The 72,089-nt window shown below is 42.4% G+C and overlaps 3 protein-coding genes across 12 annotated transcripts in view; 1 reads left to right on the top strand and 2 right to left on the bottom strand.

Annotated features, from left to right (window-relative positions):
* The window catches only part of ccdc33 (coiled-coil domain containing 33), a gene marked incomplete at both ends in the record, with an annotated part of 42,475 nt that extends 17,916 nt beyond the window's left edge, over positions 1–24,559 (top strand). The window contains 9 exons of the mRNA XM_079502336.1: positions 6,157–6,308; positions 11,813–11,876; positions 17,409–17,604; positions 19,202–19,290; positions 20,868–20,999; positions 21,475–21,568; positions 22,003–22,124; positions 24,121–24,210; positions 24,476–24,559. Of these exons, the coding sequence (XP_079358462.1) occupies positions 6,157–6,308; positions 11,813–11,876; positions 17,409–17,604; positions 19,202–19,290; positions 20,868–20,999; positions 21,475–21,568; positions 22,003–22,124; positions 24,121–24,210; positions 24,476–24,559 (1,023 nt within the window). The remainder of the gene's footprint in view (positions 1–6,156; positions 6,309–11,812; positions 11,877–17,408; positions 17,605–19,201; positions 19,291–20,867; positions 21,000–21,474; positions 21,569–22,002; positions 22,125–24,120; positions 24,211–24,475) is intronic.
* A 6,479-nt stretch (positions 24,560–31,038) lies between these two features.
* Positions 31,039–60,969, bottom strand: ampd3b (adenosine monophosphate deaminase 3b). Of its 9 annotated transcripts, none has more exons than XM_079500455.1 (17): positions 60,952–60,969; positions 58,519–58,598; positions 56,799–56,896; positions 49,239–49,455; positions 47,773–47,959; positions 47,002–47,167; positions 46,452–46,671; positions 43,678–43,807; positions 42,866–43,060; positions 40,978–41,109; positions 40,438–40,601; positions 38,382–38,508; positions 36,173–36,336; positions 35,502–35,622; positions 34,091–34,264; positions 33,282–33,392; positions 31,039–31,989 (listed from the first exon to the last, which is right to left on the bottom strand). In XM_079500455.1, exons 3-17 carry the CDS (start codon positions 56,881–56,883, stop codon positions 31,810–31,812), a joined length of 2,373 nt encoding a protein of 790 aa, XP_079356581.1. In that variant the 5' UTR covers positions 56,884–56,896; positions 58,519–58,598; positions 60,952–60,969; the 3' UTR covers positions 31,039–31,809. The 9 variants fall into 9 exon arrangements, with proteins under 9 accessions (XP_079356581.1, XP_079356582.1, XP_079356580.1 ...); XM_079500456.1 differs by lacking the exon at positions 60,952–60,969 and adding an exon at positions 60,684–60,937 and having other exon boundaries at positions 58,493–58,601; XM_079500454.1 differs by lacking the exon at positions 60,952–60,969 and adding an exon at positions 60,684–60,937 and having other exon boundaries at positions 58,519–58,601.
* Positions 60,970–67,759: 6,790 nt separating this feature from the next.
* Positions 67,760–72,089, bottom strand: part of admb (adrenomedullin b) — a 7,858-nt gene continuing 3,528 nt past the window's right edge. Inside the window, exons 4-5 of one of the 2 annotated variants that reach the window (XM_079501793.1) lie at positions 70,066–70,251; positions 67,760–69,252 (exon numbers count right to left, since the gene is read on the bottom strand). In XM_079501793.1, coding sequence (XP_079357919.1) covers positions 69,231–69,252; positions 70,066–70,251 — 208 coding nt within the window. In that variant the 3' untranslated portion in view covers positions 67,760–69,230. Of the gene's footprint in view, positions 70,252–72,089 lie in introns of both variants that reach the window. The other variant, XM_079501792.1, reaches the window with a different exon arrangement.

Genomic DNA, 72,089 nt, shown 5'->3' with positions numbered 1-72,089 from the left:
CTCGGGAATCATTAGTTAATTTTGACCCCCAATCCAACCTGGGGTTATACATGGGTTATACATATTAGAGAAGGACACTTAACACTCCTGAAGATGTAAAATATTATACAAAAGTCCAACATTTGTCAAACATATATTGGATATTGTGTTTCATTGATAAAGGGAAAATGTAATATTTTCAAAGATAGTTTAGATCAGATGAAAAATGTTCTAAGACAGAACCCCAAAACACAGGCCTTTCTTCGTCTTTTGTTTCAGATTAACTGCAGGAGCGGTGGTCTCAAAAACATAGAGGAAAAACTGAGACTAATATTATAATAATATTTTTTTTATTTTGATATGCCCATAAACCTGTAGGACCTTCGTCAGTGCTATAAGGATGGATCACAGACAACTTGCTCTTAAAAGACAGAACCCCACCATAATTGCGGTTATGTTCTACAAACCTGTACTGCTTATGCTCTCCCTATTTTATGTGTGATCTGTTTGTGTGAAGATCAGGTCTCACAGCAGCCTAATGGTAATTGACAGTGCTTGATGTATTGATAATCCTTGGCTTTGCTATCACTGTGTTCCCATAGGGCGCAGCATCGGCTGTCAACCCCAAATGTCCTTGAGTTGCAGTTGTGCATTGTCCTTGACGCACACACATGAGTGTGCACACATTCAGGCGTGTGTGCGCAAGTTTCTCTAACGCCATATTTCTGCATACCCTTATACCCTCAGTCCCAACTGCTCACAGAAGATGCTTTTTTATTGCTTTGTGCTGACCAAGCATATACGATTATATAGGGGGACTATATGCCTGCACTCCTGGGAGTCCAATAATTAGATTTCTTTAGTTGCCACATGCCACTTTCATTACATCAAACAATTGGTTGAAATTGGATTTCATGTTATTGGATGTTGTCTAGTTGCAGCTTAGTCATTACCATGCTAACATGATTACAGTAATGAGACCTTATGACCTTGACGTCTCTAAAGCCTCCTATTTGTAAATCATGTTCATATGAATATTGACTCAGGGGGGAAATAGCATCAGTCAGTATGAAGACTGAGTGGTCACTGCCATAATGACTCTATTTCAAAGATTTGAGAAGGACCTTTATTCGGCTATGATAATTACATCATATTTTATGGTTGTGCCTTGTTTTGAATATCGTCCGTGAATATGAATCAGATTTCCTGCTGGTGTTCTGAATTGTTAGTTATTATGGCTGGCGTGCTTCCATCTCCATCCTTCCTAATGGATCTTATTGGTCCTTTTTTATTACAATTTGACTGTATACCATTTTGGCTGTAACTGTTGAATATGCAAGACCAGAAATAAGATGGAAGCGGCAGGTACTGTACTGTACCGTACCGTACTGTACTGTACTGTACTGTACTGTACTGTACTGTACTGTACTGTACTGTACTGTACTGTACTGTACTGTACTGTACCTGATGGCAAAAGTAATTAAGGTAACCACAGCAACAGCACTGACATCAAACTACAACCAACTAGCACTGTGATGGATTCCAAGGACAAGAGCAGCTGTGAAAAACATATTTCTTTTCTCTCTCTGTCGTTCTGCTTCAGTTAGCTTCAACTCTCCCCCGCCTCCTCAGTTAGCTTCAACTCTCCCCCGCCTCCTCATTTCACACCCATCTCACCTGCGTCTCCATTAGCGCCCGGGCTGCCATTTCCTCTCCAGCCTGTTGTGGCCAGATGGACGGATGGAAAGAAAGAGAGGCATGGCAAGAAAGGAAAGGAAGGGAAGGAAGAAATGTGACGGAGAGAAAAAGAGTAAAAGACCAACGCCTACAAACTCACAGGGCGCATAGCATCGACACGTGAGCTTGTCGAGCTGCGATTTTCTACAATCAACACAAGTCTGATATGATTTAGCAAAATTACACGAGAGGATGTGCTTCACCGTGATTATTGGCACACCAGTGATGCGATCAGGAACGAGGCTTTAACACAGTTCCGCAAACATCACTGACAGTTACCCTTAAAAAAATAAACACTTTCAATTTCATTGTAATGCCAGATTTAGCCACTACGACCGAAAATGTCCCATGATGCAAACTGCGTGCCTATAGCCGCTCACTTGGCTCTGCCAGACGCCGTCTCATCAGCACAGGCTGATTTTTGAGAGCCCGATCCTATATCCAGCTTTTGGTGTGTGTCCACAAACGTTGTCCTACACAAACATTACATTTCCATTGACAATGAATGGAGAATTTTACATCATAGTGTCTGAGCAAATATTGTCTAATTTTACGTCATGATGATGTACGATGATAAGAGCGCCCCTCATTTCACACGGGGTGATTTTTTTAAATGTTTTTGATTAGGTGTGCCATCATTGCTCGTTTGAAGCACGGGTAGACGGCTATTTCATCCAATCAGATTGCTTCCTCGAAACTACCTGTTGTATAATGAAGTATAAATCAGGATTTTGTCAGACAAAACAAGCCCCACCGCCCAAGAAAAGGAAGAAAATGAACAGGGTCGGTCAAAGGAAGAGGTGCCATGTCAGGGACAGCAGAAGACAGTGGAGGCAGAGAAAGCTCCCGGGAGCGGCTGTGTTCTGGCAGGCTAATTGAAGTGGCGCGTGCATGGTGTTGGACTCGGAGCTGTCACTCCACTGAAAGGGCCATTTGCTGCATTTTGCAGGCAGGGTGTGTTTGGAATTCTGATGGCTGCTTTGCAGAGGTTCCCTCCTGGCGACCTCTGTGGCCAACCGGGTGCCACAAAGGTCTTGCTCTCCTTCATGCATTCCCATTCCCCCTCATCAACTCTACACTGATTCCTAACCATTCGGGGCATACAATTACAGTGTTTGCTGAATGTGAATTATGATTCCTTTTGCTACAGTGGTTTTGGAGTCTACCAACAGTTCCCCCCCCCCCCCCCCCACATGTTGGAACGGCTGATGAGATTAAGAGAGCACATAGCTGCAAGGAAGCAGTGAATTATTCATCATGAATAAAATAAGTCAGTTATCAAAATATTTATCTTCATGCTTAGCACATGGCTGTATCCGTGTAAATTAGAGTTTTAAATGAAGGAAGGGAATTACACGAATGCTAAATTGCTTGTCTGCTGTTTGTGGCAAGGCTAGTTCTAATATGTTTGCACTCTCCATTTTTTAGATCTTTGAAAACCTTTCGCCTAGTTCGGTGGTCTTGTGGTTGGAGTGTCCCCCTGAGATTGGGAGGTCAGGGGTTCAATCCCCCAGCCAAGTCATAACAAAGGCGTCCCCAATAACCTCCCTGCTTGTCACCTGCCTTCAAAGGTTGGATTTAGGGGGTTAACAGATTAATTGCAAGATGTCAAATTGTTAGAATTGTTTCCTGCTTCTTGCATTTATGGTTTAAATGTGCAAAACTAAAAACCTCTATCCTGTCATCAGACCAACATGGTTTTTACGCAGCTGTCTATTACATATGGATAAAATTCATGCAGGTCTATATCAGTGGTTCTCAACCTGTGGGTTGGGCTCCACAGGGGGGTCCCCAGATGACAGTGAAGTGACCATTTATTAAGGACTTTCAAGACCTTTTTAATACCTGAAAAAAAAAGAAAAAGAAAAAAACATTACTGCATCAAACTTACCGTATACTATAAAACCTGGTGAAACATTGGTCAAACTGTCTACAAGCGCACAACACCTCACAATGCGAGGCGTTGTGAGCTTGTAGATCTGCTGTTTTCACAATATATATACCCTGTATATAAAAATAATAATAATACCTCAACTGAACTCCTACAATTGCAAGTGCTTCTCTCAGGGTGGGGGTCCCCAGTTTAAATGTGATTATTTTGGGGGTCCCAGTCTGAAAAGGTTGAGAACCACTGGTCTATGGAGGGATGAAGACATTCAGGTCTAGTTCAAAGGGATAAGAGCAGTGTTTTAGTTTGCTAAGTCTATTCTCTCCCTCCCCCATCTTTTCTAATTGAGTTGAGATTCCCAGTCAGATCCATGATCTGTACGTATATTGGCCCCTGACTAATGAGAGCTAGACAGATCTATGGCCAGAAGATAGTCATTGATCTACACTACAGCTATTGGTTGTGCGTGCGTGCAAGTGTGTGCGTGCGACTGTGCGTGCGTGTGGGTTTGCTGTGAGTGTACGCGTGCATGTGTGTATAATAGAGAATACATATACTGAAGCACACTACTAAATGTAATTCTAAATGTGCGGCTATGAAAGTAGCGTTCGGCGGATCTCAGGATAGTGCTCTCAACTGAGTTTTACCATGGGTTTTTATCAGTGGTGTAAAGTAACTAAGTACATTTACTTAAGTACTGTATGCCTACGTAAGTACAATTTTGAGGTATTTGTACTTTACTTGAGAATGTCCAATACTTTTGCTGATTCTGATTCATTCTACACCTGGAGAAGATTCTCCTTGGTCACCTAAACTCTGCCCACTTCAAGGCTAAAACCACATTCATGTGGGGCCTGGCCTTCACTGAGTCGGCTTCCTTTAATTGCATTGATTTGTTTTTGAGTGGTGCAACCACTCCTATAGGCAGCTATGTGTGTGGCTGTGTCCCTGGGTCTGTCCCTGTGTCCCTGGCTGTGTCCGAGCACGAAAATAGCGTTATAGCGTTTGTTCACCACCAAGAGTCACTGTTGCACAGCCTAACACACAGACACAGACACACACAGGCCAGAGAGGAGGGCTTGTACAGTACAGTACAGTACAGTACAGTACAGTACAGTACAGTACAGTACAGTACAGTACAGTACAGTACAGTACAGTACAGTACAGTACCACTCACTTTAGACGGGTCTGATTATTTTTTTCTCCATGCTGCTTCCAGGCATAAAGATAAGGTAAGATAAGAGGGATTTTGAACTGTCAGTTTCAAATAGTCTAGATATTACTGCTGTTTTAATCTCAGTTGAATTGGAAAAGCTGGCATGGCATGATTATGTTACTGTATGTCCGTTTCTCACATCACAATGGAGTCACTGTTACTGCACTGAAAAGTTGCCATGGCTTGTTGTGTTGTGGTTACGAGATTCCTCTGCTTTCTGTGTGTGCAGTGCTATAACATTCAGTTTATCAGTTTATCATAGTCGTTAATTATTCTACTATAAAGCTAAAGGACTCCAAGATGTGTTATCAAATAAAAGTCTCCAAAAAGACGAAGTCTCTCTCAGCCCCAACTATTGAGGTAGGCTGAGATCTAGACAGTTTGTCACAGAGGGAGAGGCAGGTAAACATCGCTCCATGTCATCATGGTTAGTCTCCTGGCAACCATACCATCATGTATTGTAGACTGTAGGCTGCACACTGAGCATGCAGTGGGGTTGAGAACTCCATATACATACAGCAGTGTTGGGCTGTTTGACTAATGGCTCTCCAGTTCTAGAGTGGACACTTTGGTCCTTATTTTGTTTTCCCAGAGTGTTGTAACGGCATCCATGTTGAGATGAAGAGGTATTACAGGCCATACACAAGCAGTGTGAGTATTCAGAGGTTAGCATCGCTGCTGTTATTTGAAACATTGGCATATATAAACATGCTATGTATGAAAATGAGTGTTGGCTTACAATCTTTTTAAAACTAAACGGCAGTATATTATGTGAATTTTGATGGTCTTTTATTTATTATTATTATTATTATGCCTTGACAATTGCTAATTAATGTTTACCTCCTCAGCAGATGCCATATATGATTTATTTCCATCGATACCGTCAAGTTGGAGAGCTTGCACCGAAGAATTTCCTCCACTTTTTTACACCATGAGTAAAGTTGTGATGCAACTTTAAAGTGAAGTTGATGTTGAGTTAATAGTAAACCACATGGAAATCTAGCTGTTAGATGAGGAAAAGTGGAGAATATTGGCGCTTATGATTTAGTCTGTTTGAATATGATGACAGATTATCTTTTCCTGTGACCAGCTATTTTGATAGCCAGTGATTCTACACAAAGCTAAAACTATATACTAATATAATAGTTGGTCATCTGTTGCTATTAACCTTCACTCTTATCACCGGTAAATGATTTCTGCAACTTAGAAATTATAGTAATCAATATAGAGATACAACTTCCCTCCACTTTTGTTTATTAATTATTTGTACAGGTCAAGACACCTTGCCACACAGGTAATTTATTATGGTTTTACTTTGTATTTTCTCCGCCTCCAGCTTGAGACAGATGGATACAACCTGCCATCTTATGATGCCCTGGCCAAGATCCTACCAGATTACCTCTTCCAGACAAACAAGTCTGAGTCCCACCACACAGCAGCCCAGCAGGGCCAGGGCTCTAACATCAACCAAACTCATCTACAGAAAAGGTGATGGCACATCATGCGTATAGTGACAATAGGCCGTGCTGCGACCCAAGAAAAAGTGCCTAGAAAATGATTTTCGTTCCCGCGTCTTTGGCACTACGATTTCAATGCATATTTCCATATACAATACCATTCTGGACTTTGGGTTAAAAGTTCTCCGCATAATATCCTGCAGTATTTTGTCACAAGCCAGAAATGTATAACCAAAAACGAAAATCTTGTTCTGCTGTTTGCTTGTAAAATGTGTTATATTGATTGTGGCAACACAACCTATTTCTCAAATGTCATAATTACATATACCTAACATCTGAAACAAGTATTGGTGCCTTAGTTTAATCATATGTGAATTTAGATCATGAAATGTAGCAAATTTGTTAAAGAAAACTCTTTGATGGCACCTAGCTCAATGAAACATACACAATAGTTAATTTAGCCAAAAGCTTATGTTTCATACATAAAAAAAATCACAACCTACTGGGTAATGAAAGGTAGAAAAGAAAAGCAGCCCACCTTGGCCCAAAATGGCTGAAAATCTATCAAAATGTTCCCACGCCCCCTAACTTGGAATAATGCAAAAAAAATGGACAAGACTAAAAATAAATGCACTAAAGGTCAGAATTATTACAACATATGGTATGAAACATTTATTCAAGTATCACAAAGTGTCACAGAATCTGGATTTAGCTAGGGCGCCCAAGCTGGCAACCTTTGGGGTCGCCATAGCGGCCAAATCCATTGCTGCTATACCTAAAATGGTTTTGGCTGTAATATTTGAACCAGATGAGCTACAAATGCAAACATTGTGTCTATGTCATGTTTTTTGACCATTACAAACACATTGGAATGCTTATAATTATGATTGAGTGTGTCTGGAACCTTAATTTGCATATTTACAAGATGGCACTAAGTGAAAACGAGTGAACTTTTGACATTTTTGACAAACTTAAAAAGCATTAGAACACATTGAAATGCTCCGATGTATGAGTACATCTATCCAGAAAACTCTAATATATATGTTTTTATATATATAGTCACTATACCCAAAAAACGTATTCAACATTTTCACCCAGAACACCCAGAACACCTTTTGTATTATTTAAAACAATACAAAATGAAATTAATGGAGTTCAGTACATTCCTATTGATAGAGTATGAGTAGGAGTATGACCAACTAACTTCACACTCGGCATGCACATTGCTGCTGACCCCAGCACAGGGACATTTATATGTCCGGTGTCGAGTTGATTGGATAGGCGGTTGTCCAGAACTACTTACAGTATGTACGCCCATGTGCATGGGTATGGGCGTATCAGTATAGTGTAGTGTAGTGTAGTGTGTACTACACACTACACTACACTACACATTGTGTAGTGTAGTGTAGTGTAGTGTTAGTGTAGTCATATATGGAGATCCGGTTGTCCAGAACCGCTCATTCAAACTACCTACAGTATGTACACCCATACATAGATATTGGCATATCAGTATAGTATAGTATAGTATAGTATAGTATAGTATAGTATAGTATAGTATAGTATAGTATAGTATAGTGTGTATAGTATAGCATAGGCTATAGCATAGTATAGCATAGTACCAGTAAGTCTGAGGGCGAGAAGCGACCTCACCCTAACGGGCTGCACTAATTACTTTGGGGCAGGCCCATCTAGAGTTTACACAGACAGGTATCAGTCAAAAGGGAGACATCGAAGAGGAAGGATGGATGGGGAAGGATCAACATATGGAATGTCAGAACAGGTTCTGACATACAGTATATCCATATGGAGATCTAAGGGTTGGGGTCAGTTGTAGAGTTGCTGGCCAATATTGATGACATCAGGGATCTCCATCCCTGATGATGTCACGTGATGTCACTCACAAGACCTGGGCACCATATATGGGGGATTTCCCCATGTATGGGGATTTTTAGTGATACACTGACTGACTGACGGAAAATGCGCACTTTCATAGTAAATGCGACCTGTGGTTGCAATAATATAGTATAGGCATATATGGAGATCAGGTTGTCCAGAACTGCTGATCCAAACGATATGCCCCTCCCTGATGAACTGTGGAAATCTTGCTGCATTGTGACCGATGGTGAGTGACTACGTCGGCCCCCTTCAGTTTTTACATACCAGGTGGACATTGGGTTTGATGATGTCATCATCTACATGCTAAACAGGGCGTTCACACACCTTGGCACCATGGGCAACGCAGTTAGAATCATGCTTTGACTTCTCCAGTGTCTTCAGAACTATCCAGTCACAACTGCTTACAGAAGCTTGCGTTGATGGGGGTGGACCATGGTTTGGTGGCATGGATCTCAGACTATCTCTCGGGCAGACCGCAGTATGTGAGACTGCAGGGTTGTCTGTTCGGAGGTGCTGGTGAACATCACGGGCGCTCCCCAGGGCACAGTGCTGTCACCTTTCCTGTTCACCCTATAAACATCTGACTTCCACTTCAACTACAAGACATGTCAGTTGTCACCTGCATCTCAGGTAACAACACTGTTGAGCACGCATGGTTACGGAGGTTGTGCATTGGAGCAAGGCAAATAGCCTCTGGCTCAATGCTAGCAAGACCAAGAAGATGGTGGTGGACTATGGCACGACCAAGAGTGTACCTCCGGTTCCCAGCAACATATTAAGGTAGTGGAGAATGTAGACAACTACAAGTTTCTAGGAGTGCACCTGAACAGGTCGTTGGACTGGTCTGACTACTCTGGTCTTCTGTTCTTCTCAAGAAGGCTCAGATCGTTTAGTGTGTGCAACAGGATGCTGCAAATGGCTGGTGAGGAATCCATATTGGATTTGGCCGCCATGGCGACCCCGAAGGTAACTGTGACTATTGCTGAAATCTTGTCCATATACAGTAGGTGATTATGGTCATTAAAGCTAATTATACTAATTATGAAAATTGTTCAACATATGCAAGTTAGCACCCATACATCTATTATACATTTGAAAAGGTGTGCCCAAAAGGAAAAGGGACCCAACCCAAAGTCACCAGCTACTACGTCACTCACACGCTGCAACACGCTGCAACACACACTGCAACAACACACTAAAACGACACAGCCTTACCCTCCGCGTCGATCGGCGGCTATCTCCTCATGTCGCGCCGCACGCCCACACTCAACACCATCCGCGTAAAAACTGTCATTGCACTGCCACTAAAGCCGCCTCCCGTCCACACTCACAAACAACATCAATATCAATAATAAACACAAACACGCCACAAGCACCGACACCCCCGCCTAATTTGTTGCCAGGTCTATGAAAACAAGCCCAGAAAAAATGCCATTCAACACGCTACTTACAACTCGCTTACAATTCGCGGACCTGGCAACACTGCATCCTGTTTTCCCATTGGCTACGGTTGCTACAACACGCATTTGCACTGCATGCTGGGAGCAACACAGCTTAATGTAGGGGTCACCGATTGCTGTGCTACATCCCCCTCATGTTCTCACCACCCCGTTCGGCTACACCACACACACTAACCTACACAATTCTCCACATGCAACACAGGGCCCTTATTGGCTAGCCCCCTCACATGGCGATCCCCACGCAGCAAAACACAGGCCAGCCAGCCACACACACTTTGCTCAAAGCCCACCACGTGACCCACACAGGGAGGGAGACGATTGCGTGATGCTTCTATGTACAGGATTCTATAGGTCACCACTTTTGCTGTGACACACACACGGCTTCTGTTTACTATGCGTTGTCAACACGTGCTGAGTTGACAAACATTGACAGATTTCGGAGAAGACTGATAGTTTATCCTTTACTAATTAGGCTGTGGAAGTATTCACACTAGGCTACTTTGCCATTTATTGGGATTGGCAATTTGGGGAAAAAAGGAGGAGGAGGAGGTGATCAAGCTCCACAAGACCACATTGGTACGTAGCCTCAAGGCTGCATTTATTTTCCTTCTTTTTCCTCTCGAGGGTGCATGGCATGATGTCAACCCCTCCAGCAGGCTAGGGAGCACCGCTCAGGTTAGCGGAAAATGACCGCGGGGTGCGGGTTGCCAGGTTTTTTTATAAGTAAAGTATTTACATTCAATTAAAAACATATATATATATAATACATTTTAATTTACGTCATATTTAGCGGCATTTCGACCTAATTTCTCTGTTCTTTGTCAATGGCAAATATTGAGACGTGTGGGGACTAAAGCTGTATATAGGAGGGCCATCAAACACATTATTTGATAACTTTTCATCGTGCTCCTAAAAAAAATTGTGTGCTACTAGCCGCGATTACATACACAGTTAAAATAATAAGAAATTTGCGCCAACGACTGCGTCGACACCTGGCGTGGAACAAACGGGACGAACCGAGGCGCATATATGGATAAGAACAACAACACTACACGCGCGCTGCAACACAAAACAGCTGCATACAACGCGTGTCACTGTGCACTTCTGTATCTGTGGACTTCTGTATCGCAACGCGCGGCAACGCAACTCTGGGATGAGCGGGCCGAAGGCCCGCGAAATTCTAGTATTCAACATTTGTACTATAACACTTTGGTGTACTCAACATGTCTGGGTTCACAATGGGACTCTATGGGCTGGCAAATAGACTGACTAACTGCACTTGAGCTGCGGGGGGGGGGGGGGGGGGGGGGTGATGTGCAAATGTCAGATGCTGTGACACTTTGTGGTACTTGTATAAATGTTTCATACCATATGTTGTAATAATTCTGACCTTTAGTGCATTTATTTTTAGTCTTGTCCATTTTTTGCATTATTCCAATTTAGGGGGCATGGTAACATTTTGATAGATTTTCAGCCATTTTGGGCCAAGGTGGGCTGCTTTTCTTTTCTACCTTTCATTACCCAGTAGGTTGTGACATTTTTTATGTATGAAACATAAGCTTTTGGCTACATTTTCTATGTGTATGTTTCATTGTGCTAGGTGCCAATCACTTAAGTTGAAGCGTTTTCTTTAACAAATTTGCTACATTTCATGATCTAGATTCACATATGAGTAAACTAAGGCACCAATACTTGTTTCAGATGTTAGGTGTATGTATTTATGACATTTGAGAAAGATTTGGTGTTACCAAAATCAATATATATCAACACATTTTACAAGCAAAAACAGCAGCACAAGATTTTCGTTTTTTGGTTATACACTTGTATATACATTTCTGGCTTGTGACAAAATACTGCAGGATATTATGCGGAGAACTTTTAACCCAGAGTCCAGAAGGGTATTGTCTATGGAAATATGCATTGAAATCGTAGTGCCAAAGACGCGGGAACGAAACCGAACGAAAAGGGACCTCGCAGCACGGCCTACAAACCTTTATTTCACTGAGAATGAATAGATACTAATGAGAATTCATTAAAACATATTGATGTTTGTATTTTTTTGTTTGTTTTTGTTTTGCATATGGGCCTATATAATTGTGAAATGTATTGCATTTTTCCAAATGGGTGGTATAATAAATATGATTATGATCATGCTTGTTGAATATGTTCCGTGTTCCAGACCTGCTCTCCCTGACTTTGAGAATGGCGCCCGCATGCAAGAGATCTCTGCCCTCCAAACACAGGTCTGAACCCTTCAAACACAGGTCTGAACCCTTCAAACACAGGTCTGAACCCTCCAAACACAGGTCTGAATACTCCAAACACAGGTCTGCACCCTCCAAACACAGGTCTGATCCCTCCAAACACAGGTCTGAACCCTCCAAACACAGGTCTGAACCCTTCAAACACAGGTCTGAACCCTTCAAACACAGGTCTGAACCCTTCAAACACAGGTCTGAACCCTCCAAACACAGGTCTGAACCTCCAAACACAGGTCTGAACCCTTCAAACACAGGTCTGAACCTCCAAACACAGGTCTGAACCCTTCAAACACAGGTCTGAACCTCCAAACACAGGTCTGAACCTCCAAACACAGGTCTGAACCTCCAAACACAGGTCTGAATTCTGCAGGTCTGAACCCTCCAAACACAGGTCTGAATTCTGCAGGTCTGAACCCTCCAAACACAGGTCTGAATTCTGCAGGTCTGAACCCTCCAAACACAGGTCTGAATTCTGCAGGTCTGAACCCTCCAAACACAGGTCTGAATTCTGAAGCCACTTTAAGCTGAATAGATATCTTGTCAGGTATAGTGCTGGAATATATATCAACTTCTCCATTGTGATAGATACAGTATATTTTCATGATGAGCAGTATGAAAAATATATCTCTGCTGTCGGGCAGAAACCACCTAACTCCTAAATGTTCACTTTTCAGGAAATTAAAAAACAAAATCAGAAAATGAAGAAAACCACATATGTTTAAAACAAAGCTATGCTGCCTCATCAAAGTTGATATTGTGACTTTGTAGACTGTCAGATAACGGTACTTGCATGTGTCATTATTATCACCACTATACCCGACTCCAGCTCAAGTGGAGTTAAGAGGTTTTCTCCATAATTTTCCGTCATTGATAAGAACAGCTACAAAATGAAGCTCGCACTGCGTGAAAGAGTATAGGCCCTGATTTTTCATGACACTGCTTATAAATGCATACGATAATAACAAGTAGGACTTTAAATATTACAATAACTTCTGCAAAGAGGGGTTTACGGAGATGGAGTTTCAGTAGAACTAGCGAGAGAAAAGCTATATGAACCAATTTCTTGTTTTCATATTGCTCTTAGAAAACGTACATAGATTTTAGAAATGGATTTAATCATTTTCATAAAGTTAGTTAGCCTCAGTGCTAAGTTTAATAAAGAGGTACACTTTAATAAATAGTTTATTTATGTTCCGCTCCGAGTGTGCATTGCAGCCATTGCTGCTGCTCTCTGTGTGTGTGGACTGTGTGGAGTTAGTTAGTTAAAATAAATAAATAAATCAAAAACCTCAAAAATAGAGTTGGTTTCCGCCTGACAGCGACTTATGAGCAAGACTGAGAGTCCTATCTTGATTCTTGCCCTTACCCTATCTTTTAAGGCATTTTGTAATACTATGAAATACATATAGCCTATTCAAAATTTCACCATTTTTCTAAGAAGGCCTATACAAACTGCCTATTATGAAGATTTGTCATGAGGCAAGATAGGGCCGTAAGCCCTTCTAGCAGCCCCTGGAGGATGTGCTGCTCCTTACACCTAATCAGACTAAAGTGGCTTGAATCAACTAACATAGTCATCCTTAGAGCCCCTGCTGGTGGGGCTACAAATATTTGTCCCTGACCGTGTAGGACTACAATTACAAACGTGTGCTGGTGACTGAACTAGTCAATGTGCCAACAACAAGGTTGTGGGACTGATTCCTACTACACTGCCCCCTCACGTCTCTCCTCACTCACTATGCTACGATCCTTACTGTTCTATTTCAATAAAAAGTTAAAAAAGTAAAGCATTACTTACTGTACCACGGATATGTCCCTATTACCCAGAACAGTACGTGGCTCTCAAAATGGGGTCCCTCCCATGATCTCCCCAGAGGATCTTAAGAGGGGACAAGGCACCTATGATGAATTGACATTAATCATTCTATACTCTACCAAAATATTATCCACTGGTGTCCATCCTGCAATTGGGAGGTAGGGGTTCAATCCCCGACCAGGTCATATACCTAAGTCAATTAAAATCATACAGAATGCCTCCCTGCTTGGCACTCAGCAGCATCAAGGGTTTCATATGAGGTAAGTTAAGTCATTGCGACATACTAGCGTCAATTAATCATAACATTTGTTTTAATGTGCTGTTGAATACCAAATGGTTCATGTTGACTGAATCTGGACACTTCCGAAAGTATCAGTTAAAGTTGTTGATTTGTTTCAAACTACTTTAATGTGATCTTAAACAATGAAGACTTTTAGACAATGCATGTTCCAGTACTATAGATTTATTTCTTCTATCCTCTAATCATCTTATACATCATCATTATAAATGTAAATGGGTGGATCATGGGTAGACAACGAGATATGTTATATATAAGATGGATACATAATAATTGGACCATTGCCAAAATTGTCACTGGCCAAAATCCCAGATCTAGAGATTGTGCCTTATGGCGGCTATATGATTATTATTAGCTTTGAAGGGACGGTGCCACGCAAAGCCCAGCGGGACTGGACGCCATGCTGCGTCCTGTGTTATTGCAACACCCAGTTGGAAGCATCTCTCTCTATCTCTGGCCTGGCTCCTAAATCAGAGACCTGACTGAGGCGGTTTCTGTCTCACACAGTAGAGAGCTCTACCAGTGTGACACTCTAGAGACAAAATGACAGCGTGGTCGAATAGATTAACATTTCATCCAGTCTGATTGGGTCAACACTTGTGCTGTCTGTACGGAAGTCTGAAGGGCATTATATCGCCTGCGGCCTGTGCATAACTTGACATTATCCATTGTCATTTCGATAACGTCCTAATTTCAGTTTTTAGTTAGGCTTGCTTGAGTTTGTGGCCGCACGAGTGGAGAGGATTTGTGTTTGTCAGTGAACACAAGGTTCTCTGTAAAAAAAGAATGTTTAAACGTTCCCAGCATCTGTCTGATCAAATCTGACAGAGATTTGAGTCTGAATCGGGCAATTTCAAGGTGACTGGATGCATAAATTACTACTGTTATGATAATTGCCGTAAAAGAATATGGGTCACATAAATTCCCTTTGCGTACACTATACAGTACAAGCACTCAAAAAAAACATGCACGAGAACACAGTACACACACACACACACACACACACACACACACACACACACACACACACACACACACACACACACACACACACACACACACACACACACACACACACACACACACACACACACACACACACACACACACACACACTCTCTCTTCCTATATGCGGTGGCTGCCATCTGTTTGTGATGTAATTGTCCTAGAGCGACGGAGAGTGTGGAAGGCAGCCCCCCTTTTTATAATGTCTTCAAAGCACTGCGAGGAGGGGCCACCCGTCCTGCAGCATTCCTAGGGCGAGACAGAGCCCCCCCTTTTATTCTATACCCAGATGATGATGGGGCTTCCCATACTCATCATTTGGGACCCCCTCCTTCCCATCATGCCTGTGGGTCCCCCTAGTATCTCTGGCCTCATCTGTAGTCATCATCATTGTCACCTTGTCCCTGCCCTTTCAATTAGACGCTCAATTTCATGCCGGTGTCCCAGGGGAGCCTCAACCACCCCAGATTCCCAGATTGGAATCTTCAAATAGATACGGCCCTTGTGCATACTATACGTACGTCCCAGACCCAGCTCTTATAGGCCTCCCCCCTGCATTGTGTTCTTTGTGCACGCTCCGACACCACTGATGGAGTGGAACATGTGACATCGGACAGAACAATGTGCTGGTATATGCTGTACAACAAGCTCTGGCTGTGCAGTGCAAGGCTGTCATAAAAGAGCTCTCTAACAATATGGAGGCCAGCTGTAATTGCTCATCAGCATAAGGCTGCATGGTATTTTGCTTCTTCTCAGGAATTTACCGTTGTTATAAAATAAATAATATGGTTGTGAAGCTAGAACATTTGTACTTTTTTTTTGTTCATGAAAGAAATAGACCATGTGGAAAGGAGTATTTTTGTTGCGATTAACAAGCTTATGGCGTGTGTTAATGTCTGATCAATCTGATGTCTGTCATGTTCAATTATGGCTCCATAACTATCGGTATAATCTCCACTTCCATGTCTAAATAAAGCATTTTTCTATGTTTATTATAATAATAATAATAATAATAATAATAATAATAATCTTTTAGTGGTTTGTATTCTTTTCAACTTTTCTTAGCAGGTGAATGGATTTACCTTTACTATCCTCGAAATTGACTTTCAAATTGTTCAAAAATAGAGAACAAATAATTAGATCTATGGTATCCGTTTTGGGCTTGTAGATCTGTTATTTTCTCTTTATTTATGTTTTAAATGGGGGTGTAAGAGGTTAATAGCAGAACACTCCATGCATGCACCAGCAGGGTTTATACCAAATCCCTGTGACCAAACACCTTGACATGAGGGGTATTAACAATAAACGATTACAATTTCACTCACAACTTCAGAAAATCGATTACAGAAGCGGCATACAAGTCCCTATTTTGCCTTTGCATCGTGTTCTAATGCTTTGAGCTTGAGGGAAAGCAATGGGAAATCAGTGTTAATTATTCAAAGACATGCGTTGGTGCTCAGGCGAGACATCGTTTTTAATCCTGTTTGAGGACGCAGAGAGACTTCCTGAGCTATTCTGCTGAGGATACGCTGTAGATCAGTGGTTTTCAACCAGTGGTCCTTGTGGGGGTTCCAGGTGGTCTCCAGTTAAACTTAAATGTTGGAGAGTTGGTAACCAAATGGACAATTATAGATCTTTAACTCTTGAGAGCTTAAAATGGACCATTGTAAGCTCTCAAGAGTTACATTATTGCATTACTGCATTACTTAATTTACAAGAAGTCTACACAATAATTGTTATTTTGATCAATGTTTGCCTGTTATCTCTCCTATGGATGGTACCACATCAATACAGCATGGAATTGTGGACAGCATGTTATTCAATGACGACAAAATAAGACACATTTTGGGTCTGAGAGGCTAAATGTCATCAAGGTGGACCGGTCCTTAAATGCAGAAAAAATGGACCTTGACATGTCAATGTTAACCAATGAGCCTACAGAGACATCTAGTGGTGGTGATGAAACTAGGCAACAAATGTGAGCTGCAATTTGTATAGCTTTCTGAATACTCAGTCCCTTTACGTTTAAGTCTGAAAAGGTGAGTTTTGAGCTGGGAGTGAGTTCCATCGGGTGGGAGACTGGGGTTAGCTTTGAGCTGGGAGTGAGTTCCATAGGGTGGAGGACTGGGGGTAGCTTTGAGCTGGGAGTGAGTTCCATAGGGTGGGGGCGGCAACTGAGAAAATTATTCTAAAATGTTTCTTATAGATGTTGAAAAATATACATAATGGACCTATTACGGACCTGATATTTGATCCATTGAGTTTGTCATAGTCCTCCATGTATTTCCTACCAACCCTAGTCTATCACATAAACCTGTAAATCTCCTACTGTATATGGCCAGCTCTACTTTATCAATTGTGACAAATCTGTCTCATTTCTCTGCCTCTCCTCCAGGAGGTGGAAAACTACCGCTCAGCCATGAGCAAGATGGCAGAGGACATTATCGCCCTGAGAACGCAGGTGGCGAGTCTGGAGACGGACAACAGTCAGCTCCGCAGTGACATGTCCCTGCACCAGGACCTGGGTCGAGATCTGCTGGACGACACCGATGTAGACGTTATGACCAAGGCGGAGATCACTGACCGGATAGGTACGGCTTCAACCTAGTGTAGCAGAGTGGCTCAGAGCCTCAGCCTGATGGCTTCAAAAGTCTAATATCTCCCCCAGTCCATAGGGATATCGCTTTGGTCTAGTGGTTAAGATGTTGGACTTTAACGCGGGAGACCCGAGTTTGAATCTCGGGCATTACACTAGCCCAGATAATGGTCTCTCTTCCAAAAAGTACTCAATTGTTATACTTTAAGTAAAACCTACTACTACTGTACTCCATTACAAGTAAAAGTCCAGAATTAAAAATGTACTTGGGTAAAAGTACGAAAGTATTGGCATCAAAATGTACTTAAAGTACCAAAAGTAGAAAGTACTCACTATGCAGAATGTCCCATTTAAAGCTTTCAAATGTTTTGAAAATCTACAAGCTCATAATGCGTCGCGATGCGATGCATTGTGAGCTTGGGTGGGTGCTCAGTGCTCACCCAGGCAGACACCTCGCCCTCGGGGCGTCTTACTGGTAATAATAATCAAAGTAAATAGTAACAAAGGTTTTCAAATATATGTAGTGGAGTAAAAGTACAATATTTGCCTCTGAGATGTAGTGGAGTAAAAGTATTGGAAATTGGAAATACTCAAGCAAAGTACAAATACCTCAAAATTGTACTTAAGTACAGTACAGTACTACATGTAAATGTACTTAGTTAATGTCCACCACTGCAATTACAAAACTATCGGGATTAGTGTCTCGTCCCCTTTTGGTCAATACAACTTCATGCATACTTGTGAGTGACCAAGGCCATGACACTTCATGTATTATATATCTACTGTAATTCAATTTGGTATAATTTGGTGGTCGAAGGTAAAGAAGACCAAATGTCTATAAAAATAAGAGACATTTGGTTACATTTGAAAGCTGTCTCAAGCTAGGCCATGAGCCATGTGGGGCTTGACTATGCGCACCTCCTAGGTTGCTCTTGTTAACCGCATGAAAGCTAGCATCCCTATTCTGGGGCAAACAGAAATAGCAGAAATAGCAGATCTACAAGCTCCCAACGAGGAACAATGCATCACGTTGTGTGAGTATTGTAGGTCTGCTATTTTTGGCGAAGAGATTCGAGTATATAGTTGTTGAAACCTCACTTGATTTCCATGCTGTTGTGAATGCGGGTTTAGTTCATTGCCATGGGAAACAGTGATGTGAAGGTTTGTTTCTATGTGAGAGATATTCCATGTGAGTGTCTGCCTCCCTGGCAGTCTGTGCCACGTTTTAATGAGGCCACAGACACTGATAAACTGTGTGGGCAGTACGCCTTATCTGCTAAAGGACAGTCTGTGACCCTCAGTAAAAGGGCTGCTTCAAAACTCCTTCTCTTTTGGCATCAAAGCAAAGTCAGCACATTGAATTCCTTGCTGAGTCTGAAGGACAGTGTTGCTCATTGTTAATCTCATATATGAGGCTCAGACCCGACATGACTTCCTATTAAAAGTCCATGAAGTCTTTGCAACTGCTGAATATTACAAGCAAAAAGAGGCTTTGAAATATGGCTATAACGTGTGTCCAGAATCCATGTTTGTTATTACCCAAATTAAATGTCTTGAATTAAATGTTAATTTGTTTACTTATTATCTTGTAGCTGATCTGAAATTTAAACTGGCCAGTGAGACTACAAAAGCTGCTTCCCATAAGGACAAGATCCAACAGTTGCAGAATGAGCTCATCAGGGTAAGAACTAAGAACTCGTCTCGTCGTCAAACATTTCGTCACTGTTGAAGTGAAATCAGGCTGGAAACCCAGGCTAAGACATATCTGAGATAGATAGATAGATAGATAGATAGATAGATAGATAGATAGATAGATGCAATCAAAAGAGGAAACAAAATGATACAGTGCATAAGTACTAAGATAAACTGAACACACAGCACCTCACAGGTAAGCACAGGGTTGGTGACTCTAAGGGTATTTAAATAAAGGGGTATTTAAATACAGACACCGATGAACAAGGCGAAACTAACAGTCCCTGATATTAGAGTGAAAACATGCATCAGTTTCTGGTGCCCTCTAGTGGTGAGCAGAAGCAATGACAATAAATATACCGGTACATACATTATGCACTATTTGCTCAGCTGATCACTTGCTCAGTTCTTCTCACAAGTCCAAAAACAATACTGTCAATGCAATTCAAAGGAGCTGTATTGGTCATGAGAAAACATACGTTTACAGTGCCAAAGTGGAATAATACAATCAAAACAAAGTGTAGGCCTATGTACAATTGAAAGTCAGAATCTCCAATAAATCAATGTAATGAGGAGGTTGCTGCAGATAGTGCAGGAATACACAATGATGTGTAGTCTACTGCATACATGGGCAACTGGCGGCCCTCTATAATACTGATATACTGTATTATTGATTTGCAAACATGACCCGCTTTAATTACTTCAGTCTAAATTAGTAGCTTAATGAGTAGTATTGAAATGTTATTGTCTTTGTTTATTTCCAATGTATTTGTATTTAGTTTATGACGTTAACATAACTAAAAAAGATTGAACTTTTCAGGATTCCAATTGAAAAATATAAAATAATAATACAAAAATAGCTGATCTACAAGCTCAAAACGTGTGCGACGTGTCTCATTCATATTTTAAAAATCAGCGAACCTTACACCGCATCAAGACTTTTATTGGGGAGTTATTATTATTCATTATTCAGTTTGAGGGAAAGGAAGTTCCAGACTAATGACTAGGCCTACAACATGACGTACAGTAATGATATCGTCCGCTCCCGAATGGATCATAAACCCGAAAAAGTACTTAACATGTTTTACTTATGTAAATGTACTAATACTGCAAATAGATATACTCTGTTACAAGTAAAAAGTCCGGAATTCAAAATGTACTTGAGTTAAAGTAGGCCTACAGAAGTTTTGGCAATTATACAGTATGCACTTAAAGTACAAAAGTAGAACGTACTCCTTATGCAGAATGTCCCATTTCATGTTTTGAAATGTATACAAATCATTTGAAAATAGCTAATGATTGCGTCGCATTGCGACGCATGGTCAAAATGTGTTTAGGGCTAAAGTGGTTAATGTATATTTTGTAATAACAATGATAAAAAGCTACAACATACTGTAACTAGTAACTAAAGTTTTCAAATAAATGTAGTGGTCAAGTAAAGTAAAAGTACTGCAGGAAATTGGAAATACTCAACTAAAGTACAAATAGCTTACCTCAAAATTGTACTTACGTACAGTACTTAAACAACTATCCACCACTGCCCATTTCACTCTGTGTGCTGTGCAGAAAAATGACAGTGAGAAGGAGTTGCTGGTGCTTCAGAAGGTGCACAAGCAACAGCAGGGGGATCTGCAACGCTTCCAGACTCGCGTCACCAACATGGCGAGCTTGGAGCTCACAGTAAAACAGCAAGAGAAGGTACTGTACATACTGACTTAACAACTGGATGAAGTCACTATGCTATATCGTTGCTGTCGGGAGGAAATCTCCTAACTCCATTTTGATTTTTTTGACCCTTTACGTCGTTGTTTCGAAAATACTGAACCAATGGAAAGTAGTAAAAAGCACTTGGGACAAAACCTCTTAACTCCATTGGACCCTCAAACTGTGCTAAATTCAAACAGCTAACTCCACCACCTCTTCCCCTCTCATGCAAGTAATTGACAATATATAAAGTCATGAACATGAACTTTGATGTGGCAGTATTACTTTGTTTTCAAAATATAAGATTTTCTTAATTTCCTGAAAAATGTATATTCTTCATTTCCTGAAAAATGAACATTTTGGAGTTAGGTGACAGCAGAGATATTATAATATGAGTGCAAGTAGTTAGTGTTATCTATAAATACTATATCGTTAATTGAACCCGTTAATTGGACCCATTCTTTTTCAGGTCATTGAGAAGATGGAGAAAGCGCTAGATAACCGCCTTAGGGAGAAGCACAGACAAAATGTGGTGAAGAATCAAGCAGCCAAACTCCAAACTGGTGAGATGACTGCATAAAGTGGAAACTATTATACAGTTAGGAGTAGGACTTTAATGTATTAAATAAAAGTAAAGAAATACATACCGGTAAATAAAAATCGATTCTGAACATGGCGATACAATTTTAATATCGTGGCATTAAAATCACACCCGTGTGAACTGAGTGGTGCAACTCCCCCCCTTAGAACCCCCCCCCCCCTCCCTCTCTCGTGCTCTCATTAGCAGGCAACAGTGCAGCACTATTTCTCTCTCTCTGTTTCTGGCGTGACAGCGCCCCTACTGGTACTCATGAGTCACACATGAGTCACACACAAACATAGGTTAACACGAGTCACATATGTGTCACACGGACACGGACATTGCTGTTCCTTGGAGTGGTTGCACCACTAAAAAATCACGTATATCCCTGAATTTCTTTTTTTTGCCCACCCCTAGTGGACAACAGAAAGGAAGAGATAGAGTCTGCCTTGGCGGCAGAGAACGCCCGTCTCCGAGGAGAGCTGGAAAGGCTGCGACAGCAGCAACATTTACCCATCATCATCCAGCCATTAACACAGGTTCAGTACTCCACATGCAACACAGGTCCAGCACTCCACATGCAACACAGGTCCAGCACTCCACATGCAACACAGGTCCACCACTCCACATGCAACACAGGTCCAACACTCTACATGCAACACAGGTCCAGTACTCTACATGCAACACAGGTCCAGCACTCCACATGCAACACAGGTCCAACACTCCACATGCAACACAGGTCTAGCACTCCACATGCAACACAGGTCCAACACTCCACATGCAACACAGGTCCAACACTCCACATGCAACACAGGTCCAGTACTCCACATGCAACACAGGTCCAACACTCCACATGCAACACAGGTCCAGTACTCCACATGCAACACAGGTCCAACACTCTACATGCAACACAGGTCCAGTACTCTACATGCAACACAGGTCCAACACTCCACATGCAACACAGGTCTAGCACTCCACATGCAACACAGGTCCAACACTCCACATGCAACACAGGTCCAACACTCCACATGCAACACAGGTCCAGCACTCCACATGCAACACAGGTCCAACACTCCACATGCAACACAGGTCTAGCACTCCACATGCAACACAGGTCCAGCACTCCACATGCAACACAGGTCCAGTACTCCACATGCAACACAGGTCCAGCACTCCACATGCAACACAGGTCCAGTACTCCACATGCAACACAGGTCCAGCACTCCACATGCAACACAGGTCCAACACTCCACATGCAACACAGGTCTAGCACTCCACATGCAACACAGGTCCAGCACTCCACATGCAACACAGGTCCAGCACTCCACATGCAACACAGTTCCAGTTCTCCACATGCAACACAGGTCCAACACTCCACATGCAACACAGGTCCAGTACTCCACATGCAACACAGGTCCAGTACTCCGCATGCAACACAGGTCCAACACTCCACATGCAACACAGGTCCAGCACTCCACATGCAACACAGGTCCAGTACTCCACATGCAACACAGGTCCAGCACTCCATATGCAACACAGGTCCAGTACTCCACATGCAACACAGGTCCAGCACTCCTCATGCAACACAGGTCTAGCACTCCTCATGCAACACAGGTCCAGTACTCTCATGCAACACAGGTCCAGCACTCCACATGCAACACAGGTCCAGCACTCCTCATGCAACACAGGTCTAGCACTCCTCATGCAACACAGGTCCAGTACTCCTCATGCAACACAGGTCCAGCACTCCACATGCAACACAGGTCCAGTACTCCACATGCAACACAGGTCTAGCACTCCACATGCAACACAGGTCCAGCACTCCACATGCAACACAGGTCCAGCACTCCACATGCAACACAGGTCCAACACTCCACATGCAACACAGGTCCAGCACTCCACATGCAACACAGGTCCAACACTCCACATGCAACACAGGTCCAGTACTCCACATGCAACACAGGTCCAGTACTCCACATGCAACACAGGTCCAGTACTCCACATGCAACACAGGTCCAGCACTCCACATGCAACACAGGTCCAGTACTCCACATGCAACACAGGTCCAGTACTCCACAGGGGAGGATTATCCAAAGTGCCTGTTGGGCCAAAAATAGCTTTGTGAAAAGTGTAAAAATTGACCCAAACGTACTGTGTAGCCTCAGTACAAGGTAGCCTACAGTAGTTCAAATTGTAGCTAGTTTCTAGTTCCTAATATAAGTGTCAATGAAAATCAGACCGGTCTGTAGTGAGTGGTGCTGACTGCGCAACAGTGACACTTGGTGGTCAACAAATGCTATTGCATACACCGTAGTCTGTACTGCACACTAAAACTCACCTTTCCATCATGCACTTGTGCACAGTGTGAAGCTCAACAGCGCCACTTTGTCACCTACCCTAAACGGACATAGGGACGGGCATCGCTGGGCATTGGAGTGGCTGCACCACTCAGAAATTGTGGCACTAATCCACAGTTAAGTTTGTTTTTTAGTCAAGAAAAGGGTCAACAAGTGATGTGAATAATATCCCTCACAGGCACAAGAGATGATACCAGACCAAGAGAGGCTGAGGTTGCTGAGTAAACTGGAAAAAGCTGAGGCAAAAATTAATACACTGGAAACTCAGGTATTAAATACAAAGAAATTGTCTATTTTTGCTCAATTCTAACTGGCAAATGTGCCTTTTTCTATGGTCACTGATCAATAACAGATGTGTTTGTGCATCAGTAAAGTGGTTCTACTGTATGTTTATAGGGTGGCGGTGGCTCAGGGGTAGAGTGGCTGGATGGTAACCGCAAGGTTGCCTGTCCAAACCCGGGCTCCCCCAGAGTCTATATAAAGCGCCTTGGATAAAGGCACTATATAAATGCACCATTTACCATTTATTACAGCTAGAGGACAACTCTAAAGTTTGGGGGAGGCAGAAACAGGAAATGTTGACTAAACTCAATGAGTATAGACACGGCTTTTCCTGAGCATCCACTATGATCCTGCAGAACTCCCAGGCAGTAAGTTGCATCATTGTTATAATACAGTACACTGTCATTTAGCACCATACTAAAGAAACATATTTGTCCTTTTTTACAGAACGATTTGTCTGTGACCAGAATGAACACATGCAGCCTGTGAAAATGACTTGCAACTGGAAGATGCTCAAAGACCCACAGTAGTGTAGATTTTGGAAGGCATGGAATAAAGATGACACCTTGTGATCAGATTAACAATAATAAACAATTCCCAAAGTGCACAATGCCTCAGAACAGTTATTTTGAATCTATCAATAGTTCCCATAAGTAAATTGCATAAAAACATTGCAAAACTAGAAAAAGTGGCACATGTGTGGGCGCGCGCAGTGCGCAGAGAATTTTGGGGTGGTCTTTTTGTGGGGTCCCTCCCTTGTGCCATTTCATGTCATTGGACAGTAAATTAAGCAATATGTTCCACATAAGCCCTTATTGGCCCCTCACATAAGCCCTTATTGGCAGTGGCGTACACAGATAGACACCAGGTGGTGCTAGAGCACCTGCCCTTTGCCCTCTCGACAGCAATGTGCCCTTTTGAAAAAAAAGGAAAAAAATCCTTTATGCCCAAAAATCGATAAATCTCACACTATTAAGGTAACCTGCCGGTTCCACGCGCTGCACAAGGTGCCCTTTTTTCACTTGAGCACCTGCCCCTCTAAATGTCTGTGCACGCCACTGCTTATTGGCCCCCCACACAAGCCCTTATTGGCCCTCCACATAAGCCCTTATTTCCCCCCCACATAAGCCCTTGTTTGCCCCCACACAAGCCCTTATTGGCCCTCCACATAAGCCCTTATTGGCCTCCCACATAAGCCCTTATTTTCCCCCCACATAAGCCCTTATTGGCCCCCCACACAGGCCCTTATTGCCCCCCCCACACAAGCCCTTATTGGCCCTCCACATAAGCCCTTATTGGCCCTCCACATAAGCCCTTATTGGCCCTCCACATAAGCCCTTATTGGCCCTCCACATAAGCCCTTATTTGCTCCCCACATAAGCCCTTATTTGCTCCCCACATAAGCCTGTATTGCCCCCCCCCACACAGGCCCTAGTTATTGGCCCCCCACACAAGCCCTTATTGGCCCCACACACAAGCCCTTGTTGGCCCTCCACATAAGCTCTTATTGGCCCCCCACACAAGCCCTTATTGGCCCCCCACACAAGCCCTTATTGGCCCCCCACACAAGCCCTTATTTGCCCCCACACAAGCCCTTATTGGCCCCCCACATAAGCCCTTATTGCCCCCCCACATAAGCCCTTATTTGCCCCCCACACAAGCCCTTATTTGCCCCCCACACAAGCCCTTATTTTCCCCCCACATAAGCCCTTATTGGCCCTCCACACAAGTTGGCCACATTGGCCACACATCCCTTATGTGGAGTGTGGAGTGGACTGTCCAGCCCTCGTCACTAGACTCACTACTGTCTTAGGACTGTCCACACTTCTATCAAGACTGTTCTCTGGGTGACGTCTCTTCAACACTTTGAAACAGGTAACTATGCTTTTATTTTATCGTCTTTATAAATATATTTACTATAAGTAACTATAAGTACATTTACTTATACTGTGATTTCCAGTACTTTTACTTCTACTCCACTCCATCTTGGATTCAAATATTGTACTTTTACTCTATTACATTTTTTTGAAAACTAGTTGCTTTGTAGATTTTTCGTGAAGCCTACCTGGAGATGTTTTCGTTTTTGTCACATTCCTGAGACAATAATTTGCTATTGATGGAAACAGCTACTGTAGACTCTACTACTGCCTGGAGACAAATTATTAATTATTATACAATTATTAATTATGACTCAGATATACAAGCTCACCCTCACAGCATGTCCCTTCGTGCCGCACTGCAAGCAACAGTACATCTGCTATTTTTAAACACATTTGGAAAAATCTCAACAATGTTTAGACAGTGTGGATTTCGTCAACAGACTGTGGCTAATTAACATTTTACAAATCTTGTATGGGCCGGGCTCCCTGGCACCAAATATGTTCATTATAATTAGGGCTGTCAAATGATAAAATTTTTTAATCAGATTAATCACAGCTTCAAAATTAATTTAATCATGATTAATCACCATTCGAACTATGTCTAAAATATGCCATATTTTCCTGTATATTGTTGTGGAAATGTTAATATAAATGACAAAGCGGATATAAATTAGTTTTTTTGTTTTCTAATGCATTTATATATGATGTGAGCATTTGTAGGCCTAGCCTACACTTTGAGTTAAATTAACACTGGCTTTTGGCCATGTAGACTGGGGTCCCCCATGAGGAAGTCACTAATGTTGCTCTGGAGAGGGAAGTCTGGAACACTGGTGGAGCTGTTGCCCCGTGACCCGACCACGGATAAGCGGTTGAAGATGGATGGATGGATGGAGACTGGGGTCCCAGTCCAGAGATAAAAATCATAATGAAATGGCCTAGGCTACTTTCTATCAATTTAATTTGGGGGTCCTTGAAATTAAAATGGCTGAGAATCAATGGGTTAAACTGTAGACTATAGTTAATTCACAAAATACAATAACATGGCACATAACCATTTTTGAAACAGGGCTTGGTTTAGAAAAGCCTATATTTTGCGCTAAAGTAATATATTGAATAACATATAAATGTAGGTGTTAAGGCTAGAATGGCATTGTAGAGAAGTGGACTATAGTGAGAGACGAGATTGTCTCTCCTTCATTGCGGGACTGCAGGACTCTGGAGATAGTTAGTCGTGAATGATCAGCTTCAGTCAGTGTTTTGGTTCGTACCTGGAGTTGTGCATTATCTGCGCTGTGCACAGCAGCACAGGAGAACTGTCTTTATATCCATGGTCGTTTTCAGTTGCTTTCCATGTGCGACACAAAAGTACCATGTTTGTTTTGGTAATAGCCTATACTGCAGGCGCAGCCATGCTGATTCACGTAATCGCGTTGGACAAAACGAAACCAGGCGGACCAACGTTAATGGCTTAATGCACGTAGGACCCGCATTTTCAAACTGTCCACAAGTTGCGACGGACCCGACGGTACTATAAAGGTGTTGTGAGGGATTCTTGCAGAGCGCTGCGTCTGATGAAATGAAATGAAATCTATATTTACCCAGGGTATCTGGGCTAAGCTCAAGAACTTGTTTCCAGCCAGGCCCTGCTCATAGAACACATTTCATCGTAGTGGTTGATGCCTTGTTCAAGGGCATTTCAGCGGTGGTAATTTTAACGTGTCGGACGGCTGGTTCGAACTGGGAACCTTCCGGTATCTAGACCGCGCCGCTATCCGTTCGGCCACCGCTGCCACACTGCTGCCGCTGCTGATCCCGATAGCTACACAGCACTAGTAGTGTACGTGTGTGCATGCGTGCGGAGGAAGAAGACTGGAGGAGGCGTGTGTGTCACCGTCTCCACACCATAGCGCAAAACTTTCTTAAGCTGCGCACTTCTTAAGCTGCGCACAGCTTAAAGCTTTAGTTTTTAGACAGCTGGTGGATGGAAATTAAGCTCCACCTCCGCGGAAGACTTGAGCGGAGGAGAGCGTTTCCGGGAATCTGGCCGTCGCGCAAGTATTCGGCGGAGGTGGAGCTTAATTTCCATCCACCAGCTGTCTAAAAACTCAAGCTTTAAGCAGCGCGCAGCCGAGAACGTGCGCAGCTCTTTTGACCGTGTGGCAGCACCTTGTCACCGTCTCCACACCATAGCGCAAAACTTTCTTAAGCTGCGCACTTCTTAAGCTGCGCGCAGCTTAAAGCTTGAGTTTTTAGACAGCTGGTGGATGGAAAAGAAGCTCCACCTCCGCGGAAGACTTGAGCGGAGGAGAGCGTTTCCGGGAATCTGGCCGTCGCGCAAGAATTCCGCGGAGGTGGAGCTTAATTTCCATCCACCAGCTGTCTAAAAACTCAAGCTTTAAGCTACGCGCAGCCGAGAACGTGCGCAGCTCTTTTGACCGTGTGGCAGCACCTTGTGCGTGTGTGTCACCGTCTCCACACCATAGCGCAAAACTTTCTTAAGCTGCGCACTTCTTAAACTGCGCGCAGCTTAAATTCTGAGTTTTTAGACAGCTGGTGGATGGAAAAGAAGCTCCACCTCCGCGGAAGACTTGAGCGGAGGAGAGCGTTTCCGGGAATCTGGCCGTCGCGCAAGAATTCAGCGGAGGTGGAGCTTAATTTCCATCCACCAGCTGTCTAAAAACTCAAGCTTTAAGCTGCGCGCAGCCGAGAACGTGCGCAGCTCTTTCCACCGTGTGGCAGCACCTTGTGACTGTGTGTAGCCTAATGAATGATGATCCAAAGGGGCTTTGCTAGGCACTGTAGGCAGACAAAGTAACGCAACAGAGTTACAGAATCAAACCACTTGGCAACCCATTGAACCCAACTACAATACACAAGCTACAGTGTATCTCTCTGGTGTTGTTCAATCATGATTGTGCGCTACACAGTGACAGATTTGTTATGCACTGGACGTTCCTGAGCCTCGCGTTAGGGGCTTATACTCTAAGGTTAGGGGGAACACTGCGCATGCGTTAATTGCATTAAATATTTTAACGCAATTAATTAACGTCGTTAACGCGTTATTTTTGACAGCATTAATTATAATATTACATGGAGTGTTAAAACACTCCATGTAATAAGCATATACCTAGCTTATATTTGTTTTATTTTTAGGTTTTAGGATGTTGGAGATTATGACCACACCTGCTGTTTATCACTATGACGACGAGATGGATCTGTCTGGGAGAGACTATTACAACTATGAGATTGGAGTGGATGAAGGATATGACTGGGCTAAATCCCTCAACATCATGTCCATACAGCCTGGTGTGTGTGTGCTCGGTGTGTTGGGGAACGGTGTCGCCATCTGGGCGACGGGCTTCAGGATGAAGAAAACCGTCAACACCGTTTGGTACCTCAACCTCGCCGTGGCCGACTTCCTGGCTACAGCATTCCAGCCCCTGTCAATCACAGAGAGAGCTCTGGATTGGCACTTGCCTTTTTGGCAAATTCATGTGCATGATGCGAAGTATGGTTTTCTACATGAACATGTACGACAGCATCTTCACCCTGGTGGTCATCAGTGTTGACAGATGTGTGGTGCGTCCAGTGTGGGCCCAGAACCACCGCACTATCAGAAAGGCATCCTGGGTGAGTCTGGGTACTGGCCTCGACTCTCAGCATCCTTCCATTCATCTTTAGGGACACACTGCATCTCGGTGACAAGGCTATGACAACTTTGCACTCGTTGCTGCCTACTATAGGAGTACACCCGAAGACTAGAGAAGCAGTTGCACGATTTCCGATTGGGTCATCACTAACTATGTCGTGGGATTCGTGGTTCTTTTCTCTGTCATAGTCTTCTGCTGACGTGGAAATTGCCGTTATTTGGGGAGTTGTGTAATGATGCAAGCTAGGAATCCAAGGGGAAAATAATTTCTATTGTATGACCTACCGTAAAGTTATAGACCAAAACGTGAATCTGCCTGTTATAGCGCCACCATGAGGCCGATTTGAAAATGTAAGATGGCATTCTTCCTTGGCCGAGTGGGAATCAGCAATCGGACGCTGTGTTCATGATTTGAGGCATTTTGTTAAAAACGGGCCACTTCGGAAAGCCAATGTTAGCCAATTCAGGAAACTCTTTTTTCATGGTTTGACGATATACTATAGTATGTTGTTTTTCATGATTTTCGATGATGAAAAAAGAAATCATGCAAAACGACATACTACAGTATAGTATGTCATTTGTCATGGTTTTCGATAACATACTATAGTGTGTTACTTGTTTTTCATGATTTAATCCATATCAATTCAAAACCATAAATGCCCTACCCGGATTAAAAAAAAAAGAATGCACAAGCATAATTATATTTCAAATCCCTTTAATAATAAAAAAAAAATATTTCCCCATTTCAATGTGAGCATGCAACAGATAAGTGACAACAACCTTTTACTTCACTGTAACAACACACAGCCACTGGCTGTGACACTGCCAACAGAGTGCTACAGCCATGATGTCTCTCTTTAGGCCAACCCTGACGTTACACAGTAAACCCTCCACTGACACCATGCCTTCTCACCACAGATTTCCAATTGGATTTTAGGATGAATGAAGAAAATAAGCTCTTTAACAAAGACATTAATATAACTTTGAAAGCACATACTGTACAAAATTAAAGGTTGAGAAGAAAAATGATAAAATCTGTACGGCAGGTTTATGTTAACCAGAGATGTCATTTTCTACATTCATGGAAATTCCTTTGGTAAAAGTGTTGGCGAAGCCTAAGGAACCCCTTGCAAACTCGTTTCCGGGTTTAAGGACTACAAACCGTAGTAGCCTACTTTAAGGTTTTAGAGTACTGAATAATGAATTGCTCCGTGAGTCAGTGACCCCATCAGTCTTACGCAGCTGTTAGGTAGGGGTGGAGCTTGTTTATTTATTTTTATTGACAACGAGCACCTTATCGATCAGGCTTATTGAGCCGGGTTCTTATCAAGCCTCTTTTTGGAAAGACGGGAGACGACAATTCTGAACAGAACTTGTATACTTTTTACTAGGGCCTTGAAATACAGTACTTTTCTAACAGAATATGGAAGGTCACTTTAAAAGTGCAATTTTGTTTCCCCGGACAGCGCTTGCATTCCCATATGGAATGCAACCATGCAGACAGTTACACATTAAACCAGTAAGACGCCCTGAGGGCAGGTCGCCTCATAGTATAATAGGTATACATCTACATCGGCACAAGAGGGGTGGCACGAAAAACACTCCTTGGCCTAAATTCGGCCATAGCCCAAATGTGCTATTCTTTCCACCAATAATGGCATAATTATGTTCTCAAGTGCTGTGATGCATTTCAACCAAAATATACTTTTGGGCCCATTTCATGAAAATGTATCCTTATCACCAAGACTGAGACTATCACCATTTGTCTGAGTAATTGTGTGTGTGTGTACACACACACACACACACACACACACACGCATATCTAAACGGTGGCTTATGTATAACTAATGTGAGACACGCCAATGCCAAGTAAAGGTGTGGGCAGGAACCCCTTTGGGTGTTGTAACCCTTCTGGACGGGAACCCCTTTTGGGGTTCTGTACATTATGTACAGTATTTCAAAAATGTAAAAAAAAATGATGCTGCTAGGTCTGGATTTAGAAGGCGTTTTTAGAATCTGCCCCAGTCCAAAATGGGTTAAGACAGCTCCCTCCCTGTCACTGTGCTGGCTGCGAGCCAGCCTCCTCCTCCTTCACCGCGTCCACCAGGAAAGCCAGCTCGTGGCACAGTGTCTCATGGCGATACGCCAGGCGGATCTGAGCCACGTTGGTCCGACGGATATCGTTGCCCGCTGGCCCGTCTTGGAGGTAGTTGGGGCCAAGGAAATGTTTCTTTTCCTAGACGGAGAAGAGAAGAGAGACATGATACTATAGATCAGTTAGATAGATAGATACCTTTATTATCCCGCGGGGGAAAATCAGTCTTGTTCTTGCCATTATAGGGACTCGTATTTGTGCAGACTGAATTGTCAATGACTCTCGGCCCATACTGATGTTTTAAACCAGGGGTGGGCAACTTTGACGATGGATAGGGCCACTATTATTTCCACACTCTCCAGATGGGCCACATTGCATATTTCTGCTGTAGCAAAAATATCCGATCTACAAGCTCAAAACGTGTCACAGTGCGAAGTTCGCTTGAGCCGACTCAGGGCCGTTCAAGTTGCGACCATAGGCAGAGAATAGTAAATCATGTTCTGGCGAGAGCGTTTGCCCCGACTGCAACTCAAAGTGGCTACTGGCCATTGGCCAATCACAGCGCGTCTTGCACAGCCCACATGTAGGCTACTGTATGGCCACTCTGCAGTCAGTACCTGATGTGGAAGGCCACTCTGCAGTCAGTACCTGATGTGAAAGGTAAGTACCTGATGTGGAAGGCCACTCTGCAGTCAGTACCTGATGTGAAAGGTAAGTACCTGATGTGGAAGGCCACTCTGCAGTCAGTACCTGATGTGAAAGGTAAGTACCTGATGTGAAAGTCCACTCTGCAGTCAGTACCTGATGTGAAAGGCCACTCTGCAGTCAGTACCTGATGTGAAAGGTAAGTACCTGATGTGAAAGGCCACTCTGCAGTCAGTACCTGATGTGAAAGGTAAGTACCTGATGTGAAAGGCCACTCTGCAGTCAGTACCTGATGTGAAAGGTAAGTACCTGATGTGAAAGGCCACTCTGCAGTCAGTACCTGATGTGAAAGGTAAGTACCTGATGTGAAAGGCCACTCTGCAGTCAGTACCTGATGTGAAAGGTAAGTACCTGATGTGAAAGGCCACTCTGCAGTCAGTACCTGATGTGGAAGGCCACTCTGCAGTCAGTACCTGATGTGGAAGGCCACTCTGCAGTCAGTACCTGATGTGAAAGGCTACTCTGCAGTCAGTACCTGATGTGAAAGGTAAGTACCTGATGTGAAAGGTAAGTACCTGATGTGAAAGGCCACTCTGCAGTCAGTACCTGATGTGAAAGGTAAGTACCTGATGTGAAAGGCCACTCTGCAGTCAGTACCTGATGTGAAAGGCTACTCTGCAGTCAGTACCTGATGTGAAAGGTAAGTACCTGATGTGAAAGGTAAGTACCTGATGTGAAAGGTAAGTACCTGATGTGAAAGGTAAGTACCTGATGTGAAAGGTAAGTACCTGATGTGAAAGGCCACTCTGCAGGACGCTGTTCCGTGCGATCTCACACACGTCGCACGTGCTCAGCTTCCACAGCTGGGCAGCGATGGCGTACTCCTCCATCAGCGCCTCCTAGAGGCGAGAGTTGAGACCAAACTAGTGTGAGTGCCATCTAGAGCAGGGATCATTTAAAGGGCCACTTTCACACCAATCATCACTTTTCCCGATTGGGAGACAAGAAACACTTTCCTGGGGTTTTTATGTGGGTAATTTGTGTTTTTGGATATTTTAGTAGACCGCTGCTAGCTTTCTGCGCCATCTCACAACGCCACGACGCACAGCCCTGTCCTCCAACCTCAATCGGCCCTGCATTACACACGCCAAACATTCTAACATTCATCTTAATTCAATTAATTTGCGACAAAAAAAACCCATCTCCCCGCAAATCACGTGTCACCAGTGAAATGCATGTTGGATTAATACTGGGACACACTTTTCCACGCAACAGACCCACATGCCCACACTGAACATAATTTGCTGTTCATATATTCAGAACGGGTAAGGACTAGTTCTAATAATCCAACAAATCCCCAGAAATGTGTAAAAAAATAATAATAATCATCAAATGACCACCCTAAGTCAAATTAGATTTTTAATTAAGTAAACGCAAAATAGAGAATAAATAAATATTACACCCATAGTAGGTATCCTCTAAAATGTAGTTACTATGGGAAGGGTTTTGGATGACAATATAGCCTTTGCAACAGATTACAGAATAAAATAAATAAAATAATAGAGAAAATAAAAGGTGTAAACTCCACCATAGTGACCTTGGTGTAGTGGAACTGCAAGGGGTCGTCTGTCGACAGGGACACACACAGGCCTTTGTGGAGGAACTCCCTCAGTGGGTTCTTGGAATACTCCAGAAACAGACTGTTGTTACTCAGTGGAGACATGGCGATGGGGACCTGCGCCAGGTAGTACAGATACTGCAGCACTGGGCTCTGCATGGGGAGGAAGTACAAGTACGTACATTTTATTTATAAAGCACCTTTTGAAACAAAGTTACCCATAATTGTGTTAATTGGACACAATTAGGGGTGCACGATTATGACATTATGACTGATATCCGATCCCGATTATTTGCAGGGACGCGAATCAGCCGTTGGCAAAAATATTAGTCTGGCTTATTAGCCAGGCTACATTTCTACCGATTCTGACCGATTCCGATATTATACAGTGGCCCTAGGGGCTTAAAGCCTGTTAACCAGTAAGATGCCCGAGAAGCGACACGCATCCACCTCGTTGACGGCAGACTGCTGGGCGAGCGCTGGTGCTTTGGCATGGGGGGTCAGATCAACATGGAATTAATTCTGTACTGGCCATATAAGGAGCATGTCTTGAGTGTACAGGGTTTGATGAGGTCAGATCAACTCATCAACATATGGAATGTCAGAACAGGTCAGCTCCATACAGTATATGGAGATCTAAGGATGGTGGCAGGGACATTCTCTTGTACAGGGTTTGATGAGGGCCCAGGTAGGGCCGGGCCGGGACAGGTTCTGACATATATCCAATATCCATATGGAGATCTAAGGGTTTGAGGTCAGATGTAGAGTTGCTGGCCAATATGGATGACATCAGAGATCTCCATATATGGGCTTAACTGCGACAGCAGGTGGAATTTACTATGACATCAGGGATCTCCATCCCTGATGATCACGTGACCTGGGCACCATACATATGGGGGCTTTCCCATGTATGGGGATTTTGAGTAATACACTGACTGACGGACAAAAAATGTACGATTTCATAGTAAAAAGTATTCAATCAATCAATAAATAGCGTATACTCTTTTCCAAGTGTCTGTTTTCACAACTGAATGACTACTGAATGAGATGAGTACACAAATTAAATGTAGAAAAAGTTAATTTTTATTTAAGATTTTACATCATATTTGATTTGGCTTTTGTTCTACACTAGAGGTAGTAGACACTTGATTTATATTTAACTCATTGTTGAATTTTTACATTATTCGTTTTAGCTGGTGAAAACCGATTAAATAATCAGGATTATTTTGAGACAGATATGGCATTTTTATGGCTGATTCCGATTATGCTACAGATTATATCGTGCATCCCTTCTTGAGGTTAAGGCCGTGGGAGATGTCTGCAATGAGGAACACTTACCTTCTTGAGGTTAAGGCTGTGGGAGATGTTGTCTGCAGTGAGGAACACTTACCTTCTTGAGGTTAAGGCCATGGGAGATGTTGTCTGCAGTGAGGAAGGCAGAGACCAGATGAGTGATAGAGCCTGCCTCACCGCAGTGAGGCCGAAACTGGAACGTGTTGAGCCCTCGTTCCCTGTGTGAGAGGAAACAGATAGCACACATCTTTGTAAATAATGTGAGCGCTTTGATTCCTAAAGCGATTTGATTCCTAAAAGGTTTATTTGTACAAATAAACCACAGACAATAAAGAGCTATATGAGTTCAGAGTTATAGGCCCTACAATAAGTTATTAATGTACTGAAGCCTGCATTTAAGTAAGCCTTGCTGAGCCATGAGGCCCATAGGGCAGGATCCTATCTCCTGTTTCTGTAGCGAGAGGCAGCTCGATGTACAAGTAGACTACTGGACATGTACGCTAGTATGTCGCAGGGACTTACCCCCCCAATCCAACCCTTGATGCCGAGTGCCAAGCAGGGAGGCACTGCGTCACATTTTTCTTCAGTTCTTTCATTTTTTCCAGTCTTTGGTATGAGCTGGCCGGGGATCAAACCCCGACCTCCCAGTTTCAGGGCAGACACTCTAACCACAATGCCACTGAGCTGGTGAAGCCTACATTTAATACACTTAAATACTGTGATTCTGCACTTTAAAGGTGGTTGTACTGATGCAGATACTGTACGTACTTGCGCAGATTGTTGAGGACCATGATGTTGGCGTACATGTGGTAGATGTAGTAGCTGTAGGGCGGGTTGTCGTCCGTGGTCCACTGCTCAGGCTTGGGGCTCTTGTAGGAGAACATGTGGTCGCTGTGTTTGGACTCATCGTCCACGCTGTCAAAGCCTGTCACCTATCGTATATAAAACCATTGTTTCACTATAAGGTGTACTTAATTGGCTCACAATTTAACTGCACATACCTATACAATGGGCATTAAATTGAAGACAATTTAGGAATTCTATGCAACTGTGACATCGTCACTGTAATTTTGTTTTTGTGTTGTGCTTCAGTTTCAATAAAATGCAACATTTGAATTCAATGTGTTTCCTTGTTGCCCATTATCCTGATGCACTATAGTGAGACAAATAAGTTAGTGTTTCATATGAGTTTATGAAAGTGTAACCTACTGGATTAAAGGGACTAGAATTTCGCGGGCCTTTGGCCCGCTCATCCTGGCACCAGCGTCGCAAATGGGAAGACGACAATAGCGGGAGGGCGATAGTTTTTTTGTTTGTTTTTTTTACTTGGAAAAGCAAACATGGCAACCCATGATGTTTTCATATATCCAGTTGGTTGGAAAGGGCAAACTTGGCAACCTGGCTGAGTGGCCCTATTGTTTGTTTTGCTTGTTTTTATTTCCATCTAAACGCAAGCATGGCAAGTGGCAATGTTTCTATATACCAAGTTGTTGGATGTCATAAATGTGGCAACCTAGCGGGAATAGTATACTGTAGTCCTTTGCACTGTCCTCTACTCCACTCCACTGCACTGTACTGTACTCCACTGTACTCCACTGTACTCTACTGTATTCCACTGTACTGTACTCATCTGGTCTGCTCTCTTCTGTACTGTACTGTACTCTACTGTACTGTACTGTGCTGTACTCCTCTGGTCTGCTCTCTTCTGTACTGTACTGTACTCCACTGTACTGTACTGTACTGTACTCCACTGTACTGTACTCCACTGTACTGTACTATACTGTACTGTACTCAACTGTGCTGTATTTCACTGTACTGTATTTCACTGTACTGTACTGTACTCCCCTGTACTGTACTGTACTGTACTGTACTTTTTAGACTTAGATAGCATTTGAAACAGACTTATAGCATGTCATGTAGACAGCACAATAATTGCATTGTATATAATCATAGCACATCATAGTACATATGTATAGCATAGTATAGTATATATGTATAGTTAATATGTATAGTGTCATTATATAGATATGTTCTAGTTACGTTCTTAGCTTACGCATGTTTCTTGATAAATGCATTTTATATATGTGATGTATTCCCATACTTTTGTTCCTGCCTAATGTAAGTCGCTCTGGATTAAGAGCGTCTGCTAAATGCCTAAATTGTACTGTACTCCTCTGTTCTGCTCTGTACTGTACTGTACTCTGTTCTGCTCTGTACTGTACTCCACTGGTCTGCTGTCGTCTGTACTGTACTCTACTATACTCTACTGTACTGTATTCCACTTTACTGTACTGTACTGTACTCCACTATACTCTACTGTACTCCACTGTACTCCACTGTACTGTACTGTACTATACTCCACTGTATTCCACTATACTCCACTGTATTCCACTATACTCTACTGTATTCCACTGTACTGTACTGTATTCCACTGTGCTGTACTGTATTCCACTTTACTGTACTGTGCTGTACTGTATTCCACTGTACTGTGCTACACTACCTGTACTGTGCTCCACTACCTGTACTGTACTGTACTCCGCTGTACTGTACTGTGCTCCACTACCTGTACTGTACTGTACTGTACTGTACTGTGCTCCACTACCTGTACACCCCAGACAGTGTTGAGGTTACTTGATCAGTAATTAGATATTAGATATTTGATATTAATTTTAGCTGCCCCACCCCCTTCCTATACAAACCCATTGTAACTTCAACTTCATTTTAACCATGATAGATTCATGGAAAACACACATCCCTTTTTCTGATGACTGATGTTGTCCTTCTAATACGTGAGGGGCCGTGGTTTGCTTTATTTTTTATAATTCTTTTGGAAAAGAAACTTACTGACATAAGCCTGAGTAGATGACGAAATTACCAAAAGTTTTTTTTTAAGTGAAATATCCCTTTACGTACTTATATGTTGTGAAATATATTACATAATTGTAATACGTTTTACATATAATAATTATTTACTCACATATTTCAAGAATACATGAATCTCCTTGTTCTTCTGTGGGTTGACTGTGGCCTCAAACAGTGGGAGGAAAATGTTTTCCAGCATCTTGGCAAAGTTCGGTACCAATTTCTTTGCCTTGAAAATGTCACTGGAGGAAAGAGAACTTCAATTAGCTCTTCTCCTGAAGACAACTGGACCTTTCTTTGTTACATTTTCATATTGATGATTTATTGTATACTGTATTTATTTTATTTAAATTTTATATTTTTTATCCCACGATTTTGTAACCCATTTTTCACCCCTGTGTCAATTATCTAATGTGATCCTGGGCTCAACCTAGTCCCCATACTGTATATGGGGGACATGGGGAGAGCAACGGACTTGAACTCATGCTTCCTTCATGCCTGAGTGTCCAAGTTGCTCCTTTACACCTGACAGGGGGGAGTTTCCCTGGTAGGACGTAGCGCGTGCAAGGAACACGTTATTCCAACCAGTTCCTTTCCCCTCCACCATCAGGCGACCAGGATTACTGCATGTTTTTTGTGAGGGTACCTACCCTAGGGGACATGGGGAGAACATGCAAACTCCATACAGAAAGGCGCTTTCGCCAACCCCGCCTTGGGTATGGGCACTGATGACGCGGAGGAGGAAACACGCCGCCAGCACCCACAGCGTCCCGAGCGGGAATCGAACCCAGGACCTTCTAGCTGTGAGGCGACAGCACTACCAACTGTGCCACCGTGCCCCCGTATACTGTATTTTCAGTACTAGAGTGGTGCCCGTTGGGCACTGGCCTACTTGTAACGATGCAAGTTGGAAATGCATGCCCCACCCAGTTATTATGTATGTGTCCCTTCTGTGTCCCGTTGTACTCGTACAGACGTACACACAGACAGAGACGTGGTGCATTTATAGATATAAGATAACTTGCAATGTACTTTGAGCTACGTGTATGAAACACTATGCATAGTGAATGCCGCAGCACGCTTGGTCTTCAACCAACCAAATCTTTCACGTCTCCCCCTTCTCCGCTCCATCCATTGGCTCCCGGACCGGTTACTGTCCGCACAGAGTACAAAACACTGATGTTGGCCTACAAAGCAACCAAAGGTATGGCACCCCCATATCTTCAAAGTCTGATTGATTATACACAGTATGACAGAAGGTATGATACTGTTATTATACCCTATTGTGCTGAATATAAGACTACGTTTCTTTTTTCAATGGAAAAAACAGGGTCGTATTATACTTGGGGACTATAGACTATTTGACATTCAATGTTCTTTTTCCACAAGTGAGTCTTGAAAAATCACACCCGTGTGAAGTGAGGGGCGCTCTTATGATTGTGCATCATCCAATAAAAAATATACTTCCTCATGCATTCATTTTTAAATTAATTTGTTATAAGCCCCAAGCTGAATTAAAAAAGACAATTTTCTCAGACACATATGACGTAAATTCTCCTTTCATTGTCATGTGGCAAATGTGACATGAGTTGTGACGAAAAGCTGTATACAGTATGTCGTCTTATTTTCGGCACAATACGGGTATCTTGTTGTTATTCACCTCACAATATAAATTATCGTTAGTCAAAGTTAGAAGACACAATCCTTTTCTGTGTTGCTCTTGTATTGGCAGATGGAAGTGATTCTGTTGATTTCAGAATCCAAAATATGACACCTCATAACAAATTTAAACCCTTTTCCTCCAAAAATACCAAATCTCTTCACCAAAAAATAGCCAATCTACAAGCTGTAGACTATCTTTGCTGAATGTTCGCCACAGAACAGGGTTTGTGTTTTCATTTAGCTGTAGTCATATTTTAGTCACCTGGAATGTTTTAGTGTTAGTCTAGTTTTAGTCGACTAAATATCATGAGAATTTAGTCATAGTTACATTTTAGTCTAGTTTTTATTTGTTGATGAAATTGTCAATATATTTAGTCTTAGTCACCATAGCTTTAGTTTTCATTTAGTTTCCATTTAGTTTGTCAGTGAAAAAAAAAGGTAGTCGACGAACTACCTTTTTTCGTCATAGTATTAGTCAGCTAAATCAACACTGTGTACTAGGCACTTACTAGATCCTGGGTACTTGGATCATCCAGCGCATGTTGGGCGAGTGCATTTCATGCTGGATGAACCATTTGGAGAGGTTGTGCCACTCGTCCGTTGAGCGGCCGTAGATGGACAGGCGAGGCTCCGTGTGCTGGTACTTGCTTCCCTCCAGCTCACGAGCCACTTCCTGTTTAGTTAGTCACACCCACCCACCGCAGGAAGCAAAAGGAGAGGGAAGAAAAGAGACATTAAGTTTCTCTCCCGCTTTCTCTAGTGAAGTCAATATTGGTGATAGTACCGCTATCGCCATCACACCTGAAATAAGAGTGTGGTGTGCGTGTGTGTGTGCATATTCATAATGTATTGTGTTTATGTCATTGTATGTTTATATTGCATGGTTTTGCTTTAACCTGTACAGGTCATGGTTAAATGTGCTATATAAATAATGTTCGAGTTGACACACACACACACAACACAACACAACACAACACACACACACACACACACACACACACACACACACACACACACTTATTATTTTTTAAGTGACGTTTGTTCCCCACCTTAATGATGCGTGCAAAGTATTCCCCGTTGATGTCGTTATCTGTTTTCAAGTAGATCTCTCTGAGTTCACTGGCTCCCACAGGGTTGTATTTGGAGTTGAACTTGTCGAAGCGATGAAATGTTTGTCTTCCCTGCATGAGATTCATTCGTGAGAGGTTGGATAACATTTTTTGCTCACAGTCACATTACCATGTTGATATGTTTGTATTCACTAAATCCACACAACACAGCCAGATTCACAGTCCAAACATGTTGCATAACATCTTCTGAAATGCACGAACACACATAATTGCATCCTTTCGTCAACAACCTCCAATTTGTTGCAACATGTGCTTTAGGTTATTGAGAGCTACAATTCTACTGCTGGTATGAACATAAAACACACGCAATTATTAAATTAATATATATACACACACACAAATATTCATATGTATTAAAAATCACACCCGCGTGAAGTGAGGGGCGCTCTTATCATAGTACATCATCCTGACATAAAATAGACACTAAGCTGATTTGCTCAGACACTATGACGTAAATTCTCCATTCATTGTCAATGGGAATTTAATGTTTGTGTAGGACAAAAAACACAGATTTGCTCGTCCACATAGTAATTTTTCAAAATACTACAGGTGACAGCTCTTGGCATTAAAAGCAGTTCACATTGGGAGTACAAAATATTAGGAACACCTGTTCTGACTCAAATACACAGTGAAACCAGATGAAAGCTATTATCTCTGATTGATATCATCCATTAAAGAAACTTAAATCAGGAGGGATGACATAAAACAGAGAATAGACTGGTTTCAAGTAGGACTATCCTTTGGAGTTTTCATGTAACGATTTCCAACTTCCAAATTCTGTGGATTCTAAGAAATGTTATGCAACTTACCTAAACCTGAACATATAACTTATCCACTATATCAGTGGTTCTCAAACTTTTTCATGTCAAGGACCCCCAAATTGACACTAATTAGACCGCAGACCCCCATTTGAAGAGATATGCCAGGGACCCCCATAAGAAAAGATTTTTACGGCTCTAGAAGTGATTCTCAACCAATTTAATTGGACCCCCAAGTTTGACATGCATTAGCATGTCAACAGCATAACATGCGTTAGGGTCCATTTGGTTCCATTTGTACACTCTCCGAGTTACAGACCCATAAGGGTCCATTTGGTTCCTAACTATCATTTAGCTGGGGACGCCCTTGAACTCCATCAAGGACGCCACTGCGCAATGGAATTCAGAATGTTATAGGTATGAAGTTAGATACAGTCAACAGATGTTGGCATCAGGAAGGGCTATTTCCAGAAACATTATTTATCTGAAAGAGCGTAAAGTTTTATATAATTATCTATCTATAAATGTGCCATGTCACTGTCTGTCATCCACGTAACTCAAGAACCGTTCAAATTCGACACACGCGTTCCACACCATCACAGGGAGTGCAGTGCCCAGCCTTGAGTCGGTCGGACTCACGGTTGTCCAGAACCGCCACAAAAGGCCTCTGCCCCAACAATGCTTTTGGGCAACATTTATATTTTATCAAAAACAAATATATGTTTTCTAAACATCATCATTGATGTTCATTGTTTAGTCTTACAATGCCATTATAAATGTGCATAAATTTTGCATAAAACTCTGCAAAGTACTAGTAGTACAAAGTATATATTAGTAGATTAAGTTAAGTATATATTAAGTAGATTTTTACTGTATAAATTAGGGTCCCAGAGATAGCAATGCCATCAAAAGGCAGGTAAAAATATTCTCTTATTGGGGGTCCCTGGCATATCTTTTCAAATGGGGGTCTGTGCAGGGGGCTAATAAGTGTCAATTTAGGAGCCCTTCCTTGATATGAGAAAGTTTGAGAACTACAGTACTTTACTTACAGCGTGCACATCCAGCGAGTCCACTGTGAGGTCGTAGGGGTCCATGGTGAGGTTGTCGAACACCTGCTTGAGCGTGAGCTTCTGATCACCTTTCTCCAGAACGACACGGTCCGCCTCCGTCTGATACGTGGTCTGGATGAAGCTCAGCAGGTGTTTCTGGTTCATGCAGGCTGCTGCGTGGATGTGAGTGTCCACCTGCATGGGTAGAATGGGAGACAAAGGTGATGATGTCCTGTTGTCCTACATATTCCAGCTATTTCAGCCAGTAGTGTTGATTTTGACAGCAAATTTTGAGTCACCTGGAATGATTTAGTATTAGTCTAGTTTTGGTCGACTACATATCATGAGATTTTAGTCTTTTTAGTCTAGTTCGAATCCCGATCCGTAGCACTTGCCCTAGCCTCGACGACCTTACAGGCGTATGCAAAGGCTCAATTTATGTAACTTAGATAGAAATTTTCTAGACATAGCACTCTAGTTTATACGCATAGTTTCATTATATACTGTAGATATTCCACTGTTAGGTTCTTAGTTTACGTATGACTCTTGATGACTATTTCTATGTATTTGATGTATTATCATGCTTTTATTCTTGTTTACTGTAAATCGCTCTGGATTAAGAGCGTCTGATAAATGCCTAAATTGTAAATCTCACTCTCCCCATTTCCTGTCATTATCGATAAAGGCATAAAAGCCATTCTCAAAGACCACTGCAATTGGATTCATCTCCTCAAACAAGCATGTCTGAATAATTAAACTCACCGACAAAACTGCATATAACGTGCCAATATTGACTTGAGCACAGCACCAACCTTTCTGACATTGTAGAAGTCTCTGTGTGGAACTCTTTTCAGCTCTTTCAGTTCTGCCGTTTCGTTCATCATCTCATGCAGGTAGAACTTGGAACCCAAGAACTTGAGTCGTCTGTGACAGTAGGTTTTCCTGAAAGACACCATGCATTTTGTAGGAGCTCGGCCCATCAAGATACTGGATGAAAAAAAATCACACCCTTGTGAAGTGAGGGGCGCTCTTATCATCGTACATTATCATGATGTAAAATAGACACTATGCCTATTTGCTCTATGACGTAAAATTCTCATTCATTGTCAATGGGAATTTAATGTTTCTGTAGGACGAAAATCTTCACTAATAATCTACACTAATAGCTGAATATAGGAGGGGCTAGCGCCCCTAAAAAATATGTAATATGGAAATCCTCCGTGACGTAAATAATGTCCTTATTTGGACTAGTAACGTGATGATTCTAAACTAATGTGATAGAGTGATGACATTCTGGTACCTCGTTGGAAGACTCTGGCTGACGTTGTTGGAAACATCATCGCGTTACCACGTTCGTTTAGAAGAAATCATCACGTTGGTTAGCACGCTGGAAGGGACCGTATATTCTCTTGTGCGTATTTCCGCACGAAAGAATATTACAATCGCGTTGCAAGTAAATCTATCTAATTTATAATGGCATATGATTATATATTCTGTTTCACAAGACATAGTACTTGTAGATAATATAACTCAACTGGCTGAAAAGCCTCCAACAGAGAGCACAATAAAAAATAGTCCAGGGGCGAGCCAGATTTTGGTACTACCTAAGGTGACCGTAAAATGTTTGTATTTTTGTCTCTAGTTTAAAATTTGGTATGAAAACAAGAATTGATCAATTAATTACCAGCTGCCTTATTATATCTGCAGAATTGTGCTATGAAATGTAAATATCTGTGTCTATTAGACACAGATATTTACATTTCATAGCACAATTCTGAGACACTGTGTATTTGTGTGTGTGGAAACAAATTAAAGCACTGCACAAAGCCAAAAGTCCTGCTAAAAACATAGTAAACCTGAGTCCAACACCAAATTAATGTAATCTGTCTCTGCCGTGGTGCACGCTGTGATGTTGTGTGCTCACTCATCCATGTAGCCCTGTCAGTTGATACTATAAATCTCTTTAGTAGGCTAGATGTATGTAAGAGTTGTTGGCCATGTGTCTGTTACTATATTCCTTCATTGAGGTAACATGTCATATAGGTCTTTATATTTCCCATCTCCTCACTAGCCGACATCTTCTATAAACACACAAAACAGTGCATCGCGGTTTGACACACACACACACACACACACACACACACACACACACACACACACACACACACACACACACACACACACACACACACACACACACACACACACACACACACACACACACACACACACACACACACACACACACACACACACACACACACACACACACACACACACACACACACACACACACACACACACACACACACACACACACGGCCCTTACTGTTTATTTTGCAACACGTTGTGAGCTTGTAGATTGGCTATTTTCAGCACGTGGAAATATGCAGGCACACCACACACAGGTGTCTGCTTCGCAGTATTTTTCCTGGGGTGCATACTTAGTTTAGACTAGTCATTGGTTAGACACGGGTTAAGGTTAGGTTTAAGTACTATAACTAGTGGGTTGTTGTTGCAACTTGCTGGCTGCAATGCTACCCCATTGGCAGAGAGGTCGGCTAGAGGCTAAAAGTGTCTGGTTGCCTAACTTGCTGGCTGCAATAGAGAGTATGCATTTTCCCATCAGGACACGCCCCCCTCATCTAGACTGAGTGGCAAAACATTGAGCAGCATGGAGTGTTGGAGTGTTGGAGTCAAAGGGCACCTACGGATGGCTGCAATTCGAAACTGGCCCCAGGAAAATCTGAATCCCCCCCCACCGCCCCCCCCCCCCCCCCCCCCCCCCCCCCCCCCTTTTCCCCTCACTGTATATGTTTCTTTTCCCTTTTTACCTCCATTATGATGAATTCCTGTTCTGTTCTTTGTCTATATAGAAGTGTCTATTTGTACGTCTCTAAATGTTTTGATGAATTGAACATGGTGGACCCTGTTGTAAACAAGTGTAATGCTTAATTGGGTCGTCCACTCACAGTTAACAGCCTTTGTATTGAGTTTGTGCTTGAAATGTACTGTAATTCTGCAAACTGTTAATACAAATTTCAATCAATCAATCAAAAAGTTTGGAAGCGCTCGTTGGAAATCACTCAACCGTCCTGCGTACCACCACAAATGTCACATAATGCAGGAGGCAGCAAAATGTTGCGTTATTGAAAACAAGCACTTCCAAACTCTGACACTTCAGGGCATTTCTTCAGAAAGTAGCTCATAACGTGGATTTGGTGGATTTTTATGAAACAAAAACTTTGCAGATAGAAAGAGGATAATACAAGCTTTTCGTACAGCTGCAATGTTGGTGAGTTTAACATTGTTTAATGCAATCAGACGACTTTTCTGTTTGGATGAATGGGCTGTCAAGGCCAGAAAGTAGTTTTTTGCCACTCACACTTGGCATTCCCGCATAACTTCCAGGTACAATGATGTCACGTGCATACCCTCTATACTATCCCTATCAGAGGTCGGCTAGCCAATCAGAAAGATAGGTGACTACGGCAGCCAATTAAATGATAAGTTGCCACTACCAACCCGATAGAAAATAGCCCAGCCTGCTTCCAGCAGCAGGTAAAAAAGGTGTGTTTTCACTCACGTTGGGCCATCGGTGATCATGGCGAGGATGTGGCTCATGTCGATGGCGAAGGTTTCCAGGTCGGGGTACGGGAGGCTGTGGGGATGCTGCTCCCTCAGAGCCTCTGTGTCGTTGTACACGTACACAACGCCGTCTTTCATCTTCAGCTCATAGTTGAGGTCCTCTGGAATGTCCTCCATGGTGTACGGGTCCTCCCCTTTCTGAGGGCAAGGCCAGTTGTCTGCAGACAAAAAATGTTTTTGTGTCACACACACAAAAAATCCAGTGGTTCTCAAAGTGGGGTCTGGCGGGGACCCCCAGGGGTCCTTGAGGGAGTTCCAGGGGGTTCCCAGAATCCCAGCTAAATTGTAGTTATGAACCAAATGGACCCTTAAGGGTCTCTAACACCGAGTGTGTGCAATGTGTGCAGTGTGACTAAAACTAGACTAACACTAAATCATTCCAGGTGACTAAAATGTGACTAAAACTAAATTAAAACTATTCAAAAGACTAAAACCAAAATCTGCTCTCAAAATCAACACCGACGCCCTAACCCCGCCACAGTCCTCACCTGGCAAGATCTCATCCTCCTCCTTCCATATCTCATCGGTGGACTGGCGGAGGAACTTGGCCGTGGTCCTGGGGAAGCGGTGGTAGGCCAGTTTGGAATACTTCTCTCTGATGAAGAGCGCTTTCAGCAGGGTCTGAGCCGCCTGCTCATAGGCCTCCACTGTGGTCTGTACAGGTGGTAAAGTATCACAATTTATTTTGGGGGCGGTGGTGGTGGTGGTGGGGGGGGGGGGGGGGGGAGGGGGGGGCTTGGTAACAAAGTGCCCTTGACCACTTTCAACACTTAATGCCAGTTTGATTAAAGCCCGGCCTTCAACCAACGGAAATCAGATGTCAGCCATTATGTCAGCCAAGTAGTGGCCTTGGTCAGACTCAGAGCCATTGAAGGAGAGTTACGACATCTCTGTTCACTTCATGGGACTTCTTTTGGCGAAGAGTGACAAAGGAAGTTTACGGAATGCATTGGAGTCTATGGGCTCGCACGAGTGACAAACGAGTACATGAACCACGTGACCGGGCAGTTTTCTGTCCCCTCATTGGCATAAGTCTCCTTCAATGGCTCTGGTCAAACTCAGTTCCCATCAAATACAAAGTGTAAACACCGACCCTTTACGAGCTTAGAATGTCTACCTGAAAATATTCCTTACGGTGTTGGTGGAGATTCTTACTGTACTTATTCTCACATTCTCAGTGCTCGGATACATTAGATCGAATCACTTTGAATGGAATGAGTTTACCGGTATAAAATGTACTGTAGCTATATGTAGCTTACCCCAGCGCAGTAATCGCCACTGATGGTAACTCTCTGGAACTCCGGAACGTTGACTGGGACAGATGAGGGCTCTGTAGATACAGGGGTGAGCAGAGGACTGACCCCGTCAAGAGGCAGAGTCCTGTCTGGAGACGCTGGGATGTGGAGGAACATGGACTGAGAGCGCCTCTGCCTGAAACTGTTCTTCCTTGAAGTTGAGATACAGAAAACACATCGTTGACTGCTGTACGTGTATTAATAGATCAAAAAGGCATCTCCCAACCAGAGCCATAGAGTAAGACAGAGTTAAGGTGGTTGCACACCGGCCGCGTTTTTCGGAAAACCGATGGAGAAACGCCGTTAAAAATCCGAATTCGCATCTGATTCACGCCCGGTGTGTGGAGACCTTTACGGGGCAGAAAAATGAGCGCTCGAGCGCTGTTCGTGCAGCCTGGGCAGTGGAGTTTGAAATACATTGTTTTCAATGAGGGCGGCGCAAATAAGAGCTATTTTAGACATGGGTGCAACATGACAACTGTTATAAAGTATTGTACAGTGACAACTAAAGTCTCTGTAATGTTTATGTTGTATATTACTAAAAAGAACGACCTAAAATAAAGGGATTGCAGATCATTAAAGCTGGGCTGTTGCCCGAGTCCAGCGCATTCTGCCAACTTCCAGTCCAGGACTTTGTCACTGTTCACTATTCTCTTCGGCATTATAGAAGTCTAGAAGAGCCGCCATTGGACTGACCCCATGAAGTGAACGGAGAGACAGAGAGAGAGAGAGACAGACAGACAGACACATTTTAGCAACTCTGTAATGTAAGTCATTCCCATAACTGTTTTGGGGGTGGAGCGCTCATTTTGAGTACAGTATGATACTATGTGCACGGTTTCATAACAAATGCATAACTTTTCTAATCACTTGATGCCTTCAGGCATAACTTTTCTAATCACTTGATGCCTTCAGGCTCACGACAAGCCGCTAGGCAAGTGAGTGCCTGCACCGACCAACGAGTGAGTCATCCATGGTGGATGGAATAGGTTATCTTATCTAGGTCACCACTTGCATAAGGACTTATATAGCGAAGTGGTGGCACTAATCCTAAAACCGTCATTTAAAGATAATTTAATTTGTAATCTAGTATTTTACTACTCTACTCACATTCCTTAATCCCATCTCTCAGCGCCACAACATCTCTCTTTGTGTTATATTGATATTGCATAAAATATTAAACATATCTATAATCTTTGTATGAAACGTAGCTTGCAAATAACATTTATTCATATTGTTCCTGCTACATTATTAACCACATATACTTGGTTGGTCCTCTGTTCATCCCCTCTACCCCAAATCTCTTTAAAAATTTAACAGAATGCTCATCCCATAACGGGACGCTAGGATTCAATTATTCCAATTTGAAATTCCAAATATTATTTCTAGCTGCTGGCAAGATTATAGCATTTTGATGTCTCCACTCTTACTTCTTGACCGACTCTTCGGACTCCTCCAGCTCCTTCAGAAGCTCGTGCTCTCTGTCCTGGTGGAGGCCGATGGGGCAGTCCTCTGGCACGTTGAACATGGCCAGGACCTCCTTGTTGTCTTCCTCCTTGAGGGCCGAGGCATACACCTTCTCTGCCAGCAGGCGCACACTTTCATCCACCTCGCTCAATGAGATCTTGGGGAACAACCGTGGCATCTCTGAGGTGGATAGAAGAAAGAAGAAAGAAATTTAAATATGCAAATTAGGCATTATGTAGGAAAATACTGGTATGCAAAAAAAATGAAAATATGAAAAAGCTATACTGTGGAAGGGTTATCATATATTCATTTACTTATATTGACAATTTAATATACCGGTAGGTATGGTTTTGCCCACTCAATTCATAATGAACGTTCCAATTTTGGAGGTCTGGCTCATGGACTAAAAACTGGTTCTGAACTGAACCGGTTCCCGGGTCTTAGTGTCATCACAACCGCGCAAGGTGCAGTAAAAGTGTGTGGTCTGAGTAAGGGGTTCTCAACGTTTTTGGCTGGAGACCCCCAGAAATGCTTTGGCCATGTCTCGCGGCCCCGCCCCCCCTCCCCACCCCCAATACAAATTGACCTCTACAATAACCTTAATAATAGAGAAAATACATCATAAATAAATACTGAATCATCACCACTACCCAGGAAAGGAATATGTGCGGTTGTATCCTAACAACATCCAGTGTTGGTAAATCGTGATACAGTCATGGATGGATTTCAATGTTTACATTACAACATCTGGATTTCAGTTCAGCAGCTTCATGGACACAAATAACATACAAAACAAAATGCACCAGCCCATGCATGCCATACATTCACCATCTTGGCCTTTGAGGGGCAATTATTGACAGGGGTCTTGAACTCACAATCTCCACGTCTCCAGTTCCAGAGACTGACCGAAGTCAAAGTGTACTTGATCTCCAGGAGCTTTTCAACACTGACATACATCAACAAAAGTTGATGACGTTTTGCTGACTGTTGCCAACAATCCTTTTTTTGCGACCATAGGTCGCATTTACTATGAAAAAGAAGATACTGGAATCGGAAGATACTGTATACCAGTGCATATTTAATAGTATACACTTGTATATCATAAGGAACATTATATGGAGCAGTCCTATATTATGCCGTCATTTTAGCAGGCCTGAAAGTGGCGATTGTGGAAAGCCAAACATTATCTTAGTGGTCGCAGTCACACAAAATGCCAACAGTAAACATGACAGCCAAGAATATTGGGTAACAGTCTAGGTACTAGGGGTGGACAACAACACCTCAGCTCAGTTTCAGCAGTAAACAGCTCTTCTTTCTGCCTGTGTGTGCTACCAGCTTCCAGTAGGTTCCAGTTAGTCTCGCATAGCCAGACGAAACGGAAGTGGGGAGGAGGCTCCACTTGCGAGAGACAACAGTCTGGTAACGCAAGACTACAGTAGGTTCCAGTAAACACAACTAATGACTGACACAATAATAATAGTGGGAAGTGGGATGAACAATTCAGCCATATAAAGGCAACCGTGGCTATAGAGAAACCACAGGCTGACATAATTATAATAGGAGTATTACCGTAATATATTAGGGCATTAAGCAACTAGTCGAATATTCAACCAGTCGACTAGTAAATCCACTAGTCGACCTTGTTGGTACTAGTTGACAAGATTATTTTTTTCCCTTTTTTTTTGTAGGCTTCAAGATCAGGTAGATTATACTTATTAGTGTACATGTTTTTAAAAAAAATACATAATAAAGTAGTTAAACAACTAGTCGACTAGTAAACTAGGCAACTAGTCGACTAGTAAAAATGACTAGAAGTGAATGCCCTATAATATATTTTAGGTCAGTATTGGAGCATGATACAGTAATCTATAAAAATAAATGAATGGAACTAGGACTAGTATACATGAGAATCCTGGGTGGCGTTGTCTGCCACCATACATCTTGTTTCCAAGGACCTTGCAGTGGGAAAGCGTGCGGTTGTGTTTAATTAAAGTGAAAGCATTCTGGGCTGTACTCATACTGTACCCATTACTGATGTCCTATTTATAGCACATATTCTGCTCACCAATATTTCCATGACCTGTCTGGCAAGTGGCAACAGGTCTTAATATTTGAAACACAATGTTTAAACTGTCTAAGTACAGTACAGTTATAGCTTACATTGTTATAGTTCATGGACTATGTGTTTACTAATAGATTTTGGTTTTACTATACACCACATTGACACATTATTTGTGCTTACTGTACACATAGAGTATATACAGTAAACTCTACATTCATGACTCATTCTATATCATAGTTTATAGTATAAGTTTACAGCTTACATTTTATATCCTAAATTTAACAATAGTTATATCCACGTGAATATAAATATCTTTACAGTTATAGGCTTAGGCTGCATTAATTCCTTATACCATAAACGTATACTGTAGCTTTACAACTATTCACTATACTGTACTTGGTTGTACATGTACTATATTTGCACTGCCATTATAGGTTGAATACTATATTATACTACAGGTTTGTACACTGTGTACTAATAATCTGTTATTATATATTTACACTGTTAAGTATAATATACACAGTAATACATAGCCTCTGCACTACAGTGTAGTATTAATAGAGTACTCTGGTGGAGCTGTTGCCCCCACGACCCGACTACGGATAAGTGGTTGAAGATGGATGGACTTGTCATAGCTCGTTCAACTATGTTGAACGAGCTCTGTATCAAGTCACAAACTGTCCTGTTGTTGACGTTCACTCTCCCACCAAATATTTACATGCAACTCTATCCATCCCAGAGCTTTCAACAATATCCCAGGCGCCTTGAACCCCTGGCCCCACAGGGGTATTTTTTTTTATGCCTGCCAGTCAAGTTGAGTCAACGCACTTGCCTTTGACAATCCCACATTCCTGACAAGCCTTCTTTTTTGCACATGCATGCATGTCCCTGCAGGAGCAACTGTGCTGTCTCATAGACGATAGCCTTCAACCCCATTATCCCATTTATAGAAACCTGACCTACAGAAAGCCTCTTGCTTAGTCAGGGTATATTAGGATATTTTAACAAGCGTTTTACTAGATTGTTGTTATGTGTGGGCAAGCTGAAGCCAGACAACTCTTCCACAATCTTCAAATTCTAAATGCTACAGAGAGTCTGTAACTGCGTCTCACAACAGTCGCGACAGGAAGCTGTCATGATATTTTTGATGTTTCCGTTTCTGCTAAGCAGCATGGTACTGTAGATATGCTGTCTTTGACTAAGTCATATTCAGTATGGATCGACTTATTTACACAACTGTAAAGGTGAAACGGAAGTGGGGGGGCAGGTGGGACATCCGCTTTATTTCCTTTACATTTTCAGTGCTTCCAATGACTGTTGAGGTGGAAGCATTTGAAAATTGAGTGAGCCTGTCTGTGAGAGAGAGAATCTCAACTTCAATAACCCAGAAAATGATTACACGGCACAAAAATAATGACCACTCTGGAACTATACTTAGGTAAACAAGCCTCATTGTTACCACAAGGCTGCATATAGGCCTATTCAGTATACAAGTTGCTCTGTCTGTCTTACCTTCTACTGCGACTCGGGCCATGCTGATTCACTCTGCCACTGAGTCTCTCGAGTTCTATCTCCCAAGTGGAAGTTAACTTCTCAGGGCTGTTGTTGCGTGCGTACCTTGTTTGGGCTCTTTGAACAACGGCTCTGATGCACAGAAGAACCTCGCTGGCTGCCTGGCTCTTTGTTCTGCCTCCAACACCTTCTAGTTGTGTTTTTCTGCCACGTGATTCAAGCTTTTAGCCGCATGTGTGTGTCTCCTGGCACCTCTGCCCTCTTTTAAATATTCTTCTCAAGTCTGTCTACCTGTCTATCTGTTTATCAGCCTCATGTGTCTATGCTGTCTCTCTGAGTTGTCACACTATGTGTCTGCCTCTCTGACTTAGCAGGTCTTTATCTGTTCGGTGTTGCTGCTGTGAAACGCTATGTATGATTCAGCTGTTGGCTGTTGCTGTCTTGGGTGTCCCTCTACCCCTCTATTTTGGGGTGTTGTGTGGGCGTCAGGGTCACCTGTTATACCAGCAAGTATGTCATCACAACTGGTTCGCAGCACATGGACAAGGCAGCGGTTGTTTGCGAGTTCAGTTTGGGCAACAGGGATGGAATGAGACACCCTTGCTCTCTCGTAACTTAAGTGCACTCCTCACTCAGTGCCAGTTGTTTAGGAAACTGGAAGACTAGAAACTGCTTTAGTCTGTTCTTGCGATATTTGTGAGTTGTTCTGAAGAAGACAATACAAATAAAGTGTTTGAGTACAGCAGGAAGTTAGGTCAACAAAACGTTCCTTTGTTAGCTGCGTGCCTTAGAAACCATAGATATTAAAAAATAAATAGATGCCGGCTCAATGGCCACTGCAGTTCATTGTAGCGACGTGTCTCCATTGAAGGCAAGAAGTCAAGTGGAAGTGCTGAAGGCACGCTGCATCGCTGCCCAAGTGATGTCACTCATGCGACTCCTCCATGTCGCTCGCTGTCACTCAAGTAACTACTGGCCAATCACAACGCGTCTTTCTGGGACTTCCGGGCGGCGGTGGCTCAGGGGTAGAGTGGATGGTAACCGCAAGGTTGCCAGTTCGAACCCGGGCTCCCCCAGTGTTAGTGTTGAAGTGTCCTTGAGCAAGACACTGAACCCCGAAATTGCCAATGCAATTTGTTATGGTACGTACGTGATATTGTTTATCTCACCTCAGCAAAACAAGATTCCTTGCTGGTGTTAGTTAGAACTGTAAAGAACGGTTACTGTGTACAGAGGGAGGGACATGAATAAATACTGGCAAATCAATAACTCTTGCAGTACCACAACTTTCCTGTTTACATGCAGCCAATCCTTGGCTGGGAATGTAAGCACTCAAGCTCAACAAGTCACTCTAAGCGGTGGCATCTGCCACAGTGCAAAACAGCATACAATTCACTAGCTATAGCACAATACCGATGTAAAATAAAAGCTTCTTGGAAGTTGCGTTCCATTTTACCTGGTTTGGTGTTGTGTTTTGACTGATGTGGGTTTTGTAGCCCTCTTTCCCTTCGTGCTCTCACACACACACACACACACACACAGGCAGAAACCTGAGCTGCGGCTACGGTGGCAAACTGGTTTCCTGGGCTGTACAATATGCCAAGACCCTGCCCCTTCCCTTCACAGCCCTACACTGCCTTCACCAGGTTCATTTCATCATCTCTATCGTCTGAGCATGTTTTGAGAATGGGTTTTTTTTATTCAGCAACGCAGTTTATCGCAGGCACTTGATAACTGTGGAATAATATTGGAATGTGCCTTTATGTACTGTATGTTTTGTATCATTTTACAGTACACACAAAGGGAAAAAAAGAATCCCCTTTTGCATGTGCATAGCAGTTTATATGGGGAGAGAGTATGTTTTGCACTCCTTCCGTCCGTGTGTTTGTTGTCTCCACCAGGCCGAAGGCATGGGGAGAGAGTATGTTTTGCACTCCGTCCGTCCGTGTGTGTGTGTGTGTGTCCGTCCGTATGTCCGTTCATCCGTGTGTCCGTCCGTCTGTGGACAGCTAATCTCCGGTACAGTTGGCTTGATCGCAGATTCGCAGCCATACTTTGCACAAACACTCCCTGAATGCCACAGCTGAACCTCTGTCCCAAGGTTTTCACATTGGCCTCTTATAGCGCCACCAGGAGGCCACTTTGTGCAAAAGAATTATTTGGACAGTACACCTACAAATTTTGTCCAAACATCACGCAAATTGGTACACAGTCACTCTAGAGCCATTCAACGAAACGGGTCTTTCAGGTTTTTCAGACACCATCCTGATTGGCTAATATTGGCTTCCAAAGTTCGCAGGAGTGCTCAGTTTCAAACAAAATGACGTGTTCATGATGAGGAAGAAATACCACTGCAACATTTTCAACTCAGCCTCATGGTGGCGCTATAACTGGCCGATTAGTGTTTTCACCTCTAACTGCACGGATGTTTTGCCAAACATCACACACACTCTAGGAGCTCGATCAACTGGCCACCTATCAGCACCCAAGCTTGTTCTAACAGATTAAATATGGGGTTGGAATGTATCAATAAGGGGTGTTGTTATGTAACCACTGATGTTTATCTAACCAAAGATGAATAGTGGCACTATACGCTTTCAACCAGAGAAGATGTCTAATAATCAACAGATTAACAGGCAGGAAGCAGTTTGCAGGTGAAATTTAGATGTAAACATTTAATAACACCCGTTTATAAAGAGTAACTTTTCTCTGTAGGTTGCAGTACAGCCATTTCCCGTGAGATTATCTCATCCGTCACACCCCTGTGGTGCTGTTTTGTTGTCTCCACCAGGCCGAAGGCATGGGGAGAGAGTATGTTTTGCACTCCGTCCGTGTGTGTGTCCGTCCGTCCTTCCGTCCGTCCGTCCGTTGCCAGCTAATCTCCGGCACCGTTAACCCGGTCGATGCCAAACTTTGCACACACACTCCCTGGATGCCAACGATGAACCTCTGCCCCACATTTTCCAGAACGGCCTGTTATAGCGCCACCATGAGGCAGCTTTTCACATTTCTTACCTAAAACTGCACCGATCTGCATGAAATGTTGCATGCACACTCCCTAGAGGCCAAGGACAAACCTTTGACCTGCATTTTCCGCATCTGCCTTTTATAGCGCCACCAGGAGGCCGACTTTTGTAAAACAAATTTTTTGATATTACTCCTCCAGATTCTGTCCAAAAATCTCACAAATCGGTACACAGTATCTCTATGGTCATGTGCTCAAGTCGGATCTGTCCGATATTTCATATTCCATCCTAATTGGCTATAATTGGCTTTCACAGTTTGCAAGATTGCCCCGTTTTGAACAAAAGCCTCAAATCATGAACGCAGCATGCAATTTACGTGAAATCTTTCACACATTTTCTTACTAGGCTGAGGAATATATCCCACCCTTTTCACATTGTCCTGTTATAGCCCCACCAACAGGTTGATTTTTGCAAAACACATTTTTGGAACAAAATGCCTCAAATCATCCAATTGCCATCAAAGGCGTATGAAGAAATGGCACCCTTTTCACATTGGCCTATTATAGCGCCACCAGGAGGCCACAACCTGACCTGGCTTGGTGGAGACCTGTGCCCCGAGGGGCACTTTTTCTAGTTTCACTCTGTTACTGTCCCATTTGTTGAACTGATAGGCTCACGTCTTGAGGCTATGTTGGGGGCTGGCTGTTGTGAGAGTGAAAGCTATAAAGGCTGTGATCCTATGTTACTCTGAGAGTCAGACTGCTTCCATTACTATGACATGAGAGTCAGACTGCTTCCATTACCATGACAGGTCATGTAAGTCTTGGCTCCTTACTCGAGTAAAATCCTCATAGCTCCAAACTCTGAATTCTTGTGTTGCCTCATTATTAATGTATTGTCCTTCTGAGCATGTGTCCTACCTTAACACAGGCGTGCATTAATGACGTTAAACCATACCCTCTTGTGTAATATGCTTAATTCACCTGCGTTCAGGTGTAAGTGAAACTCACGTTGCCCCATGCAAGGCGTAGACTGCTGCTTATGGAGGGGCATATCTCTTCTTCTCATGTTTCCTATGGGCCTGTAAGCCAGACAAAAGACAAAACATTAATTCTACATCAATTCTGCATAATTCTGATATATATATGGTGCATTTATATAGCGCCTTTATCCAAGGCGATTTACATCGGTTGTGCATTACATTCACCCATTCACACACACATTCATACACCGTGTATGAATTCTATTCATTTCCAATGGAAGAGTGAACGTGAACACAGCTTATGAACCATTCCTTAGCTCCATGGTCACTGAACTAAATACTGGACTCAATCATCACAAGGCACACAATATTTCCAAGATATTCATACCAAAATGATCATATATCTTCCTATATTAAAAATATTTGGTGTATATTAGAAATATAGGTAGTTGCTGTACCAGTGCACCCCAGCCATGGGCTAGAGCAGTGGTTTTCAACCAGTGGTCCAGGGACCACCAGTAGTCCTTGAGGAGGTTCCAGGTGGTCCCCAGCTAAATAATAAGAGTTGGTAACCAAATTGACCCTGGAACCTCTCAAGAGTTCAATTATTGTTAAACATGCATCTGCGCATTACTTAATTTACAAGAAGTCTACACAATTAGAGAATGTAGAATAATTGTTAATCAACGTTATGCCTGTCACATCAATATACAGCATGGAAATGTGGATACAATCTTATCCAAAGACAAAAGAATATTCTAGGTTTTGGGTCTGAGAGGCTACATCTCATCAAATGGTGGTCTGTGGCTCAAATGCTGAATTATTGTGAACCTTGATATGAAAAGGGCTGAAGACCACTGGGCTAGAGAATGGCAGTTTGTTTTGTAGGTGGAGAAGGGCGATATGGGGTCAGGAAAGAGAAGCCTGAAGTTGCAGCAACTGTTTGTTTAGTAATCGTTTTTTGTATTTCCTGCATTTCATGTTGTGTGGAAATGTGTCAGCCTTTTGTATTCACAACACAGGTTAGACTTTATGACAAGTTCAAATAAGGATTGTATATACTGAAAACTAAGCAGACAATTCTATAAATATTAGTATATGTACGTTTTTTCTTCTGTATATCCTTTGTTGTAATTTTCTATAGAATCTCCATCCAGGCCAAGCCTTTTGTTTGTAAAGTATTATTAACCATCCTTACAGTTCTGTTTTCCTTGTACCATTCATGGGTAGATAGGCTGTGTAAAGTTGCATCAACTTTAAAGTTGTGTGTCACCACACACACACACACACACACACACACACACACACACACACACACACACACACACACACACACACACACACACACACCATTGGTTTGACAGATACATTCCTGTTTCCATTTCAGAGGAAACAAGATCTTTAGATCAGATCATCATGACCAACAACTATACCAGAAACGTCTAGACTTCTTCCTCACCACTAGATGAGCCAATATATGTACATTCTAACAGTGAAAAGAGAAACCATTAGCACAGCTGTCCACTAATGCATTCCTATCAGAAGGTTAATGGATCTGTGCGTCAAAGTGAAAAAGAAAGGCGTGAAAGAAAGGTAACATGTACAATAAGTGTGTACTAGTACAGCCGTGTTAACGGTGCAGATAAGAACTTAGATAAGTTGTACATAAAGCCTGATCGTGGGAATTTGACTTACTGCCCAGTGGAACTGGAAACACGTACCTCCTGGATTGCAGAGACTCTTGGCAGTTACCACTTGACAGCTAGGAGATAAGTCTTGTGGGCAGCGGTGCAGGAAGAGTCTGCTAGTACAGTATGCAAAGAGACAAACACATATAGCTGGTTAACTCTTTCACCACCAGCTTAGAAAGACATGCCTATCGTGTGAAGAATGCGCCGCGGAAACAGGCTTCTTCCTTCTCGTCATTGGTTGCTTTGGATTTGCTGTTTTGCTTGAATGAGAAAATATCGCATTCCATTTTACTGCATGTTTTCTTTCAACGAGCTTCTAAAGGGGAACTATAAATACTCTACATACTTCCTTATTTGGTCATGGCTCTCATGCATGCCAAGATAGAGACCCAGAGTAGATATAGTATGTAATCCTGTTGCACAAGCAGGCTGTACAGACCAGGCCCAAACTTCATGGAATGTAGTAGTAATAATAATAATAATGTTAGTTTAGTCAATCTCATGAACATTAGCGGGGGGCGGACTTGTAAGAAATCAGCAAGATTTGGCTTTTGGTGACTAGGTATGGGCATAAGGTTTTCAAAAACCATTGCAAACTAATTTGGCTCGCCCCCTAGTGGTCGGTTTGCAATGAAACCACTATTAGATATGTCAGTATATGGTTGGGACCCCAAATAATTGATAGAAGAGATTTTCCAATGGATTCTGTTACCATTGGGTGTGCTAAATAACATACTAAAAGTTTACGGAAAACAAACAACTTGAAAGGCATCGTTTTCCTACGAGGGACCCTAGGGTACCGCCGGTAACAGAGGGTCCCGAAAGGGGCTAGTCTATATCTAAAGCACATACAGTGTGGACTGTGGGTGCATGAAGGTAATGCTGTATTCATTTAGCCTAAATTGTGTGTAAACATTTTAAAGATGGAGTGCAACAATTTTTATATTTTTCCAGTTTTTCATGTGTCTATGAGGTGACAGTACTTTAGGGTGGAAAAAATCATGGCACTCCATCTTTAACATACTGTAGTATAATGGAAAACACAACACACACTAGCTGTGGTCCATAGCTAAACACACACACCAGAATCCCAAATGATGTAAAGCAAATGCATTAGATGAAATAGAAAATCTACAAGTTCAAGACCCATGATTGATTGATTGATTCAATTGCTTCATTAAAGGGATCGTAACATTAAAAAAAACGTTTTCTGAGCTCAATTGCACCCAAAAAAACTGAACTTTTAACATTAAGTAGATGTTCTGTGGTTTTCTGGCTCAAACAAGTGCTCTGATTTTCCTGTGGACTGTGATGAAAGATTCCACAAATCCCATTATCCCATATATGACATAACAATTTGCCAGCAGATGTCACTGTTTAGGCCTGTTTGCCCGTTTTCATTGCTGCTCAAAAGGCTTCACACAGAGAAATTCCAGACCACAGAAAATCCACTGAATGTTCAAAGTTCAGATTGTGTGGGTGTAATTGAGGTCATAAAAGCTAAAAGAAAAACGAAAAATAAATGAAAAAGATTTTTTTAGCAGTTTACATGGACAAGCACAGGGAAGTAGGCTACAGTACAAGGTCTGCTAAAAGGATTTAACCAAGAAAGTCCATGGCTCGTTTCCATTGTGGTCCTTTTGTACTCAATTCAACGAACAAACAGCCTACATTATATAGCAATGCTTACAATAACCTGATGTTGGTACCATAGGAGAGACAACATGTAAATGGTTTCATTTTACACTCTCAAGAGTTAAAGATCTATAAGGGTCCATTTGGTTACCAATTTTCCATTTAGCTGGGGGACCACCTGGAACCCCCTCAAGGACCACTGGTTGAAAACCACTGCTATTACAGAATATGGAGCTTTAACCTTTTAACCAAAAAAAACAATCTCTTACCCTATACTACCTTTAACTATTTGATCTATTCAATGCATATTAATACTATGCAACTTGTAAACAATGTTGGATATAAGAGGAACAACTGTTAAGCTTAATACACCTAGCTGGGAAATGGGAATACAGCAATGAATATACTGTATAGCCTACACAGCAGCAATGCTATTTGACCAGTAGGCCTATAGTCTACAACAATAAAGTACAAACTAAATAACTCATATGATATTAAGTAGCCTACAAAGTACAAATAAGTAAGTTTGCATCACAGTAAACCAAGGTAGGCCTACTTACATTTTGTTGCAAGACAAACTATAGTCGAAGAAGAAAATCACAAACAACTCTTCTGACTATGAGACAGTCCACAATCTTTGGGTTAAACCACTAATGTTTGCATAACTTAGGTTAGTATATACGACCACCATGGCCCCATAATAATGGCCTTTGGTACAGTCACATCATGGGGCAAGTTTTAAATGTTTGCTGTTTTACATTGCAGATAAAGCTGCGAGAATGTTCTGTTATAAGCTTAATCAACTATAGCCTCGAAACTTCTATTTACCTGCAGTGCAAATCCCAGTGAGAACTTGGTCACGCCCCTTTGGTCTTATGGAAGCCCATGGGAGGCCACGCCCCACCCACTACACCACTGGTTCTCTTTTCCTCCGAGGTGGAAAGCCTGGTGACACGAGGTGGTTCTCAAACTTTTTTCATGTCAAGGACCCCCAAATTGACACTAATTAGCCCGCGGACCCCCCATTTGAAAAGATATGCCATGCCAGGGACCCCCATAAGAGAAGATTCTTAACATTTTCATTTCAAGGACCCCCAGATTTACATGCATCTCTCTATCGTTGCCACTGCCAAGAATATCAATAGCTCACAAGTCACATTACAGTATGTTTGTCTTTCTCGCCCCTCTAGTGGCGAAAAATAAAACTTCTGGGAACTCAGATTACATATGTTCAACACAACATCACATTGCAACAATTTATGAGCTTTAACGAGTTTACTATGACACTATTAGTAGTCCAACTACTGTAGTGGTTCTTAAATGTTTTATTTATATGACCCCTTTGCCTTAACTGAGAGTATAAATGTAACCAAATGGACCCTGTATGCCTGATAGTTCTGGCTGCTGCATAGCAGAAAACGACAAACGTGTAAAGCTTCATGGTGTTTTGACTGTTTTCATCATAAAGGAGGTAAAAAGGGAAAAGAAACATATACAATGAGGGGAAAAAGGGCTGGGTGGTGGGGGATTCAGATTTTACGGGGGCCAGTTTCGAATTGCAGCCGTCCGTATAGGTGCCCTTTGAGAGCGGTTTTGAAGGAGTCAAGGGATTCGCATGTCTTAATGACTGTTGGTAGGGCATTCCACATGTTGGTGGCATAATTTAGTCCCTTGTTTGTGCCGAATCTGGGTTGCACATGGTTTGTTGCACTCCCTCTGGTGTTGTGGGTGTGGACTTCGTTAACATTAAGGAAGTATTTAGACACTAGACAGGTACATGGGTATCTTGGTGGTGTATTGAATCTTGTGGACCAGACCCATTGCAAGATGCTGTACTCTGTCGTCGACCCTAAGCCATTCCAGCCTGTCAAAGTGGGCATGGGTGAGGTGGGTTCGGGGGGTGAGGACAAGTAGGAGCCTGACCAGTTTGTTTTGGGAAGTCTGGAGCCTTGTTTTAAGGGCCTTTGAGGTGCTGTGGTACCAAGAGGTGCATGCATAGTCAAAGAAACCTTGTACGAGGGCTCCTGTTAGGGTCTTCAAGGTGTTTTTGTTGACCAGTGAGGAGATCATGTAAAGGAATCTTATTCTTTGGTTGACCTTTTTGATTACGTTGGTGGCCATTTTATCACCGGAAAGATTAGCCTCCAGGATGGGACCTAGGTACGTAGGTAATTTCATCTTTTCGTGTGATAATATTGTCACCCACTCTAATAAGCCATCTGCCTTGCTGAGATTACTATATGATCCAAAGAGAATGGATTCAGTTTTTCCTAGGTGTAAAGATAGTTTGTTATCAGCGAGCCAGGTGCAGATCCTACCGAGTTCAGAGCTGAGGGCCTTTTCAACCTGCAGTTTGTTCCTGTCCGAGACTAGCAGTGCTGAGTCATCTGCGAACAGGAACAAGTTGCAGTCACAAGCTGATGTCACGTCGTTTACATAATTATATTAGGTCCAGTTGAAAGGTGTTTTTGTGAGAAGTCATAATCGCCACCACTAACCTCCTTTGGACAACTGCCAAGTATGCAAAATGTAGGATTGCATTTAATCTGCTTTAATGTTGTTGGCCCATACATGGTTATTTAAAAGTGTCCTCTCCTTGATCTTGGCCTTAGCTCTAGCCCCACCCTCAGGCCAAAATGTACACTTGTTCACATAACATCAACCTGCAACTCCATTCCATTTATCTGGGTAACAAATGACCAGTGGTGTGAAGTAAGTAAAACTATAGGCCTAAGTACATTTACTTAAAGGGGAATACCACTCATTTTCAACATTTTACTATGTCATTAATATACATACAGAGTTGTTGTGTGTGGAAATAATAAAAAGCACTTCCCCCTCTTGAGATTCTATAACTCCCTTTTTCTGTTGAATTTCTTGACCTCCAATTTATCATTAAATCATCATAGGCCACCAGGTCATTCACTTCACTTCACGCCAGAGGGAGTTCAACAAACCACGTGCAACCCAGATTCGTGAATCCTTTTCGAATTATACATCCCGTATATTTCCAAATAGTAGCCCAGGCGTTTAATACGCAGAATAGATTTGGGCCCCGGGTGTTTAAAATGAAATACAGTAGCGGCAGTAGCCTATATCACAAACACACAGTATGCTTGATCTCCGCTCTACACTTAATTCCATGCAGATCATATTTATTCTATAGGTTCCAAATACAGATTGAGATTGTCATGACATGCATGATTAGGATATGATAGCCATGCATGTTAGGCTAAATGCTGATGTTGATCAAGGAAATAAGGATCTGATTAAGCCTTACCTTCTTCATGCAGTGTCTCCGGACAGCTCTCCCTTTAGGCAATACTCTGTATGAATTTTGTTTAAGTGGGACGACCTGGCCAGTTTCCACTGCTACTACTACTCCTATAGCAGAAAATGCCTCACATGTTCACACATGCATGTTGTTCACATGACAAAATGGCCAAAAGCCATTGCACACTCAGCCGTCCGGACCCACCTAACCTGTTCCTGCAACAGGTTATTCAACTTCCTTTCTTCAATTTATTAACTTTATGATGCCCAGGATTGTTGCTGGCAGATGCTCTCCCTGTCTGTGTCAGGGGTAGTGGTGGTAAAAGTACTCAAATGTTTTTTTACTTATGTAAAAGTATCAATACTGCAATGTAGATGTACTCCGTTACAAGTAGAAGTCCCATATTCAAAAATGTACGAAAGTAAAAGTACGAAAGTATCGGCATCAAATGAATTTAAGGTACTAAAGGTAAAAGTACTCATATTGCAGAATGTCCCATTATAGCAGATCTACAAGCTCACATGCGTCGCCATTTTCAAATGGCCGAAGGGTTGAAGTGGTTTTCCAGTGTCTTTGATTTGAGATACTAAGCACATCCAAAGGTTAAACTTCCAAAACATCAAGCATTTTTTTGTAATTTGAGTCACAGTCACAGTCAGCATGGTTGGTAAAAAAAAGATCATCCTTCAACTTGAGACTCACAGGTTGGATTGTGGCAGACCAAAATTGTGTGTTCTGTGATCAAGTGTCCTTGAGCAACACTGAATCAGTTTGTGTGCGTGCGTGCGTGCGTGCGTGCGTGCGTGCGTGCGTGCGTGCGTGCGTGCGTGCGTGCGTGCGCGTGTGTGTGTGTTCGTGAGAGGTCCTGCACACTGGCCTCACAGATGAGCAACACACGTGTTTCTGTGTGTTTGCCTCAGAGTTATATGAAACAAATGTTGAGTTATATGAAACAAATGTTTAAAAAAAAAGGTTTCATATAATTGCTTCAAATGTACATATGTGGCCGTTTCTGACAGAGGATAAGTCATTGAATTTCTTTTTAAAATCTTCAAATTGACATATTGGTTGCTCAGTTTGACCCACCAGTTTTGCAGATATATGGCTTATAGAGTAATGTCTTGCAGAAAACAGCGAGTTGAGAAAACTTGAAAGGTTCACTTCTGTGGACTCTAACATTACACCTTTTTACCTCCTCTATGATGATTTCCTGTTTTGACTATATAGTTGTGTATATTCGTACGTCTCTAAATGGTGGGCCCTATTGTAAACAAGTGTAATGCTTTATGGTGTCGTCCACTCACAGTTGTACCTGAAATGTACTGTAATTCTGTTAATAAATAAATCAATCAAATCAATCAAAACCTAGCTACATTTTTAGCATTTATTTCATATTTACATTATACATTATTTCAGACATGCTCTAGTTGTCTAGTATGTGAAGAGTCTGCCTGTGCTATTAACTCATTTTTGATAAAAAATTTCCACCATGACTGTCTCTGTATCAAAAACAGTCACATATACCGTGTGAAATAGTCCGAGCTACAGTACATAACAGTGTTTCCCATCTCATGATGGGAAATCGTCATTGTGCACTGTATACGTGTTACAGGCATTAGCTATCTTCACCAGAATGTTCTTGGCTATGATCTAAGTTTGATCCCAGTGTGAATTCCTTGTTAAATAAATAAGGTCTAACACAGTGCAACACAATGCAACTGATTAATTATTATAATTATAAACATTTGACCGCCTCATGCATTCTCCACACAGGACTCATCATGACTCACTATATCATGTTGCTTTTAAAACATCAAATTAACAAAACATTATCCCATCCTCTTTGGCATTTACACAAAAACATATTGTAATACATATACCCAATACTGTGTATCCTGCCGCCGCGTGTTTACTATAACAGGGGTTTTCAACTGATTGTGAACGAGGGACCTCCACCCTGACTTAGAACCAACGAGAGAACTTGGGGACCACAGCTTGTGTTGGGTGGGTGGGGATATGGGCTAAGATTAGTGCTTTTGTAACACTTGCTGTGCATCCCACTGTTTCTCAACCAACGGTCCATGGACTAATACATTCCTAATAATAATGACTCAACCAGACAATCCGGTGCACTTCCCCCTCTTGAGATTCTAACTCCCTTTTTCAGTTGAATTTCTTGGCTTCCTGTCAGTATAATGACTACATGGACGGTCATAATAGGTCACCAGGTCATTCAGTTCACTGTCTGTTTCTCAACTAGTGGGGGTTTAAAGTCAACACATCCTACATTTCTGTCTAAAAGCATTGAACGTGTTGTCTCCAACCAGCTCTCTCTCCATCTCTCACAGAACAACCTGCTGGATCCCAACCAATCAGGATTCAAGAAGGCACACTCCACAGAAACTGCCCTGCTGGCAGTCACAGAAGCACTACATGCTGCCCAGGCTGCTTCCCACTCTGCTGTCCTGATTCTCCTAGACCTATCGGCGGCATTTGACACAGTGAACCACCAGCTGCTCCTAGACACCCTAGCGGATCTAGGCATCGGCGGGACAGCACTAAAGTGGTTCTCTTCCTATCTCACCGACCGGACCTACCAGGTTTCCTGGAAAGGTCTGCTATCATCCCCCCGAACCCTCCAAACTGGGGTCCCACAGGGATCTGTACTTGGTCCCCTCCTTTTCTCACTGTACACCAAATCCCTTGGCACTATCATCTCTGCTCACAATATATCCTATCACTGCTATGCCGATGACACACAACTGTTTCTATCCTTCCCCCCCTCTGCCACTAAGGTGGAAGAGCGCATCAATGCATGCCTGGCTGACATCTCACAGTGGATGTCCTCCAACCACCTCAAGCTGAACCCAGACAAGACTGAGCTTCTCTTCTTCCCAGCTAAGTCCTGCCCTATGCGGGAGCTAACTATTTCCGTAGACAACGCCCTGGTAACGTCTGTCCCAACAGCCAGGAACCTTGGTGTTGTCCTGGACAGTCAGCTCTCGTTTAAAACTCACATCACAGCTGTCACTCGATCCTGTAGGTTCACACTCTATAACATACGACGAATTAGACTTGTCAAAACTTGACTATTGTAATTCGCTCCTTACTGGCCTACCGGCATGTGCACTTAAGCCTCTCCAACTGATCCAAAATGCTGCAGCTCGTCTGGTCTTCAACCAGCCAAACTTCTCTCATGTCTCCCCCCTGCTCCGCTCCCTGCACTGGCTCCCAGTCGCTGCCCGCACAGAATACAAAACTCTGATGCTGGCATTCAAAGCAACCAGATCAGCCAACGCAGGAAAGCTGGAAGTACCCTCACTAAAAACGCCGGGACAACGCTCCACACGTCCCAAACTCTTCTCCCTTCTGGCCCCAAAACTGTGGAATGCACTCCCCGTTGCAATCAGAACTGCAGCATCACTCCCAATCTTCCGCCGTAGTCTGAAGACCCACCTTTTCAGACTCCATCATGGCCCATAGCACTTATCCTACCCCCTTAGATAGCACTTTTTAGACTTAGATAGCATTTGAAACAGACTTATAGCATGTCATGTAGACAGCACAATAATTGCATTGTATGTAGTCATAGCACATCATAGTACATATGTATAGCATAGTATAGTATATATGTATAGTTAATATGTATAGTGTCATTATATAGATATGTTCTAGTTACGTTCTTAGCTTACGCATGTTTCTTGATAAATGCATTTTATATATGTGATGTATTCCCATACTTTTGTTCTTGCCTAATGTAAGTCGCTCTGGATTAAGAGCGTCTGCTAAATGCCTAAATTGTAAATTGTAAATTGTACATTACATAATGCATGGCCAGGGACCACATGCGATACATTCACAGATCAACAGTGGTCCACGGACCACCTGTTGAAAACCCCTGTACTATAACATGAAATAGTGACGAGAACACTGTATTTTGCCCTGCATGGTTGTGTGTTTAATTAACTACTTAATTATACTACTATACACTGATACTATTTTCTCAAGCACACAGACACAGACATTGTGTTTTGAAAGTTATGGTGATTTTAAGAGCATTAAACTCAAAAACTGTTGGAAACTTAGCATATAGACATCCTGAGCTTGGACCTGGGGTAGAAGTTGAAAAAATAAAATAAAAATAAATAGAAAATAAATAATAATAATAATAATAATAATAATAATAATAATAATAATGTGTCTTTGATGTTTTCATGGATTGTATATCAGTGGGTGTGTGGAACGAATAATGTAAAGAAGATGTCAAAACTATATGACTGCTAAGCTTTCACACGACACAATGAGTTCACTCATGCAGCAACAATGAACATGTTTTTGACAACCAGTTTTATTGCATTGTTTTCTGAAACGTCATGTTATGTGATTTAGCCTAACTCAGAAGGTAGGTGGCAGCACAACACCTGCATTGGCTCTCAAGCAGTGTTGATTTTGACAGCAAATTTTTATTTAAGATTTAGTCACAGTCACAGTCACAGTCACAGTCTCTTCATTTCATTTTAGTCACATTTTACTAGTGGAATGTCTTTGTGTTAGTCTAGTTTTAGTCGACTAAATGTCATAAGATTTTAGTCGACTAAATTTACAGTTGATTTTGTCGACTAAAATGTATTTTGGTGGGCCTTGATGCCCTCGTAATGGCTGATTTTACACTTGCTAAAAATAGCCGATCTACAAGCTCACAACGCGTCACGCTGCGACATGTTGTGAGCTTGCGTAGCTCTATTTTCAGCATGCAACCAAGTGTAAAATGACTTGTGTCTTTTACTTATACTGGATCTCTTGTCTACTAGTCCCTTCCTAGCATTTTAGTTTAGTTTTTTTTTTATGACGAAATTGTCAATATATTTAGTCTTATTTTTAGTCATCATATTTTAGTTTCCATTTAGTTTTCGTCAGTGAAAAAAGGTAGTCGACAAAAAAAATTTGTCATAGTATTAGTAGACGAAATCAACACTGCTCTCAAGAAGACCTTGGCAAGCTGCTGCTGCATAGCTAAACACATCAGCCCTTCCATTCCATTCCATGGCATTGAACCAAGAATTCCTCCGCCAACAGCCAAACACTAAGTGACCCCTTCCTCACTACAGCTGACCTTTCAGTTGCTGTGTATGACTTTCATCAGCCAAGCAGATGTCCTTTTAAAAAAAACATGACTTCCAAAGTTCTACCTGCATTGTATCAGAGCAGCAATCTTTGCCATTGTATTACATGTGTTACACATTCTCCACTGGGTATAATTAAGTAATTACAATGACGAATATAACTCAACGACAAGGTTTTGGTTCTGATAATAGTTCCTTGATATTTTCATATCATGATGCATAATTCATAGTATATTCAGAGTATACTGAAAAACAAAAACAAATAGCCACACATTTAAACTGCATTAAATACTTCATTGAGGTTTAAATTCAGAAAAAAGATAATTACATTTAATTTGTATTTTGGTTGTATAAAAATATAGTTTACATGAGTTGTGTGCTTAAATTGGCAATATTAAACATCATACATTCCCTTAATTACAATTTTGTTTTTGTACTTGTGATATACAAATTGACAATTGTAGCCTATAAATTGCACTTCAGCCACTGTCCACCGCAGGGGAGCCTCCATGGGAACGAACACCAAAGGTCCAAACACTTTTTCAACATTAAAAAATAGTCAATAAAATTGCATGTGGCGGCGGTGTCTTTTCTTCAGATTGCTCTCACAACGTTCCCCTCAGCTTGGCCTCGCTCCATCCTCAGTCCATGCAGGGTATGAGTGATTTGGGAGGAAATCTTCAGGGATAACCTTTGCACTGCCAAGTATCCTAGGTCCTGCTCCTTTTAAAGCTGAAGAAGAGACAGAAATTCTTGTCACGTCCCAGAGGTCTGAAGTGAAATCATCCACATACCACACACACTCACTGGAACTTGGAAATCAACTAGACCACAAAGACACTACACGTGCATTCACACACACACATGCGTGCACACACATAATTGCAGCACAAATCTCCATCTTCGTGCATTCACTCAAAGTGACCTTGACACTGATATACATTAGGTGTATATAGCTGCCATTTCTCTATGCATGCCTTAAAGCATTGGTTCCCAACCTTTGTATACTAGGGTAGACTATACCACCTCAGAAAATATTTAGCTAAGTACCAACATAATAACTGGTGTTAAAATACAGGAGCGTATACCTGCCCTTTTTGTTCCATCCCTAAGCCAATAATGCTGCTCTGACAAAACTCTGTCACTTAATCAGCACAACTGATGACATTTCTAATGTCACTGTGATTAATCCAGTCAGAATAACTGACTGAAGCAATATAAATTCCACTTTTGTCTTTTTTCTCCTTTTTTGGACGACTCCTCTGTGTACCACCAGAGGGGGGGCTCAAGTACCACCAGCGGTACTCGAACCAGTGATTGGGAACCTCTGCCTTAAAGCAATGTTCTGAATAGAAGCTCCGAGGGGACTTATCTCCATCAGCTGCAACAACAACAAATATAGGGACTCTGCCTCTCTCTCTCTCTCTATGTGGCTCTCCATGCATGCCTCAGTCCAGGGACGGTAGAGCAGCGTGTTCTCCGTGCTCCACTCCATGCCGGCTACAGCAGGGTTCTTGTCTCCCATCATGGAGGAGAGCAGCAGACCTGGCATACTGCAGCTCCGGTGCGGAGCGGCGCCGGCGCCGGCCATAGCCATTGGGCTTGATTTTCTGCTCGGGAGCGTTGGGCTGTTTGAGCTTGTCAGTGAGCTGGTGTAGTCGGTGGTACAGGTCGTGGACGGCACACGTGGCCAGGATGCAGCCAGACCGTTTGGATCGGTTCGGACCAAAGCTGCGGAAAGAGAGAAAGATATTTATAGCAAAAATAAATAAACGTGATGAGGTGATGGTGGGGTCATGACCATGACCTCATGGGGGGGGGGGGGGGGGGGGGGTCACCATATAGGCCAGTGATTCTCAAAGTGGGGTCCTTGAGAGAGTTCCAGGGGATCCGCAGCTAAATGATAGTTACGGACCAAATGGACCCTAATGGGTCTCTAACTCTGAGAGTGTACAAATGTAACATTTGTACACTCTCAGCATAACATTTATTTTACCGTATAAATTAGAGTCCCAGAGATAGAAATGCCATTAAATGGGGGTCCGTACTCCGTAGCTATAAAGCATGTCAAACTGAGGGTCCTTGAAACTAAAATGGTCGAGAATCACTGCTAGAGCAGTAAAGATTTACTTATGGGGGTCCGCGGGCTAATAGATGTCAACTTTGGGGTCCTTGATATGAAAAGGTTTGAGAACTACTGCCATATAGGCAAAGGAATGGAAGCAAAGGAAGCTTACTATGCACAAATGAAGAATGTTATGAATGTTTTTGCAAAAGATAAGTACTGTATAAGTTAAAGGGGTCGTGACATTAAAATATATTTTTTTCTGTGCTCAATTGCACCCGAAAAAATAAAAATAAATGAAAATGAATTTCATGAAACCTTTAATCATATTTCTAAATGAGAGAGGAACAAGTCTGCATGCTATAATTGTGACGTCAACGAATAACACGAATTACAGTGTCCTGTAAAAAAGAATCAATGTAATTATTTTGTAATGATTTGGCAGGTATCTTTGATTGATTGATTGATTGAAGAATGTATTAACAGTTTGCAGAATTACAGTACATTTCAAGCACAAACTCAATACAAAGGCTGTTAACTGTGAGTGGACGACCCAATTAAGCATTACACTTGTTTCCAATAGGGTCCACCATGTTCAAATCATCAAAACATTTAGAGACGTACAAATAGACACTTCTATAGACAGAACAGGAATTCATCATAAAGGAGGTAAAAAGGGAAAATAAATATATACAGTGAGGGGAAAAAGGGGGGGGCGGGGGGGGGGGGGATCTCATTCTGGAACTCAGCTCATAAAAATGCAGTTGAGATGAAAAGCACGGGGGTTTAATGACATCATCTTTGACACTTTCAGTCATCTATAGCAGTGGTTCCCAAAGTGGGGTCCGGGGACCCCTAGGGGTACTTGAGGGTGTTCCAGGGGGTACCTAGCTCAATTAGATATAGTTAGGAACCAAATGGACCCTTATGGGTCTGTAACTCTGAGAGTGTACAAATGGAACCAAAAATGAACAGTGGTTTTACAATATAAATTGGGTTACCAGAGATATAAATGCCATTAAATCGGGGGTCCGTAGCATAATTCGTGTGAAACTGGGGGGTCCATGAAATTAATATGTTTCGGAATCACTGCTAGAGCTGTAAAAATCCTCCCTTATCGGGGTCACTGGCATACAGTATGTTTTCAAAAGGGGGGTCCGTGGCCTAAGAAATGTTGATTTGGGGGTATTTGACACGAAACAGTTTGGGAACCACTGATCTATAGTGCAGTGATTTCAAGGCCTCCTGCTATATAGGCCAAGGACAGACGGAACCCCATTTGATGAAAACATTTTTTAGCCCTGGGACATCAATCTAGCACCGTAAAATTCTCTGTTCAATTAATTCTGAGAGGTATACAATTGGAACCAAGTGGACCCTTACGGGTCCATTTGGACACTCTCAGAGTGATTCATATAGACTAAGGGTCAACTTGGACAGACCCCTGGTGGTCCCCAGACCCCACGTTGAGAAACAGCGGTCTAGTACGTTGATTTCGTCCACT

Source organism: Electrona antarctica (assembly GCF_951216825.1).
Source record: "Electrona antarctica genome assembly, chromosome: 5".
Lineage (NCBI taxonomy): Eukaryota > Metazoa > Chordata > Actinopteri > Myctophiformes > Myctophidae > Electrona > Electrona antarctica.
The sequence above is the reverse complement of the archived record's forward strand: the minus strand, read 5'-3'. Positions and strand labels throughout refer to the sequence as shown.

Coding starts and splice junctions, on each gene's coding strand:
- ampd3b (XM_079500455.1), bottom strand. CDS start 56,883: ATGAGAAGAAGAGATATGCCCCTCCATAAGCAGCAGTCTACGCCTTGC. Junction 41,110..42,865: donor ACTCGCTGGATGTGCACGCT/GTAAGTAAAGTA, acceptor AATCTCATGCAG/GGAAGACAAACATTTCATCG. Junction 34,265..35,501: donor ATGGCCTTAACCTCAAGAAG/GTAAGTGTTCCT, acceptor CTCCCCATGCAG/AGCCCAGTGCTGCAGTATCT.